Below are 72,089 nucleotides of genomic sequence, written 5' to 3'. Positions count from 1 at the left end.
AAATAGTATCGAACAGCAATGAAACAGCAGTGAATAGCAACATCAACAGCCAAGCAATAGATAATTCAAACAGCAGGAACGGAGCACTTATCAGACCTAGAATCCTCTAACCACAGCCTAGTTACCTAACAACATATATTTCTATCTAAGCCTAACATTTAAAGTAAATAATTAACTAACTAGAATTAACAAACAAAAATTAATTAAAGTGGAGAGGAAACAGAGCCATGGAAGCATGGGAACCTGGAACAGGGAAGAAGAGAAGGGTGTTGGAAAAATGGAAAGGGAGGAAGATAGTGGCGCCGCCTAGTAGCGGTGGTGGCGGCGAGCCTTGCGATGACGCAGGGCGGTGGCGCGGTGGTGATGGTTAGAAGCGGGGTGGGCTGAGAAGGGAGATAAGGAGAAGAGGAGAAGAAGAAAGGAGGGGGGATGAGGGCGGTGTCGGTGGCAGGTATGGTTTCGTCGGTGGTGGCCGCGGGGGTGGCTGCTGTGGTGTCTGGTGGGAATGGGGTTTGGAGAGGAGAGGAATAAGGAAAAGAAGAGGAGGAGGGTGAGGGGGGAAACGCGAACGGCGACGTTCTGGGGTTGCCGGTGGCTGCTTTGGTGAGAGGCTGGTGGTGGTGAGTGGTGGCTATGGAGGTTTGGAGGGAAAGAGAGTGAAAATGGAACGTTCAGGAAGAGAGGGAGAAAAAGCACGCAAAGGGGGCTAGGGTTATCGCGACAGGGGTTATAAAAATTCAAATCCACGCATACGCATGGATTACGTGAGAGCGTGGATGAGGCAAAAATCCAATGGAGCGTACGCGTCGTTGACGCAAACGCATGAGAAGGGAGTAATGAAGATGACGCGTACGCGTGAAACACACATACGCGTCGACCATAATTGTGCTACACGCACGAATCCAACGTCGTTTTGGCGCAACTCTCTGTTTCCTTTGAGGGGACAAAAATTTTCATGCGATGCGTGTGCGTCGCTCACACCCACGCGTGGTGTGCTAAAATGAAAGTGACGCGTACGCGTCATAGACGCACACGCGTGGTCCAATTTGTGCCTATCGCACACCAGCCACACGATTCCAGCCCAACTTTCTGGTCGTTGGATGGAGACGCCGATTTGGAATCGACGCCCACGCGTGGCCTAGGCGCACGCGTGGTGTGCAAAATATTTTTTTGTGCAGTATGCAGCATGTAAAATGGGGATGCTGATGCAGATGTTATGAATGCCACTTAGAGAAAATAGAATAAAATAAAACTAAGATATAAACAAAATAAAATATAACTAAGATTGAAAAAGAACGATCATACCATGGTGGGTTGTCTCCCACCTAGCACTTTTAGTTAAAGTCCTTAAGTTGGACATTTGGTGAGCTCCTTGTCATGGTGGCTTATGCTTGAACTCATCCAGAAATCTCCACCAACGTTTGCAATTCCAATGGCCTCTGGGGTCCCAAACTAAGCATGTAAAGCCTTCGAGCAAGTTAAAGCAGGTGATCAGGCTCTAGGAGTGTTGATTATCAAAATGAATTCCAGGATCCCAAACCTTACTTTTGTACCCGTCTTCGCCTTGATCTTTATTGTTCCAACCGGGCGGTACGAAATCTGAATTCTCACTGAGATACCCAAACATCTTCTGAAACTCATTCAATCGAGCTCTATAACAATCGTTGCACCTCAATTTGAAGCGTGGAACCTTATTGAACCTTATACGCCAACTCCTATCACGAACCATCTCCCTCTTACTCTTAAAGCCACAAAGAGCTCTAAGCTAGTCATCGGTTTCAAGTAAACCATATTCAAGTGGGAATGTATAGATAAAAGCTAAGGATTTTACCCACTTGAAGTTTGTATTGGGTGGTAATGGCCTTGGGAGAGGTGTTTTCAATGGTCTTGCAAGCTCCACTCCCTTGTACTCTTCTGTGAATTCTTCCATTTCCTTACAAACCTCTTCAACTGCAACCACGTCTTGATCAATGTCTTCAACTTCTTCCCCGTCACTCAAGTCATAAGTTGGAGGTTGAGAAAAGTCTACCTCCACATCATCTTCATATTCACTTGGGGAAGATTCTTCAAGCTCAAGGAGTTCAATTGAGGACGCGAGTTCATCACTAGGAGAGTTTGATTTATGATCATCACTACCAAGGAAACTTGCTTCTTGATCTGTTCCGTCCAGTTCTTCATAAGGTACATGCCTTGGGAGTTGTGCACTATCCTCCTTAGCATCAGTTACAAATTTCTTGGCGGAATTCTCTACAACTCTTGATTCCCATGGATGTTCAGCGTCTCCTAAGTCTTCAACCAATTCTTCTTCTTCGATAATTCCGGCTTCCTCCACTTGTTCTAGTACAAAGTCATGCTCCTTACTGTCCATCGGAGCTTCTAGTGTCTCCTTCGTACTACATTCCTTATTAGATTCTCCACATGAAAGCCATGGGGTTCCTTGAGTGTCCGAACGTCGGGAAGCTAATTGATTTATCGCTTGCTCCAGTTGATGAAGGGTTGCATGAAATTTATCCACTGTTTCCTTGAGACGATCCTGTGATTCTTGGGTCGATGGATATGGACATGGTGCATATGGAAGTGGTGGTTCTTAGGAATAATTGGATTGGAATTGGGGTGGTTTTATATAGGGTTCATATGACTCATAGGGTGGTGGATTGGGTGGATAAAGGTTAGGGTCATAAGGAGGTGAATGGTTGTAGGTGGCTTGTGAGTATGGTGGTTCAAAGTTATACTGAGGAGGTGGTTCATAAGCATATGGCGGGACTTGTTGGTAACTACAAGGGGGTCCACCATATCTATCATCTTGGTATGCACCTCGGAATGGCTCTTGACCATAGTAATTTGGTAGAGGTGGTTTGTCACAAAAGGGTCCACCATAACTATTGTCTCGGTATGCATCACAGAATGGTTATTGGTTATAGCGCATTGGTGGGGGTTATTGCCAAGAGGGTTGATCAAATCCTTGTGGCTCCTCCCATCTTTCATTCTTCCAACCTTGATGTCTGTTCTCATTATAGCTTCCATTCCTTACAACAACATTGGAACCAAACTTAAAGCCAGAGGGGTGAGAATTCATAGTAGCAAAAGAAATAAAAACTAATAGAAATTAATGAAAATAAACTCCTAAAACTAGAAACACTAACAAAGAAACGAAAAAGTAAATATTTACAATAACCAATAATAAGGCACATGTTTGCAAGTCCCCGGCAACGGCGCCATTTTTGACGAACGGGTTTTCTGTCGGTAAAGTAATTCACAAATAAATTCTCGTTGAAAGTATAGTTTATAAACCAACAGAGAATCCTTTCGTACAAAAGTTTGGTTGTCACTAAAGCAAACCCAATAAAATTGATAACTGAAGTATTTAAACCTCGGCTCATCTCTCAAGGAATTGCAGGGAAGTATGATTTATTATTAGTTATGGAAAAGTATCTTTTTGGGTTTTTGAAATAGGGAACAAGGAAATAAATTGGCAAGAAAGTAAATTAATAATCATGAAAACCCTTGCAAGGTATAAGAACTGGAAATTCCATCCTAGTTATCCTTATCAATTATGATGAGAATTATTTATTGCTCCCACTTAGTTAACCCTTACTAAATAAAGGAAAGTCAAGTGGACTAATCAATGGGATTTCCCAAATCCTAGTCAACTCCTGAGGAAAGACTAGCTTTAGAGGGATCCAAATCAATCAGCAAATTCCAATTTTCAATCAACAAGGAGTTTGATAACTCAAGTGTCACCAATTACTCAACCAAAGCCAAAAGGGGAGAAATCTAAATTAAATTGAAAGCATCAATAATATAAATTGAAGAAAGCAATCATAAATCTGAAATACCTCAAATTGTATTAAATAGAAAGTCAAATTTAAACATGAGAATTCATAAACCAAATAGCAACATAAAGTAATCAATAAAGGGAATAAATAAACTAGAAAGCTAGAATAATTAAAAGTAGAAAAGAAGTTAAATTAAAGGAACATTGAACCTGGAATTGAAAAGACGAAGAAATCTTAATCCTAAAGCCTAAGAGAGAGGAGAGAGCCTCTCTCTCTAGAAAACTACATCTAAAACCTAAAATTGTGAATAATGAATGATGATGATTCAATGTGATTCCCCCATTCTGCAGCCTCTATTCTGTGTTTTCGGGCTTGGATTTGGGCCGAAAAGGAGCCCAGAAATCGCTGAGGGTGAATTCTGTAACTTTCTTCACGTGGCGTCTGTCACGCGTGTGCGTAGGTCATGCGTGCATGTCATTTGGCGGTTTTCCTTGTCATGCATACGCATCGCTTGTGTTCTGCGCTAGGCACTCGTCTGCGTCGCCCATGTGTGCGCGTCGCTGCTCGTTTCTCAAATACTTCATTTTTCTCGTTCCTTCCACTTTTGCATGTTTCCTTTCTGTCCTCTAAGCCATTCCTGCCCTATAAAGCCTGAAAATACTTAACACACAGATCACGACATCGAATGGTAATAAAGGATAATTAAAATTAACAGTTTTAAGGCCTAGGAAACATGTTTTCACATATATCACAAAATTGGGAAGGATTTGTAAAATCATGCAAATTATGTGAATAAGTGAGTAAAGACTTGATAAAAACCACTCAATTGAGCACAAGATAAATCATAAAATAGTGGTTTATCACTAACCATCAAGTTAATGACGGTAAAGAAGCGCTTGTTGGGAGGCAACCCCACCATAAGTATCCTTTAGTTGTTTCAGTTTGATTTCAGTTTGATTTCATTTCATTTCATTTCTAATTGATTTTCATAGTTCTCTTAGGTTTTCTAATGTTGGTGGTCATGTACAGCACTTCAAATAGGGACAGAAAGATTCAGACAGAAGAACATAACACCCTAAAAAAAACATGATAGGGGGCGCTAAACGCCTTCTAGGCGTTTAACGCCAGCAAAGGAATTTTGGATGGAGCATTTGACACCCCTAATAGGCGTTCCAACCTAAAGACTTACCCCTCCCCCCCCCCGGGGGCATTTCACGTGCAAAATGGGCGTTTAACGCCACCAAGGATAAACAAATAAGTTTTAAATTTAAATTATTCTTCCCCTTCTATCACTCTTATCTTCTTTTATATTACTTTTTACTCATCTGTGTGCTCTTCATATCCCTTCCCGTTTTCAATTTTCTTTGCTTGGGGACAAGAAAACTTTCAAGTTTGGTGTTGCAGAGTGAGCTTTCGGTTTATATTATCATCAATGGCATAAAAGGGAGGTGAACCATCTTCATGGAAGAGCACAGTCTGAGGAGGGAGCAGCAGCCACCATGACTGAGGTGGTTGAGTTTCATTATCCCTTGCCTTATCTTATCTTCTATTTTTTCAGTATTTTTAGCTTATTTCCTGTTTCTATTCTAGCTTTTGCATGATCACTAGTAGGATTTCCTTACTTTCTAGTTTAGTTCCTTATTCTGTTATTTTATGTTTATTTTGAAAGATGTCTCATGTATTTCTCACTAAGCTTAAAGAAAATTAAAAAAAAGAAGTAGTAAAATGCATGAGATTTAAGTTATATATTATGAGGTGTTCTGATTACTTTGATGTGGTGGCATTATCTCTAGCTCAGAATGTATGAGTTAAACAGTGCATATTGGATATTAGAGTTGAGTATATTGGTTCTTGAGGAACAGGAACTTAGAGAAGTATTATAGATTCTCTGAAATAAGAAAGACATTGATTCTTAAAGAAAAACAAATAGCAAAAAGAAAGAAAAAAAGAAAAAATCAAAAGAAAAAGATCCAAGGCTTTTAGCATCAATAGTTAGGAGGGTCAAAACTGATCTAAAGCTCAAAAGAGTGGTTTTCCCTAACCATATGCTTGTGGTGTGAAAGTGACAAGTAACCCCTTAAGACTGAACACCTAAAGTCGTGACCAATTGCTGTTACAAAGTATGCCTAAGGCTCTGAGCACCACTGCCTGGGAGAAATAGAAAGAAAAATCAAAACTCAAGGAGTTCCCCAGTTAAGTGCTTGTGGTGTTCTTGTTTCAAGTTAAGCTTGAAGACAAAACACTTAGAGTCACAACTAGCCTCAAGGTGCAAAGCACCAGTGAAAAGAAAGAAAAAGTTATGTTCAAGAATCAATTAGAGCCTAAAGAAGAGAATCTATAATATCATTCGAGTCCTAGTTCTGAAGGATACTAATGCTTCTGAGCTTCAAAGGATAGTGAGATGCCAAACCTATTCAGAATTAGAGTGTCATTAGCCCCACTCAGTAACTATATCTGAGCTTAAATGAACACTTGAGTCTTAGACATTTTCTCTTCTTGGTCCTATATTGTTTTGGTTGCTTGAGGACAAACAACAGTTTAAGTTTGGTGTACCATTTTTTCCTTCATTTTCTAGTTATTTTTAGTTAGAATTTATTAAGTTTTATTATATTTTAGTGCAAAAATCCTCTTTGGATATTACTTTGAGTTGTTTTGGTGTTTTTATTATTTCAGAAGAAATTCAGGCAAATTTGGCAGAGTTTTGTGCAAAAACAAAAGAAGAAAGTATATGTTGTCAACCCTGACCTTCTTACATTCTAACGAGCATAACTTGAGCTACAGAATTCTAATTGATGCGGTTTTAAAGAGGTTGGAAAGCCAACTTCTAGAGATTTTCAATGATATATAATAGTCTCTACTTATCTTCTGGAATCACTGCCAAATCTGGCGCTAAACGCTGAGACTGGCATTTAGCACCTAAAGAGGATAGAACCAGCGCCAGAACTTCCCCGTACCAGCATTAAACACCAGAAAAATGCCAGATACGGGTCAAACTCACCCAAGGGAGTATCTTTAGTGGGATTTAGCTTTTAATTGTTATCTTTGATCTTATTTTAGTTATTTTTATTTACAAACAAAATCTTTTAGATTTAGAATTGAATATTTCATTTTAGTTTTAAATCAAATTAGGTTAGTATAAAAGGGAAAAGATTCACCCTTTAGGGATTAGAACATTGTCTACTCTCTTCCGCACTTTTCAGAACCCTATTTTTCTCTGTAAGTCATGAGCCACTAAACCCCTTTGGTTAAGGTTAGGAGCTTTGTTTATTTCTATGGATTAGAACTATTGTTTTTCTATTTTAATTAAAGTTTTAATTTAATTCTAAGGATTGTTTTTGTTCTTAAACTTATGAATCTGGGTGGAACGAGAGTATGACCCTTATTCTACTTGAGTTTTTGTAATTCTCGAGAGAGTTATCTCGCTTGAACAACAACTTGAAAACAAATTCCTCCTAAATTGCTAATTACATGAACTAATTGGGATATGTGACATATAATCCTGTTAGCTTTGGGTAATTAGGGATTTTGTGGCCATAAACTAGTTTTTGAACTTAACTCTCTAATCGGAATTAAGTGACCACGAGAGTGGCAGTTAATGAAGGCTAGCGGAGGCTAAATCACTAAGAGATTAGGGTTTAGACATTTACATTTGCCATTGAATGAATCATACATTGTTAAAATAGTTGGTAAGAACTTTTAATCCGGAAAGATAAACATCTCCGAAGTCTTAACTGTTTTCTCGCACTGTTTTACACCAAACCTTTTTATTTGCTTTATTTACTTTCTTATTTACTGCTTCATGCAAATTGCAACTTTCAAAACCTTTTTCTATTTGCCTAACTAAGTTCAATTGGATAGCCATTGTTGCTCAGTCTGACAATCCTCGTGGGATCGACCCTCACTCACCTAAGGTATTACTTGGATGACCCGGTGCACTTGCCAGTTAAGCTGTACAAAATCCTAATTCGTGCACCAGTAAGATTGTCCCTGCTCCTAAGGAAGATGAGGACGAGCCTCCCCTTAACCTGAATACTTCGGGTCCTCAGGTCGGCCAGACCTCAACGTTGGGAGCACAGCCTAAAGTCATTGTTATGGAGACCTCTTCTTCAGCTCCTGCTGGCATTCCTATTGTGCCAGTGTCCGTTCATCCTCCAACTCCTTCGGCCAAGAAAGATGTGGTTATGGGCAAGGACCTTACTCCTCTTTGAGCCTTTTGTATTCTTGCTTTAGATTTTGGTACGGCCTAACCTGTGGGCCTCATAATTCTTTTTTGTAATAGCTTGTAGTTTTTTTGAACACTTTTATCTTCTATTTAGTTGTTTTCACAACTTCCTTTTTTATGAAGTAATGTTCAAAACTTTTTACTTTATTTTGCAAAGTCCCTTTTCGTTTTTCGAAATGAAATCATGCTCTCGTAGAAGGGTACTGTTTGCTTTGACTTCTTAAGTCTTAGCAAATTTTGAGAGTTATCAGTTTCCTTCCGTAGATCCGACTTCGAGTAGTCGGTCTTTGTCAAGTTACTTTTAAAGCTCATTTTTTATCTGGTCTCTTTGAGGTTGTTTTGTATGAGATGTTTATATAACTTCTTGCATTAATTTGTACCTCGTCGCTTGATGCGTGAGCATCTTTCTTATCTTTTCTTAGTGAATTTGCATGTGAAATTATTGAATTAAATCAAGATTTAGGTGTTTTAAGCCACCATGAATGCTACTTTGAGTTTTTTTGCAATTTGATTTATTACAGGTGGCATTCGGGTAAGTTTGACAGAGTTCGTGTAGAAGAAAAGGAAGAAAGTGGATGATGTTGTCAACCCTGACCTCCTCGCACTCTAACAAGTATAACTTGAGCTACAAAGGTCTAATTGATGCGGATTTAGTTGCATTGGAAATCCAACTTTTAGAGCTTTCCAACAATATATAATAGTCTATACGTTTCTTCTGGAATCACAGCGCCAAACGCCACCAAGGTGGCACTAATCTTCATCCAACCCAAGTTTGGCGCCAAGACTCATAATACGCCACATTTGATGCGGCCTTGGTGGCTCCAAACTTGATCCAGATCAAGTTTGGTGCCAAAAACTCATAAAGATCTTATTGAATGTGGTCATAGTGGCACCAAACTTGGAATTATCGAGTTTGGCGCCAGACTCTTGCCCTAGAAGACCTCTGCCTGATCTTTTTGATTCCGTTTGATTTAATTAGGTTTAGAATTTAATTTTTAAATTAAGAAAAGATATTTTAAGTTTTATAAAAATACATTTTACATTAATTAGGATTAGATATAAAAGGAGAAGATATCTTGACCTAGGGTTTCTTCCTCTCCTCTTCTTCTTCTCCTCTTCTTCTTCTCCTCTTCCACATTTTACATGTTTTCTCTGCTAGGGTTTATTTTCTCGATGAGCAACTAAACCTCCATTATTAAGGTTAGGAGCTCTGTTTATTTAGATGGATTAATACTATTATTTTTTATTTCTGATTAATGCATTGATTTATATTCAAGAATTAGTTTCATTCTTAATCATTCTGAATTACTGGTTAATGCAAGTTGAAACTCAAAACACCCATTTTTGCTTGTCTGACTAAGTGAATCATTCGACTATTGTTGCTTGGTCCATCAATCCTCATGGGATCAACCCTCACTCACCTGAGGTATTACTTGGTACGATCCAGTACATTTGCCGGTTTGTTTATGGATTATAAATTCTTCACCATCCCTTCATCTTGCCGACCATTTTTAGTTTGAACAATGATTTGTGCGGTTTATCAAGCTTAAATTAATGCGTTCAAGATAGGAAACCTTTAAAGAAATGAAATAGTAATTTTTTAATATTTTAAAAAATTTCTTTACAAAAGCATACCAGGGGTTTGAACATCTCTAGCCCTCGTGTTGGTGCCTCGTTAAAAAGCCCTTGAAGTCGAGAAAAAGTGTGCACCAATCAAACGAGATTTACTACCTAGCTGTAGTATTTCCTCAAGTTACAAGCGGGCCAAGACCTCGGGAGTTCCTGCCCTTGAAGGTCGGACACTTTGTAATAACCTTTACCCAGTACCTCTACTATCTTGTAAGGTCCCTTCCAATTGGCCGCCAACTTTTCTTCTCCTAATTTCTATATTTCGATATCATTTCAGATCAGAATAAGGTCGTTGGTGGTGAATTTTATTTGGACCACCTTTTGGTTGTACCTTAGAGCCATCCTTTGATTCAGAGCTTCCTCCCTAAATCTGAGCTCTTTCTAAGACTTTGTGAAGGAAGTTGAGCTCTTCTTTTTGCGCCTGAGTGTTAACTCTTTCATTATAAAATGTGACTCGAGGTGATTCTTCAGCTACTTCTATGGGAATCATTACTTTCATTCCATAAGTGAGTCGGAAGGGTGATTCTCTCATTGTGGAATATGAGGTGGTTCGATATGCCCACAAGACTTTAGGGAGCTCGTCGGCTCAAGCTCCTTTTGCATCTTGCAGTCGGCACCTTAACCCAGCCAATATAACTTTGTTAGCTGCTTCAGCCTGTCCATTGGCTTAGGGGTGTTCCATGACATAAACTGTTGTTTTATTTTAAGGTTGGCCATTAAGTTCCTGAAGGTTGAGTCGGTAAATTGGGTCCCATTATCCATGGTGATAGAGTGGAGAACTCCGAACCTTGTGACAATATTCTTATACAAGAATTTCTGACTTCTTTGAGCAATGATGGTTGCTAAGGGTTCTGCCTCAATCTATTTGGTGAAGTAGTCAATCCCTACTATGAGGTATTTGACTTGGCCCAGTGCTTGTGGAAATGGTCCGAGTAGATCAAGACCCCATTTCGTGAATGGCCATGGTGAGGTGACACTGATGAGCTCTTCAAGAGGTGCCACGTGGAAATTAGCATGTTTCTGGCAAGGTGGACATGCCTTAACAAACTCGGCTGCCTCCTTTTGTAAGGTCGTCCAGAAAAAGTTAGCTCGGATCACTTTCTTGGCCAATGACCGAGCTCCCAAGTGGTTTTCACATATGCCACTATATACATCCTCTAAAACTTTCTTTGTGTTGGAGGTTAGGATGCATTTTAAGAGAGGTGTTGAGATCCCTCTTTTATATAAGACATTGTGGACCAATGTGTAATTTTGTGCCTCTTTTTACAAGCCTTTTGGCTTCTTTTTTATCCTTGGGAAGTACATCGAATTTGAGGTAGTTGACTATGGGAGTCATCCAGCCTAAATGTTGATTGGATATGGTCAGTATTTCCTCTTCCTTTGATATGGATGGTGATTGCAGAGTCTCTTGAATGAGACTTCTATTATTGCCCCCTGGCTTGGTGCTGGCTAATTTTGAGAGGGCATCAACTCGGGTGTTGGATTCCCAGGCTATATGTCGGACCTCACTTTCCGAAAAATGTGTCCGTTGTTCTCGAGTTTAATCCAAGTATTTCTTCATAGTGGTGCCTTTAGGTTGATTGGTGCCATTAATTTGCGAAGATATTACTTACAAATCACTGAACACCACCACTTTTCTGCCTCCACTTCCTTAGCCAGCTTCAAGCCAGCAAGTAAGACTTCATATTCTGCTTGATTGTTAGAAGCAGCAAACTCGAACCTTATGAAAAGTTCTATCCAAGTTCCTTGGTCACTTTCTAGAATAACACTAGCTCCACTTCCAACTTTGTTTGATGACCCGTCTACATACAAACTCCATATAACTGGGTTTCCCGGGCTTTCTGTGTATTCAGCGACAAAGTCAGCAAGGTATTGCGACTTAATGGCTGTCTGAACTTTGTACCTTAGGTCAAACTCAAACAGCTCTACCGCCCCATTGTAGCATTCTTTCGGCCAAGTCTATTTTTTGTAGAATGTGTTTCATCAGTTGATTAGTGCGGACTTTGATGATATGAACCTAGAAATAAGGTCGAAGCCTTCGAGATGTGAGAATAAGCGGATAAGAAAATTTCTCTATCTTTTGATAGTTCAACTCGGCCTCGTTAGAGCTTTGCTAATGAAATAGATAGGTTGTTGCCCCTTTTCATCTTCTCGGACCCGGGATGAAGCTATAGCTCGGCTTTCTACCGACAGATATAGCACGAGCTCTTCCCCTTTGATAAGTCGGGTAAGTATGGGTGGATGCCCCAGGAATGCTTTAAAGTCTTGGAAGGCTTGTTCACACTCTGGGGTCCATTCAAATTACTTCCCTTTCCTTAAGATTGAGTAAAGAAGAAGTTATTTCAGGGCTGATCCAACTAAGAATTGAGATAGAGCTGCCAACCTTCCATTTAGTTGTTGAATCTCTTAAACACAAGTCAGGCTCTTCATGTTGAGTATGGCCTGGCATTTGCCTGGGTTTGCTTTTATTACTTTTTGGGTTAACGTGAACCCCAAGAACTTTCCAACTTCTACTGCAAATGTGTATTTTGAGGGGATTTAACCTCATTACATGCTTTCATATAGTAGAGAATACCTCGAAGAGGTCGGACAATAGTGTCACGTCCTCTTTGGTCTTAACGAGCATGTCGTCCATGTATACTTCCATGAGTTTTTGTGTGTGAGCGGAAAATACTTTGTTCATTAATCATTGGTATGTATCCTTTGCGTTCTTTAATCCAAAATGCATTACTATGTAGCAATAGTTAGCCTTTGGAGTTATGAACGAGGTCTTCTCTTAATCTGGCTTATACATCGAAATTTGATTCCATCCCGAGTAGGCGTCCATAAAGGACAAATATCTATAGCTTGAGGCTGAGTCAACCAGAGCATTTGGGGAGCAGATAGGGGTCCTTAGGACAGGCTTTATTGAGATCGGTATAATCAACACACATTCTCCACAGTGGATATTTTACCTTCCTTATAAACCTTGCCTCCAGTAAGGCTTGTACTTGCTCTTCTATGACCTATGTCCTTTCTAGTCTGGGCTTCATGCGCTTCTGTTGAACAGGTCGGGAGCTCGAATATACTACGAGTTTATGGGACATTAAGTCGGAATTTATGCCGGGCATTTCGGAAGCTTTCCAGGCAAAGAGATCGGAATTTTCTCTTAACAGGTCGATGAGTTATTTCTTCAGGCTTCCTTCTAGGTTTGTCCCTATGCTTGTTGTCTTGTCAGGATGGTTTTCAATGTGTACCTCTTCTATTTTGCCCTCAAGTTGGGGGTGCAATTCTTCAGAGGTTCGGACCCCTGCTAACTCGATGGTGTTGACCTTTTTTCCTCCTAGATTGCCTTTCAAATTGAGGCTCTTATTGTAACATTTTTGTGCCAACATTTGGTCTCCCTTTACAATTGCAATCCCTTCTGTTGTGGGGAAGTTCATACAGAGATGAGGAGTAGAAACAACAACTGCAAGTTGGTTAAAGGTGGTCTAACCTATTAAGACATTGTAGGCCAAGTTTACATTGACTACGATGTAGTCAATGCTTAGTGTTTTTGACCTGGTACCTTTTTTGAAAGTGGTGTACAATGAGATGTAACCAAGAGGTTGGATTGGGGTATCTCCGAATCTAAAGAGGCTGTTTGGGTATGCCTTTAGATCCTTTTCTTCTAACCCGAGCTTGTCAAAAGTGGGTTTAAACAAAATATCAGCCGAGCTTCCTTGGTCTATCAAGGTTTTATGGAGGTTAGCATTTTCCAGGATCATAGTTATCACCAAAGGGTCGTCATGCCCAGGCAGTATTCCTTGAGCATCTCTTTAGTGAACGAGATAGTGGGCAGGTCAGTCAATTAGCTTTCTTCCCTGACTTGATATACCTCCTTGAGGTATTTTTTTCGTGAGGATTTTGATATTCTTCCTCCTGCAAACCCCCATTGATCATGTGTATATCTCGTTCTGGGGTGTGAGAAGGGCGTTTTGGTCGTCCCTCTTGTTCATTCAATCTTCTTTTCCTCGAGTCATCCAATCTGTCAGCCAGGTATCTGTCAAGTCGGTCTTTTCTAGCTAATTTTTCTATGACATTCTTCAGGCCGTAACATTCATTGGTAGAATGTTCGTAGAGGTTATGATACTCGTAATATTCTGTCCGACTTCCAGCTTTCTTGTGCTTAATCGGACGAGGAGGTGGAAGCTTCTCTGTATGACATATTTCTTTGTACACATCCACTAGGGAGACCCTTAAATCGGTGTAGTTATGGTACTTTCTGGGCTTTTCTATATTCTGCTCTTCTCTCTTTTTGGGCTCCTTTTCCTTTTTCCAAGGGTAGTAGGGCAGGTTTGTCTGTGGAAAAGGTTCCCTAAGTTGGGAATTTTCCTCTATGTTGATGTATTTTTTTGCCCTTTCTTGAACTTTATTTATAGAAGTCGGGTATCGTTTGGATATGGACTGGGAGAATGGTCCCTCTCTGAGACCATTGACTAAGCCCATGATGACGACTTCAGTGGGCAGATTTTGAATTTTCAAGCAGGCCTTGTTGAACCTTTCCATATAGTCACGAAGAGTTTTACTGACTTCTTGCTTACTTGGTTTTATACTTTTGGATAGAGAATCTGGTTATAAATTTTCTAGCAAGGTCATCAAAACTGGTTATTGATCGGGGTGGCAAATTATCGAACCACTTCATGACCGCCTTCGTTAGAGTAGTCGGGAAGGCTTTACAACGGGTGGCATCAGAAGCGTCGACCATGTACATTCTGCTTTTGAAGTTGCTAAGGTGGTGGCTTGGGTCGGATGTTCCGTCATAAATATCCATATCAGGTGATTTGATATTTCTGGGAACTTTAGCCCTCATGATCTCTTCTATGAATGGATCTTCTCCTCTCAAGGGGCTTTCATCCCGATCTGCCCAGTCATTCCTATTTCATAGATCAGCTTCCAGCTTCTGGAGCTTGTCTTCTAGCTCCTTTCATCGTTTCACCTCTCTTCGTAATTCCCGTTCTACTTTTCGCTGTCGTTCAACCTTATGTTCGAACTGTTCCAGTCGATCCCCCTAGCCATGAACCAGGTCTAGGATCTTGGTTGTATGAGGGCGGTCCTCATCCTCGCGATGATGGATTTCAGAATGGATCCTCCTTGGATGAGGATTTCCCAAAGTCCCTTCCTCGTGAGGCCCTTGAGGATTTTGTGGTGGAGGCGGGAGCACGATGGCCTGGCCTTCTAGCTGAGCTTCTTGCTCATATTCAGATGCTATGTGGCCGTCTTCTTGCTGGTGGTCCGCCAGTATCAGAAGGTGATTTCCAAGTTCCCAGTAACGGCACCAATGTTCCGAGGGTTACCTGAAATGTTGATTTGGGCTTGAACATGGGGTCCAGCCCATTGTATGGCAACATCCGATCTCTTTGGTGCCGAGGTGCCGCCAGTCCGAGTTCCTCGTGAGGAGGTGGGGGTGATACTTGCAAGAGACTCTGATGCTTAAGTTAGCAAGGGATTTAGGCAGGTTTGTTTAGTAGATTAGAACATGAATATACTTGAGGGGTGTCAGTGTATTTATAGTAGAGTTGATAACCACTCTTGTTAGTTCCATCTTTTCTGATAGATAATTGTTCCCTTTTATCTTGAGAGTTTGTTAGGACTTATCTTATCAAAGAAGATAAAGATTCCAATCAAGATTCTCGGAAGCAGCTACCTGTTTTGGCAAGATAGCCTAACTCCCTTATGTAGGTGTTCGATCTCTCTTAAGAAATCGGATATACTGGTGTATGCCGTCTTTTTTAGATGAACTTTTTATATCTATTGACCCTAACTTTTATTTATTGCATTAGGGTATGAACAATTATTATTATTAGATAATATTGTATTCAGAATGTGAATTTTAATTTGATTTTTTAAAATATTTATATTACTAAATTTTTAAACACTTAAATTGATCTTTAAAAAATTTCAATATAACACTTTAATTCTTAATAATTTTTTATCTTTTAAAAATTTACAAAAATTAATTACATCAGACATATTGATTTCTCTCTCCTTTTAAAGAAGGAGTAATTTATTTTTAGGAGCTAATTATTTTAAATAAAATTTGTTAAAATTTATTTATTCAACACGTATATTAAAAATTTAATTAAAAATAATAAAAAATCAATTTTTTTAACATAATTAATTTTTAAAAACTTTTAAAAAATAAAAATAATTAAAGATTAAAATATTTAATTTAAATTTTTAAAAATTAATTTAAATATTTATTTTTAATTCCGTATATTGGAAGATTAAAATGAATCTCTTACTTTTATCATAATGTCAGCTAATTATAGGACACCATAATAATATTTTGATAACTAGATTATTATAAAAGAGCCAACTTAATTTATCATTGTAAAATCAAAATATTATATGTTAAAGATAAAAAAATTAGTTATCAAATTAATTATTATACTTTTAGTGACAAAAAAATGGAGCAATGCTAATATTTTTTTGAAAATTCATATATAAATATATATTATTTAATTTATTTTTAATATATATTTTATATTTTAATATATATTTTTTATAAATAATTAATTTAATAATTGATATTTATCTTTTTTTTTAATATGCACTTACTATTTTTTTAAAAAAGTTAGAAATAAGATTCGAATCCCAAATTTTAGATAAATATAAAAAAATTATGTCATTTGAGTTATAAAAAAGTTAGAAATAAGATTCGAATCCCAAATTTTAGATAAATATAAAAAAATTATGTCATTTGAGTTATAATGGATTTACCATATGCATTTACTAATTACTGTAGCTGTTATGGTTGTTATAAAATTCATAAATCAATTATACCATATTTAAGATTTATATTTAATGAATTACCTGAATATGACTATGCAATTATATAAAGAAGGACTTGTTCATATTTTCCTTCGTCGTGTTGTGTTGCTCATTGGTTTCAGTGAGTTCAAGCTTCAACACACCACCCCACCGTTTACTTTGAAAAATCTTTACCTCTTACACTGACAAAAAAAAAAAAAAATACAAGTCTTCATTTTTATCCTTCTTCCCTCACTTCTTTCAAATCGTAGAAAGTGGGTTAGAAATCGTAGCTATAACGGCACCAAGTTCTTCCCTTTCCATCCCCAATCGGATTTTCCGGCCAATTTAAAATTGGAAATTGAAGGAATCGAGAAATTGGAGCTAGAATCCGTTGATTGATGGGTCTCGTGCAGAACCTGCGAGGCTCGAGAACCGAGTCAACTCACGAAGGTTTACCGGTTTCATCGGTTCAATTGGGTTTGGTTCCGAAGCGGAAATGTTCGAATCTAATGCCTCTTGTGGTGGCACTTGTGGTCATTGCGGAGATCGCGTTTTTAGGGAGGCTCGACATGGCGGAGAACGCAGCTATGGTCACTGACTTTTTCTACCGGTCACGTGCTGCGTCCGTGGTGGATGGTGCTGATGATTTAGATTTTGGTTTGCTTGTTGGTAGAACTAATAAAAAGAATTCGGAATCAGAGAGCTGCGAAGAGTGGTTGGAGAGAGAAGATTCTGTAACGTATGAAAGGGATTTTAACAAGGAACCTGTTTATGTCACTGGAGCTGACCAGGTTTCAATTTCTTTCTTCTTTTTTATTTCTTTTTTCTTCCATCTTTCTTTTGTAACTTTGAATTGATAGAAGTTTTTAATAGCTAGTTGTTGTTCAGAGATTATTGTATGTATGTTATAGCATGTTTCTTTTTTTGGTTTCCGAAATTTGCAAATTTAGACACACATTTGGTTGAAAGGGTAGTTAACTATTCGTTTATTCACGAGTTAGTAAATTAGTGTATGCAGTTCCAAGCACATTCTGCTCTAATTAGTATAGTTTTTATATTATTTGGACATCGGCTTGTTAGAGCCTTAGAGGCATGGATCTACTTTGCAGGTTTTGAATTTGTATATTGTATGTGAAAAGGATGATTTCTGAGGCAGACAAAGATTAGATATTCTGATTTTGTGAGGCATGATCTGTCACGGATTTTATGAGGAAGTGTAATCAAGCTGATTATAAATTATAAACGAGAAAGCAACAAAATCCAAATTTGAAATATATGTAGCCAATATTATGAATTGCAATGGTTGGTACTTGATCACAATTGTTGTGGATGCATATGTTTTCTAGCACTGGTTGTAGACTTCACTACTTCCTTGTTGTGGGTGATGTTGAAGAATTTCTTTGCGGCTACAATGCTATTTTGTTGGCATGTTTGATTGTTGATTGCAAAAAGTTCATGTATGTAACCGCCTGCTAAATGTTTAAAGTCCGTGTGGTTGTTCCTGTCTGTCTGAAGTTTTTGTTCATGCAATTCAGGAGTGGAAATCATGTGCGGTGGGATGCAAATTTGGTTATGATGGGGATAGGACACCTGATGCTGCATTTGGGCTACCTCAACCATCTGGAACAGCTAGTGTGTTACGATCGATGGAATCCGCACAATACTACTCAGAGAACAATCTTGCAATGGCACGACGGTGGGTAAGCACGAATATAAAGTGCTGAGTCATTAGGTTTGATCATTTACTTTGTATATGGCTGCTTTATTTTTGGTCCATTAAAGTTTAAGTGGGTAAACAAACCCCCCCCCTCCCCCCCCCCCCCCCCCCCCCCCCGCAAAACACACACACACAACCGCGAGGTTACAAGGGTACATATTTCTTTAATTTGATACAATTGTTTTGCTTCATTTTTAAAGTTAAATCGAAAAAGGTGTAGGTAATGTAAAGTAGAGAACAAAGTTTCTACTATTTCTTAAAGCTTGGGAGTTTGATCCTATAAAATTGAACATAACCTATATGCTATGTGGTACAGGGTTTCAATCAATTTGGTGACTGTCTACTTTTCATTGCATGTTATAATTAACGCATAATACTTATTACTGTGCGTATACGATTTTATTTTTCTCAATTGAGTTTATTCTTTCTTTGGTGTTCTCTATTTGGTGGAGAGGCTGGAGCATGTTCCCTTTCAAAAGCTTAAAAATAGTGTAATAAATGAACTAATATTTCAACATCACTATGTTCTAGGAGGGGATATAAAATTGTAATGACAACCAGTCTATCATCTGATGTTCCTGTTGGATATTTCTCATGGGCTGAGTATGACATCATGGCACCCGTGAAGCCAAAAAGTGAAAGTGCTCTAGCAGCTGCATTCATTTCTAATTGTGGTGCTCGAAATTTTCGGTTGCAAGCTCTTGAAGCCCTTGAAAAAGAAAACATCAAGATTGATTCTTATGGCGGTTGTCATAGGAACCATGATGGAAGAGGTACATTCTAATAATTGCAATAAATTAAAACATTGATGTCTTTTGTCCCCATTATTGTTCGCCCTTCTACCTCTTAGATAGTGACTTTTTTAAATATACACAGTTATGCTTATGCTAAAGTACTTTCTTTATTAATGTTGGTGTGGCTAGTTTGTCTGACAAATGAGGGAAGAAAGTGGTTGGATTGCTGTACTTAAACATCAAAATACTGTGACCTGGTTCTTATGTGGCCACAAACGCTTTCTACGTAAATTCTCAATGTGAAAAAATGCTCTCTAATCAGAACCATTAGAATTCAAACCACAATTGAGCACCAACTGGTCTATTACCTTGAGCTGAATTGACATTCAAAAAACGTTTGAAATTCGATTAATAGATCTTGCATGTATGTCACTAAAGTCAGAGGTTCTCTACTTTTTCTTAAACCGAAAAAACTTGTTAATGCTTAAGCTGTACCTTAGTTGTTCACATTATAGACTAGGTTCAGAAATTTGTCTCTGCACATTTCTAATTAAATTCACTGTTATTTGGATCTTATCTTTACAATTGTGTTTTGGATTTTGTTGTTGTTAATGTTGATGGTGTTTTACTACACATACTCATCATAAGGAAATCAAACTTAAATCTAGACGTAGTCAACAATCTGATGAGTCTTAACTTATCATTAATATTGATAAATTTAAATCTAGTAGGCGATTGACTGATTTATGATTAATTAAAAGTATTTTGAAATTGGTCCAACTTTCCCCTCTTTATGGTGATAACTTCCAAATTTCAATGAATATACAATGATGTATTAACGATTATTATTAATTTCTTGCAGTGGACAAAGTGGAAACCCTGAAGCGCTACAAATTTAGTTTAGCCTTTGAAAATTCTAATGAGGAGGATTATGTAACTGAAAAATTCTTCCAATCCCTTGTTGCTGGTATGAAAATATATTTTATCATTCCTTCACATTATTTGATATTGTATTTACTAGGTATGCATTATGCAACATCATTATGTAGCACTAGTTGTCCATGGGGTTCTGAAATCTTTGATTCTTGCATCCCATTTTCTGGTTTTCTTTGCAATCCAGTAACATTGTTTTCCAAGAAATGCAATTTGAAAATTTGTTTGCAATTGAGTGCACCATTTTTTATAACTTGAGGGATATTAATGATGACAAGTTGTTCACACTTAAATTAATAGATCATGTAGTCCTTAAGCGGTGGATAATGTAGATATTGCCGACATTAAATGAGTCATCTTATGTGATGCTTCTTGGACTAATAGTTTGTTCAGTCCAATCTACTGTCTCGAGTTTGTTCCTTCAAATTATTTGCCAATCTGTGCTTAAATATAATTTAGAGATATTTGAAGTGGTTAACGAAACTTTAAACAGTGTGTGGGGTGACATTTGTAGTTGATTGATGCCGGTAATAGAATAAGATAACGAAGGAGAAAACTCTTGTATATTGATAAAAACAGAGCTGAAATGCTGAATCCAATGAGGATTAGTTTGTATGATCCAAGGAGAAAAAGAAAGAAAAAAGTTTTGCCTCCCAGACTTTCCCCTCCACAGTACTTGCACCTCACTCCTATTTAGCTTGGTCCTGAAAGGATCTCAGGATCTTCTCCCCACACACTGTTCATTGTTGTTAACTCCGCAAATTGGTTAAGCATCTCACGACTCCTTTAGAATTGTCCCTCCATCTCTTATGGTATTTCTTTCCGGTATCCACAAGCCACCCTTTGAATCCTGTCTGGAGTCTATAGTTAAAATAATTTCCTGAGGCCAAACTTCATCTGATTTGTGATAATATGCTGCCAGGTCATATTGTGGCATTTGGATGCTCCAACATGGGTATTACATGTAGAAGAGTTGTGCATTTCCATATATGGAATATTTTTTGCATTTAGGTTTGGTTTCTTGAAATGTTTCGCACAATTCAATGATGGTACTGCTTCTGGAAATTGATTTCTTTTATGTCAGGAACTGTTCCTGTGGTTGTTGGTGCTCCAAATATTCAGGATTTCGCTCCTGCTCCTGGGTCAATTTTACATATTAAAGAGATACAAGATGTTGAGTCTGTAGCCAAAACCATGAAATATCTAGCAGAAAATCCTGAAGCATTTAATCAATCACTGAGGTAAATTGGAAGACCATCATTTTATAGTATGTCATTTTCATTTCCTTTAATTACTTAGCATCATTTCAATTGGTGATTAATGTAAAATCAGCGAGTTTCATGATGTGATTCTGAATAATAAATCTTAGGGTTTATGTATTTCCAAATGTGAATGGATGTTGTGTTCTTCTCTGTAGGTGGAAGTATGAGGGCCCCTCTGATTCTTTCAAGGCCCTTGTGGATATGGCAGCCGTGCATTCATCTTGTCGTCTTTGCATTCACTTGGCCACCACTATCAGAGAGAAGGAAGAGAAGAGCCCAGACTTCAAGAAGCGTCCTTGCAAATGCACTCGTGGGTCAGAAACTGTATATCATATCTATGTGAGGGAAAGGGGAAGATTTGAAATGGAGTCCATTTACTTAAGGTATAATACTTTGTTTAGTAGTAACACTCATTATGCTATATTTTCGTATAAAGTACAATCAGATTTTGTTGTCGCTAGACTTCCATCAGATGTGATGGCATCCCTTGATTTATTGACAATCATAAGAAGTATAAAATATAATGTCATTTGATTGAGTTAATTGCATTTTACCCTTGAACTTTTAGTCGTGCACACTTTAGCCCCTTAATTTTTAAAAGGGTAAAATATATTTTTTGTCCTTGAAGTTTAGCAAAAGTTTCAAAAAATATCCCAAAATTTTATTTTGTTTCAATTTTGTCCCAAAAGTTTTCGATTTGCATTGAATATACCTCCGATAGCTAAATTTTCAAAAAATTTAACACCAATCCAACAAAAATGCATGAAAATTATGCTTGATTTGCTTGTGTTGAAGGTTGTTTTTATGAAATTGTAGTTGAATTGGTCCTAATTTTTTTGAAAAATTAGCAGCCAGGGGTATAGATGATACAAACCGAAAACTTCTAGTTCTAGGTCAAAATTGAAACAAAATAAAACTTAGGAATATTTTTGAAACCTTTGTCAAATTTTAAGGACAAAAAATATATTTTACCCTTTTTAAAATGTGCAAATCAACTTCTGAACTTTCTCAAATTGTGTAGATTGACCTTGTTGACAATTTTTCCATCAATTGTTAATAAGGATTTAACAGTTGTATATTTAAAAATGTTCAAGGAGGTAAGTTGTTCATGGCCCCAAAGTTCCAAAGGGTAAATTACACTTACGTTGGATAAAACGCACATTTTGAAAACCTCAGGTTGATTTACACATTTTTTAAGTTTAGGAGCTAAAAGGACATGATTCGATTCACTCTGAATATGTTGTTGATCAGACCAACTGGTTACGTCTGTTCTAGAAGAATGTCATCTCATGATATGAGAACTCATTATTTTGATGCCACTTGGCAGGTCAAACAATTTAACTCTGGAAGCATTGAAGAATGCTATTCTTTTGAAGTTCAGATCCCTGAATCATGAACCTGTATGGAACCCAGAAAGACCTAAAGTTCTAGGCGGAGGCAACGAACTAAAAGTTTACAAAGTATACCCAGTCGGCCTGACGCAGAGGCAAGCACTTTATTCCTTCAGCTTCAACGGAGACGCGGATTTCACGTCTCACTTGGAAAGCAATCCATGTGCCAAGTTTGAAGTCATTTTTGTGTAGTGTGTGCTCTCTCTCACTCTCGCTTACTCACTCACTCACCTTCTTACAGAAATACACATTAGGCCTGCTAATTCGCCGGGGATTAGTTTATGAATGAGATTGGAATGGCTTGGTTTTTGCCTAGTCTCTTGGCGAACTCGTAGAGGGATTTACCATTCAGAAAATACCTTACTTCAGAGTTCAGATTAGAACTCATTTGTGCACTACAAAGTCATGAAATGAAGCTCCATATTTGATGTTAGATAATTGTGCTTTTGCTTTTGATCAACTAGATTCTAGACTCGCTCATAATATGGACTGTGTGATAGTTGTATATTTTTTAGGTTCAAATTTGATAGAAATCTTAACATTTCACTCAATAGTACATATTGCTTCATGTTGATCTTGATCGCTTCTCTTTTAACACTCTGATTGGATTTGCATTTGTAGGATGATTTTAGAAATAATTAATTTTGGGGGCAAATGACATGAATAAAATAATTGAATGAGAAATTTACGCAAATGTAACATTTTAAAACACATTACATCTCGGTCCTAACTCTATTTTATATAAATCGCTATACGTAAACTGCTAGACAGACTTTTGCAGACTTTTGTCGCAGATTATGAGCAGCACAAAAAACTCATAAACCTACTGCCAATAGCGGACTAGAAGCAACGTTATTGGAAATATAATGGGCTGATTGATTTGGCCATTTTCATTTTTAACGAAAATAAAAAAAAATAAAAATATATTTGGTTGAGTAATTTTACATTGTTTTCAGTGAAAATATTTTTAAAAAAGAGTACAAAATTAAAAATGATATTTTCTAATTTTTAGCTTTTTTAGTTAAAAACGATAAAAATATTTTCAACCTAAAAGTGTTTTCAATTGAAAAATCTTTGATTTACCGGGTTCGATCCTTCATCATTCCTTTTATAACCCATCAAGACTAAGTGCATGTTTGGGCGTCATTATTTTGTTAAAAAAAGATCTTTTTTCAATGAAAAAAGATCTTTTTTTTATTTTTTAACGTGTTTGGCAAATTTCTAGTAGTAAAAGTAAAAGCACTAGTAAAATAAAAAAAAGATCTTTTTTAAGAAGCTGTAATTTACATCTTTTTTTAAAAGATCTTTTTTCCTTAATAAAAAGATGTTTTTCATGTAATAAATACACAAAAAAGTACTTTTATATTGTTATATCCAAACATAATTGATTGATAAAAAGACCTTTTTACATGAGATATCCAAACATAAAATTACTTTTACTTCTCTACAAGATCTTTTAAAAAAATATAACTCAAAAAAAGATCTTTTCTTAAAAACTCACCCAAACAAGCCCTAAATCCTCAATCACATGTCGTTAAAAACACAAAGCCAGCGCCTCCAAGTCTCATTCCACTCTCTTTCACGGGTTATTCCACTCTCTTTCATTCTCTTCCATCGACTTTCATTTTCTCGTCCATTCAAAGGTAAAAGACTTTTATTGTTTAATGAAAATTTCTGTTATATTTTTTAAATTGGAATATGGGGTTAAATTTGAGTTTTAAAACCAGCATTTTCATTTTCTCTTTCCGTCTCTGAGTTGCTAATTAAAAGCTCTTTAAAACTTTATTTTGCGGCTATTCTTACTATTTTATTTTTATAAATTAAATTAGAATATTAAATGATGTGAAATTTGAGTTTTAATTTTTTTATAATATTTAAATATTTTTTAATTTCAAGCTCCTTTACGTCTCTATCTAAGGTTTTTCAAATTTGTTTGGTGCTTGCCTGAAATTTTTGTGTTGATATATTTCTCAATTTCATAGGAATATGATAATTTTTCTTGTTAGTATACTTTTTTATTTTTTCTGTTGGTATATTTTTTTGTTGGGATGATAACAGAAAAGAATATCCAAAAAATAGAGTGAAATTCAGATGTATAAAGATTTTAATTTAAAAACTCATTTGTATTATTATCCAATTATCCTTTTTTTCAACCGTATTTTCATTTTTAAAGTCAAATTTAACGGTATTCTCATTTTATATGCTTTATTTGTTTTGTATTTGTACCTCGTATTTATTTTTTAATATCACCTAGACTTACTATTGTTATTTTTGTTAAGCAATGTCTCTTTATTATAAATACAATTAATTATTTTAAGATAGTAATTTACTTTATATTTGATACGGTATAAAAATTAATGTATGTTAACTTAATAAAAAAAATTAAATAACTACAATTATAATTGAATAAAAATATAATTTTAAATTCTACAATATTAAAAATACATTTTGAAAATATACTAACTAAACATATTTTTATTATTTTCACTGTTTGGAAATAAACTCTTTTTTACATAAACCAATCATATTTTTTAAAATGTAAAAAGTTAAAAATAAAAATTATTTTTAAAAAATAAAAATAAAAATAAAAATAAAAATAAAAAACATTTTCACAAACCAATTAGGCCGTAATTAATCCGTTGTTATATAATACTTTATGTATACCTTTTTTTCTATTATTCATTCAAAGATTTTTTATATGTTTGTCCACTATTTATTATTACTTAATATATATATATATATCACTTGCATTTATCTATTCTATTTATTCTATTATATAAAAATAGAGTTTCTGCATTTAATGATGGAACTTTGATAGTGTTTATCAATTTATTTCTTTTAATTCTGTAAAACAAATCAATTATAACTAATGAATAATATCAATTAATTAATATGATTAGATATTCAAATCTCACAATTTATTATAATTTATATAAATTAATTATTTATAATTAATTACATCAATTAATTAATTTAGTTAATTATATTAATTATTTGATTTGATTTGATTAGAGTAAATATCAAATTATTTTAGTAAATAATAAATATGATAACGAAATATATGAATTAATTTAATTAATTTATTTTTTTAATGTCATCTATTTATAGGAGATCATAATGTGTTTTACTGTTTTTTACTCATTTGTTCTCTCTTTTCTCTCTTTCTCTCTTCCTCTCTCTTGTGTTTATGGTACAATTTTTGTAATTTATTTAATTTTTATTTCTTTTATCTCTACTTATACATTTTATTTTTTATATTTTTTAAAAAATTTTGTCTATTTTAGTTGCTCATTATTAGGCGTATATATTTTTTTCTTCTAACTTTTGATTAACAAAAGATATGTGTCTTTTTTACGGTGTTTTTAAATAATCTTATTATAATTTTATTTTGTAATATTTTTTTTGTCATGTGTATTTTATGTGTTAAGGAGTTGACTTAAAATTATAATATGATATATAAAGTTATAGTATAATTTACAGTATGCTAAAATATTAGGACATTATCGTATAGATATTTTTGGATTTATCCATTAAATTGTTAATATAAAATATTAGGACTAATTTGGTGCACGATATTTAATTTTAAAGACTAAAATGAGTTACTTGATATAAAATCAAGAATTAATTTGATATATAGATAGATAAATAATATTAACAATTAATGAATGCTAAATCATTTACTAATACATTAATTTTTTGTTATATTTTATCAGTTTTTATTTAAACGTACATATACATGAATTTAATATAATTTATTACATTCATATTACACAATTTACATAAATTATTGACAGAGAATATATACATAAATGATTATATATATTTACCCCTTTTTCTAAAAATTAGTTATATATACATGCATGTTAATGGAAAAAAAATTCCTTTTGATCATCTACAGGAAGCTCCTAATTAATTAAAGATTTTACTATGAAAATTGTAATAATATTAATTAATTTCATCCGCCAATGTATACGATGATATAGATGTTATCATTTGATTTCTTTTTCTGCATAATGTGTAAAGCATCCATAAATCTAGCGAGAATCTCCTTTGAATTTGTAGGTGAAAATGCCCCATATTTTTATACTTGATTTACCTTACTATAACATCTAAAAGGTTGTATTTAGGAGAGAGGTTGAAATTTAAAAAAATAAATTTAAATTAAATTTTTGTATTATGTTTAAAATAAAATATATAAAATTCAGTTATAATTTAATATATTTTTTTAGAATTTGTCCTACTTAACATTTATTTCTATAAGGATTACTTTTTGAAAGAATATAGTTTATAACATTTATTTTTTTACTATTTATTTCAAAAATAATCTTAATTACTTAACAATTTTTATTTTTTAATTCACTATATATATATATATATATATATATATATATATATATATGCAATTTTACTTTTTTTTTGATAAAATTCTACTTATGATGCTAATTCTTCTAATAATGTAAATGTGGATAATTATATTTTTATTTTTTGATATAATCGATATATTATTAATAATGAATAATAATTAACCCCTCATATTTTTAATCAAAGCATTTTGACGATAGTTTCTATTTATTAATGTTAATGGTTGATTGTTTCTTTAAAATAAAATGCATTATAATTTTAGGTTATTTCATAATTAACAATAATGCTTGATTATTTCTTTAAAAATAAATTACATTATGATTTTAGGTTATTTTACAACACATAATTAATGTTCATAATACTAAATTACTCTAAATTTTCTATTTTCTATGGTTAGTAGTTAATCGCAAATTGAAAAGATTATGTTGAATTGTTGAATAGTCAAAGTATAATTGAGGTAGTTAATTTAGTTTATTTGTTTATTAATGTATTTGATCGAAAGCATGAATGATAAATAAGACAAAAAAAATTAAACAATAAAATATTAGTAATTACTTAAAATAAATAAAAAAAATAAGTTATAGGGTATTATTTTATTTAAATTATTATAATTATAAGATTAGAATGTTAGTAATTATTTTAAACAGACATTGAATTTAGTTTTATGGTACTAATTTATTTGAATTGTTAATAAAATTTTATAATTTTTAGATTTATATCTATTCAATTTATGTATTTTATTTTATTTTACTTTAACAGAAAATTAAAACGTGTCTTTTTAATTATTTTTTTAAAAAGTATAATGAAATGAGTTTTATCAATTATAATTAATTATTTATAATTAAACTAATTGATTGTATTAATTTGTAAGATGAATGACACATAATAAATGGTGTGAAATTAATTATAATAAATTAATAATTAATAAATAAAAAAAATAAAAAAAACTTTTTTTATTATCTTTTGATAGCTACACATTTTTATTTATTCACTTTTTTTTATCTCTTCCTTTCACATTTATTTTTTTTAATTTATTGAACCAAATCAAGTATATTAATTATTTGTATTAATTAATTATAATATTTTTACTAGTGTATGACCCCGTGCTCAGCACGAAAAAATTTATAAAAGTAAAAAAAAATTATATGCTTCGATATTTAAAACAAAAGTACAAAATAATTATTATTTTAAGAAATTTATAAAATTATTATCAAAATCAAAGTTTAACTTAAAAAAAGTGAATAATAATTATTTTATATTTTTTAAGGTAAAATAAATATACACTGATACAGAATTTAAAATAAAATTAAAATATTTACATTAGAATACTATTTTTTCAAAGACTTCTCTATAAACAACATTGATGGTTGAATTTGCAGACATTCCTACGTGATTCATAAGTAAAACTTTTAAATATCTCTTAGTCTTAACTCCTGAAAGTGCCACATATAGTTGGCCATGTGTAAAAACTGGTTTGGGCAAGTACAATCCAACATGAGATAAAGTTTGTCCCTGAGACTTATTAATTGTCATGGCAAACGATACTATTATGGGAAACTGTCTTCGTTGGAATCTAACTGGGACGGTTTCATTTGTTGGTACCATATTCATTCTTGGAATCAAAGCAATATGACTAACATTGTTACCCGTTAAAACTTCACATTCTATGACATGATTTCCAAGCTTCCTAACTTGTAGCCTTATACCATTACAAAGACCACTGGATTAGTCAATATTCCTCAGTAACATCACCGGAACACCAACCTTGAGTATTAATTTATGTGGAGGCAAAACAGAGCAATTTATGCTATTTAGTAATTCAGGACCATAGAGATCTAGTTGACTCTCCATATTCCCTTCATCCATACAAATGGAATCCGAACTAAGATATAATTTTCCCCTCCAGGAATGATAGCCATCGGATGGTTGTTGACCGCTTCAACGATGTCTAGTGTGGGAGCCAGTATAGTTCTTGCTTTGAAAAAATCCTTTGCGGACATATTTTTCAAAATATTTGGATAAGAAAAATGAACCAACTCATCAAATGCTTGGTCCGAAGAAGGAATAACAATATCTCCTGAAAGACATATCTCAAATTCACCATCCATATTGTCACCTATTAGACCATCACCAACTTTCAATAACCACTCACTAAATTGCTCTGTCTCATCTTAATCTGAAGCAGTCGTCCCTACAGAGAGTCTCATATTTTTTGTTAGTTTGAGCACCTGACAAAACTTCCAAAGGTAAGACGAATTCACGGTTGAATGAACGATATCTTGTCTCAATCCTCGTAGAATGACAGGAAGAATTTGTCTAAAGTCTCCACCTAGTACAACCACTTTTCCTCCAAAGGGCAAATCTTTGCTATATGTTGGAGAACACCTCATGTCACCCAAGCATTATCAAGCGCTTCATAGCAGTACCTACTAACTATTGGAGCCTCATCCCAAATTATAAGTTTGGCTTTCAACAGCAACATTGCTTGAGAGAAATCAGGTTTGATGTTACATACAGAATTCTCAGTTATATTCAACAGTATTTTGAACCTTGAGTGTGCAGTTCTTCCATTGGAAAGAAGTAAAGATGCAATACCACTCGAAGCAACGTTTAACACTATATCACCCCTTGAGCGAATCTTAGCAGACATAAGGTTCCAGAGAAATATTTTTTCAGTATCCCCATGACCATACACAAAGAAAAAAAAACCCCTTCATCACAATAGATAGCTGTAACAATTTTATCGAATGCATATCTCTGCTCAAGTGTTGCGATGGCTAACATGTCTGAGGTATTTTTCTTTAAATCATCCCTGTTAAAGTTTAGCTCTTCCCTAATAACCCTTTCGGTTAACAAAGAACTATCAACTTCAGTTGCTAAAGGCATAGGAGGATAGTCTTTCAAGGTTTTACCATAGAAATGTAAGATCTTGTCTATATCCATTAAGCACAACTGTTTAATCTCATCATCTGACATTGTTAAATCTGCATATTATACGATACTGTAAAAATTCAATCAAACTAAAAATGATCAATAAGGAAGAACTTTTATCATTGTAATTACTAAAAACTCACCCCTCATGTTCATCACGGCTCTCTGTCGATACAAAATATCATCTGAGAGTTCATGCCAACATCTATCCCAGACATGTTCTGGTCTTGAGATATTGTTGGATGTTAATAGAATGATAAATAACCTCCTAACATATAATCCTGAGGCCCATGAATTCTTTGTCATCTTGCAAGAGTCCAAGGGCGAAGCATGCATCTCTATACATAGCATAAATTGTTCCTCCTACTGTTCTTATATCTCGAAAACTCATACATCCTCTTTGAGTATTCAAGAGAAGTCGTTGGTAATATTCTTCAGTATTTGCTGCAAAAAACTTGGTTAAAATCCCACTTTTAAGTTGTTAAATGGATTAAGCTACACTATTTTAATTATTATGTAGCTACACATCCGCATAAGAATAATTTTCCTAAAAAATATAGAAAAATAAAAAATTGTATAATCTACAGATTATAACTGTTGAAAGTTATTTGAACATTTATTTTCTAGTGTAGATAAATTGAATAAAATGGACGTGCGGTACAGGCTGTTAAGATTTTAAATTTAAATCATTAAATAAGTAAGATCAAAATTGAATATAAACTCATCATTACCTGCAGGTACATGAGTCAGCCTTCCAATTGTGAAGCCTTTCTTTCGAGGAAACCACTTTGAAGAATCGTCCTTCCAAAAAAACTTGGTTGGAAACTCAGCATAAGTCAGACTTCGAGCATAGAGATATGACATGTTCGCCGCCATCCATCCCAAAAATATGGACTTATGAAATATTGCTCTTTCGACGATATCATTCACATTAGAAGTTTCACCATAAACCACAGGTTGCTCATCCTCCAAATGGAATGAAAGTCTAATCACAAATGGTTCTTTCTCTTGGATTTTGTATCCAAATAGACGCCAGACTGCCTCACATGCCGAAATGTACCTACAATCGTAGTAATTCCTAATTTCGTCAACAACTTGTGTGGCTTCTGACGGATCACCAGCATTGTATAGAGTAGCTGTTACGCGGTCATTACCCTTGTGTACATACTTAAACAGATACTTAATAGAACTTGTTTGGCATGTGTATTCCATATTTACGTGGCACCCGAACTTGAGCAACAATTCTAGATTATACGGAACAACGAACTTATTGTCTAGTACACATTCCATTTTCTTCACTGTTCGACCGTTATCAGTACGCCTATATTTGGGAAATCCGGCCTCATCAATGAATGTTCTCTATCTAAACTCTTTAGGATAGAACTTTGAACAGGATCCATTCTTCATGCAAGGTGAATTCTTGTTGTACGGACCACATGGACCATGTACCATGTAATTTTGAACTGCTCCATGTAGATTTGGCCTTTCATTTTCATCAGGAATCTCAGCTGTTATATGTTTGTCTATATCATATGGTGTTTGTGGCTTGAACTCGTTACTCATGAATAAAAGGATATGTGCATGCAGAAGCCCTCTCTTTTGAAACTCTACAGTGCAAACGTCTGAAAATTGAAAAACACAAATGAGCAAAGCATTACAACATAAGATTTTAATAAAACGTTGCATAAACACAGACTTACATCCCAAAATTTTGCCAAAGATTTTTTCCTCTTTTAGGTCATCAAGCAAACCATCAAGCTTGATCTTGAAAACTTGACACAATATATCAGGACGGTCTTCTGCCTTCAATCCAATGGAAGTCACTTCTCTTTTTATCTCATCTCATTCAGGGTTACAGGTCATGGTTATAAAATAGCTAGGATATCCTGCATATCTACAAATTGCAAATGCATCTTTACAATTATTCATCATATACCTAGGTCCACTGGTAAAAGTACTGGGAAGAATGATTCTTTTTCCAAGCCTTGCAGCATCTACATCCCCGTTTATAAGACTTTCATGCAGACATTTATATTTATCAACCCTCAACTGTGATTGTTTACACCTAAAGAATTTCAAGACGTACAGAATAAAAAGGGTATGAGAATAAGATTTGATATATAGCACTAATTTTTTGTTTCTTAATTTAATCTGATATAATTCCCAAAAAGTTTGTTAACAGTTGCATACCTTCAATATGACCAAAGGATGTGTTGATCGCAGCAAGCCATTTATCTCTTTCACCCTGCATCCGTTCTATAAGCATTCTCCTTTTATGATCCTCAGTCAATTGCTTCATGCGCTTAACCTTCAGCCTCTACTATTGCTTTAACTATAATAGTTTCTTCTTCTATCTCAACACGCTCTCTCTCTCATTCTGACGCTGCGGCGGCTGCGGGCTCGCGATTTGGGGAGCTAGGATTCTTCTTTCAATTTCAAAATTTCAAGTCAATTTCAGAGAGAAGAGGAGAGGAGTGTGGGAGTGGGAATGGGTTACGGGCTTAAGCCGTTGGGGATTCAGTTTTTTTTTAAGTCAAAACGGCACCGTTTGGAGGAGTTATTAACAAACTGGAAACCCTTTAAAAAAACCGACCAGTTCTAACGGTTCACCGATTAATCACATATACGACCGATTTTATAATCAATTTTTTTGTCAGACGGTCTACTCATAACATCTGTTAAGCCATTTTTAAATTTTATAAAATTATTTATAATAATTACAAAAAGTGCTCATAATAAAAAATTTTAAAATTTTATAAAAATATTTTATTTAAAATTGTTAGTAAAATCTTGGTTGTACTCTGTTTCAAAATAAATAATTATAATGATATTAGTATTTTATACAACAACCCATACAAAGAAAATTCAAATTTCATACAATATTTTTTCATTCATTTTTAATAGCTCATAAATACAAAAAAAATATTGTACAGAATTAAAATTATTTTTGTATTAATTTTTATATAAAATACCCATAACATTATAATTATTCAGAAGTTGCATATAATTCGAACCTTATGAATTCAATTTACTACGTATTTGTCTAAATAGAATTTATTCAATTCGATTTATATAGAAATTTAAATTCAATTTATTTAATTTATTTTTGTATGTGGTATGATTTGATTGAAAGAGCAACAATTTATAATTTTATCTAGCATCAATAAAATTTCACTATCACTGGTTTTAAAAAAAAAATTAAAATCTAAAACGATGGTTAAAAATAAATAAAGAAGATAGATTTAATTCTTCTATAATTATATGCATTTTTTTTATTTGCATTTTTATCACAATCCACAAGTTCTATGTTTTATAAATTAACGTTAATTCATATATAGTATATAAATAAATTTAATTAGAATAAATAACAATTTATTTATTTTATTTTAAACTTTATAAATGAAAAGACTAATTCACTAATATAACAAATTATAATTAATGTAATATAATTAATTAAGTAATATAAATTATAATAAATTATATTAATTATATTAATATTTAAATATCTAATCAAATCAATTAGTTGATATAATTAAGTCAGTGCAATAAATTGTATTGAATGAGTTAAAACAATTAAATCCGGAAACACTCTCCGAAGTATGCCACGTCGGCTTCATCATTAAGTGCAGACATCCGATTTTTATATAATAGAATAGATTAATGGATTCTGCTAATTGTGCCCTTAAAAGATAAACTAGAAACATTATAAAAAAATATTTTATATTATTTAAAAATAAATATTTTTAAAATGTGTCCTTATAAAATAAATATTAATTATAACTAAATAATTATATTTGATTTGATTTTATTAGAATAAATAATATTTCATCATTTAATATTTTATTTGATTCAATAAATTACATCAATCATAACTAATCAAATATTTAATTTAATTAGAATAGATAATAAATTATTTAAAATTTTGTTTGATTCATTAAACCACATAAATATTAAATAATTTAATAAATAATATATAAGGCAATGAAAATAAATTAATTCATTCAATTTAATTTATCATCTTATTATATATATATATATATATATAATAAAACGAGTATTAATTAATTGATACTTAAATTAATTATTTAAACTGGACACATATATTTTTCAATTATTCTCTTATTAATATGGTCCAGTAAATAAAATGGGTATTAATTATTGTAGTAAATGAATATTTATTATTTTTAAATGAATTCATTTAAATTCATTTAAAAATATTGAAGGATTCCGATTCTATATGCTACGATTTTATTTTGTTATTAATGTATATATACTTTTATATTATATGTTCTATGATTCCTATATTCTCAGATAATATTTTTAATTTTTTTTATTTTAATTTATTATTTTTAGTCATCAGAATTTATTGTATTTAGTCATTATTTTTAGTCATCAATTTAATTTCTTGAACTTAATAACTCAACATATTTTAATTATGTATAATTAAAATGTGCTTTCTATCCCTTTTTCCTTTCTATTTTGTGCTTCGGATGTAATGTTTGTAATTTCTTTATTTTTGTTTTTTTCTATCTTAATTTTGCTAATTTTTTAATTTTGTTTTATATCAATTATATTTTTATGTATTTTGATTAATAGAATTATTTTATTTAAATGCATTTTAAATTTTTTATAATATTTTTATAAAAGTTGATTAATAGATTCTTCAAAAATTTTTCTTGAAATTTGTTTAATGAGATCGTATTTTAATTTTTTTTCATTTATCTTTTATATTCATTGATTATGTTAATCTTCCACTACAATACATTTTTTATTTATTCCACACATTATTTATTTTACCTTTTTTTACTTCTTTTAATTGTTCTCTTTATTTTATTTTTAACTTTTTTATTTTGTTTTTGCTCCTCATATATAAATTTATTATAATTCATCACATGCACATTCTTTTTTAATTTAAGTGATTTTTTTAAGTATATTTTACCATTGAAACTATATGTTGTTTACTGTATTTGTTTTTAATTTTTTAGTTATCTGTAAATATATTTATAAAAATATGATTTTATTTTGTCCAATATTTACTACTGCATTTAGTAGATAAATAACAAAATTTTTATTTATTATTATATTAATTGAGTTTGAATATTTTATTTTTACTTTTATACATTTGTTTATATTATATGATTTGTATTTGTGTTGTACTAGAACAAAGATGGAGAGATTGAAACTCAATATCATGTTTGTTGACCTAAAAACTGGTATTAAAATTTCTGTCTATGTTCCCAAAATTTCAGTATTTTAGTACTTTCAAAAAGTGGAGACAGAAGACTGAAATTTTTTAGAATGAAAATTGAACTTTAATAACATTTTATATCTAAAATACCTTCATTTCAATTAATTAATTTTAACTTTACTCTTTATGCAAATTAAATTAGAGTTCATTCTTATTTCAGTCTCTGCCTCTCACTTTACACCAAACACAATACTGAGACTTATTTCAGTCTCAGTCTCAGTCTTTTAGTCTTCAGTCTTCAGTCTTTACCTCTCTTCCAAACGTTAGCTTAGCGACATCACGGTTCATACATTTTAATATTTATATAAGAACTCTTATAAATTGCTTTTACAAGTTATAATTTATTTTTGTTTTATTTGGATATTTAATTTTTAATAATAATTTTTATTTATTTATAAATATATTATTTCCTATTTTTATCTAAAAAAATTATAAGATAGTAAATATAAATTCTTTAATTTTATTCTTAATATTTAGTTTTAGTTTTATTCTTGATATTTCAATATGTTTCAGTTATAATATTAGATAAATAATATTAAGTATAAATAATTAATTATACTAATTATTTCATTTGACCAAAATAAATATTAAATTATTTAATAAATAATGAATAAAAAAATAAAATAAATGAATTTAATTTAAAATTTTCACACATATATATATAATTAAAATGTACTTTATACTTTCTTTCTTTTTTTTGTACTTCTATTATAATCTTTGTAATTTTTTTATTTTGTCAAAATTTTCTATGATTTTGTTTTATATATTTTTTTATGTATTTTGATTAATAGTTTTTAATAATGTTATTATTTTGTTTTTAATATTTCAAATTTTTTCTAGTATTTTTTTAGAACTTTATTAATAAGTTCTTCTTCATAATATTTTTCTTGAAATTTTTTAATAGTAACATATCTTGATTTTTGTCTTTTATATTTTATATTCATTGATTTATACTAAACTTTTCTTTCAGTGTATTTTTTATCGACTAATATAAGTCATTTCTGCCCATTTCTACTTTTTTTTTAGTTGCTTTTTTTTAATCTTATTTTTAATTATTTATTTAACTTTTACTCCTAATGTGTTTATTATATTTCACTTTGTTTTAAATTCAATTTCATAATTATCTTTCAATTGTGTTAAATTAAACTGTTTCTTTCAAAAATACTTAAATATATTATCTATTACAAACAATTATTATAATAAACAAAATAAGAAAAAAACCCAAAACAGCCCTGACAATTATTTCAAAAAACAACGAGGTCCTTGACAAAAAAAAATACCCAACCCGACCCCTGAACTTTACTTTATGGGACTGATTAGCCCCTGTGCCAAAAAAAATTAATGTTGTTTTTTTTTTGTACAGGGGCTAATTAGTACCAAAAAAAAGATCAGGAACCAGTTTGGGTGTTTTTTTTTGGAGCCTCATTGTCCTTTGGAGATAATTGTCAGGGACCGAATGGGGTATTCACTCAAACAAACAAATATAAATTGAATATATAATTTAATTTTAATTTTAATTAAAAATTAAATGAATTATAAAAAAATATCAATAAATTTTGTTTTAAATTTGTCTATAGTTTTATTTAATGGTAAAAATCTCTCTATAGTCACTAACATCATTGATACAAAAAAAAGTATAAGTATCTATAAAGTAAAATAAAATACATATAAGATAAATAGCATATATGTAATTTCATTATTAATCATAGACTATAGACAAATTTATAAAAATAAAATCTTATGAATCAACCAGTAATTTTTTAATATTTTTATTTTTTTAAAGTTGTTCAAACTTATGAATATCTTATAATATAATTTTCACAAGTTATAATATGTGATATTAGTCATTGTTATATATATGAAAAATGTAACTCATTTAGTGTTTAACCATTTATTTTCGATTAATATTGTTATAACAAGAATACATGTGATTTTATGAGAATAATATGGTTATCTAGGAATTTACTAAGTGACTACAGTAGTTTCACGTCACGAACCAACAAATGCTAGCAATTGGAATGATAAAAAAATCCAACCAAATGGATATTCGCTTGATTACTTGCAATTTGGGACTAAATGGGGATCTGTGAAATTTTTACATGTGGAGACTTGTCCACGTGAAATAGATTAGGATGGGGACATAGGTACCCTCTTCAAGGGACTAGCTATATATATATATATATATATATATATATATATATATATATATATATATATATATATATATCCTAATTTCTGTCTCTAATTTAAACTCTTTTTTTCTTCTATACTCATCCTTAGCCGTGATTTTATATCTACTCTTTCTCTAACTCACTTTCTCTAGCTCTTAAGTTAGTCATTCTGTCGCTCAGTCTCGCTTTAAAATATTATATTATGTTGGCAAATATTTTTATATTTTTTTTTGAAATATTATTTTTATAATGAATATATTATGAGTTGTGTTGAATTATATTGAATTGATTATATTATAGTTTTTTGTTATTTTTTTTTCAAAAATTTTCAAAGGATATTCATAGATAATTGTGGGTATCTACATTCGTTAAGGGGATAATTGAATAGGGGTCTTGCGACCATAGTTGTCAGAACTGAATCGGTCATCGAATCGGTCAGGTTATTGGGTTACTGGGTCATTAGTTCAACCGGTGAATCACTGGTTGAACCGATAGAACCGGTCGTACGTAAATAAAAAATATAAAATAATAAAAAATTGAATAAAGTGACAATTAGGTCCTTAAAAATTTTGACTTCAGATTAATTAGCCCTTGAAAAAAAAATAAAGTACCAATTTGGTCCTTCAAGATAGTAAATGATGAACACATTATGTCCCTCCATTAATTTATCATGTGAAATTTAGTGGTGATGCTTATATCTCCCTACTAATTAGTTCTAAGTCGAAATCTTCGAAGACCTACTAACTCAATACTCTAAAAAATTTAAAATAAATATCTTTACTAACATTTTAATATGTAAATGTAAATATTAAAATATTTGATACTTATTTTAATAATTCTATAAATTCTAAAGAATTAAAAAAAATTGAGTATAAAACTAAAATTAAATTAAATAAATATAAAATAATTCAATTGTGTATCCATATAATATATAGAATAATAGCACATATATTTACAAATGAACACACCAGTTTGGTGGCATTCCTTATTTTTTTTTTAAACGGGAGTGAAGGACGAAAAAAGGGGTCTGTTGTGCCCACACGAGTATCTATTATTATATCTAACTAATAACAGAAATTTAATTTGAGCCGATTTGAGATAGGACACGTGAACTTTATCTGCATTGGGTTTTAAGACAACGAATCTAATTCAGATTTAGGATCCTAACAATAGGCCTATGTTGATCTTACTCACTTGAGTTAATATTTTGGGTCATTGCGGTAATAAATACTATACTATTAAATATGATTATATTTAGTATATATAAAAGTTAGGTATACTTACAATAGATTTTATAATCAAACTAAAAAAATTCTAATTATTTTTTTAATTTTAAATATTATTTACTATCTTAATGAAACAGTGAATAATAATAATTACTCACATAATTAAAATAGATCATCCTAATATATACACGACACTACATATATCAAAGATTATTATATGTGATAAATTATTTTTTTATTTTTTTAAAAATAATTTATATGTAAATCAACTAATCTTTATAACATATGATCTATTGCATAATTTTTTTGCTCTTAATATGGATAAATGATGAATTTAATATATAAAATATAGTTTATATTATTTAACATACGAAATAAGTAACTTAAGCCATTATCTAAGACAATAAATATAATAGTATAAATACATATATATTTATTAATATTAAAAAATATACAAATAATATAAATATATTTTTTTTGGTAGAAAAGCAATAATAAAGGTTATTAATTAAGTTAATTACATAATAAAAATTATGAATAATTTTTTAAATAATAATAAAAAATAATATTATTATTTTCACATACTACAAAGTTTATAAAAAAATTTAAACAATAAATCAATTCTTAATAAATTTTACATTAGCTCTATTAAAAAAAATTAAATTATATGTTAGATATTATTATTTGTGTACTAATATATATATATATATATATCGATTATTAAGTTATAATTAATTTCTAACTCAATTTTTGATAATTGAAATTTAAATGCTGAATATTTTACACCTAACTAATTTTGTTTTTGCTATTAACTAAAATTTTAAAAAATGTGAGTTATTAATTAATTTTGAATTCAAATTTTAAATTTAAATTTGTGTAAGAAAATATTTTGAATTTTTTTCACTAACCAGAATTAATTTTAAAATAAAAAATTATTTTGTACATCATATTATAAGATTTTGTAATCATTTGTTTTTTTTTAATGGCAATTATTGCCAAATAAAATGATATAAAAATAGAAAAAATATATTTACCAATATAGAAATAATAATTCATTTTTCAATAGAATAAATTATATATTGAATAACAAAAGTTATTATAGTTTTTTTTTTTTACATAAACTAATACTCAACGACGGTATTTTGGTAATATTATTAAGAAATATTAATAAATCTAATAGTTTTTGCAATGACATAAGTTTATAAGTTTAGAAGCTTGAAAGTTATGTCATAAAATATAAAATTTTAACCAGTAACAATGTTGATCATATTGTTTGACATTATTTGAATGAATATGATATAAATAAAATTGTCACAGTTAAATTTCAACAAAGGCAAATCTCCATAAGTATGCTATCATCAATAAAAATTGTTCTACTTTCAAGACAAATACTATTTTCTTTCACTGTATTTTCTAACTCGGTAGGCCGAGAACTAATCTTTCATGGATTGAAGCTCCATTTATTAATGGTCTGCTGCTAGCCAATGAGTTGTTATGTACACAAGATGGGATTCAAAACTCTAATACTTACTTAGGTAGACGACTGAGATAACCACTCAACTAATCCAAATCAGTCAAGACAAATACTAATTATTTTAATATTTTAATATTAAAAATAATTAAATTTTAATTTTAATTATAATTTTGTAAAATATTTATATTAATAATTATTATATATATTTTTTGTTTAATCTCTTTTAATAAAAAAAATTATATATTTTTATTAATTATCCCGTACAGTGTACGAGAACATATACTAGTTATATTATTAAAAATTGAGAAATGTCATATAGCTAATAATTCATCCGTCTTAAATTATATTTTAAATTAAAAAATAAATTATATTAATTTTGTATAGATTTACTTTCTAATTTTTTTGAAAATTAACTTGTAACTCAAATTGAATTTGATCTTTATTCTAAAAAATTTTTTCACTCACCAAACTTCTTAAAATTAATGACATGAATTTATAGATTAAGATTTAGGATTTAGTATTTGAATTTTTTTTTTAAGTTTTATGGTTTAAGTTTTCCTATTTTTATTTAGATTGTTTTTGTCTTAAATCAAATATATTGATTTTTAAGGAGGTTTATTTTAAATATGAGAGAGAGGAAGTAAATGAGATTAAATTTAATTATGTGTGTTTTGTATTTATTTAAATTGGTCTAATAATAATTAGCTAAATAAAGGTTGAATTTTATTTGTTATTTAATTGTATTAAAAAAAGTTAAAGTTAATAATAATTAGAAATTGTCATTAAAAAATTATTTTTTAAAAAACTTCTTATAAGAGATAAATTAAAGAAAAATAATGAAAAAAATAATATAGACACAATTGAATATGTATATATACATGAATTCATTTTCAGGAATAAAAATAGTGGATAAAAATATAGAAAATAAAAAATCTTTGAATGAATAATAGGGGAATAAAAGGTATTGTATTATATATTGACAAAAGTAGTCATAAAAAATAGGGAAAAATTCTACACCCATGTAATTTTCACTCCACGCCCCTGCACCCCTGTTTGTTATACACGCGCCTTTTATAACCTATATAAGGGAATCCTTATTTTGCTTTATCAACATTTCTCAACGTAAATCTTCTCATACAACATAAACCTCTTTCGCGTTCTTCTTAAACCTAATTAAAATTGTTGTTCTCCTCTTTCGCGTTTTTCTTCTCTACATTATGGATCTTGATTGATTCAACGCAATTAGTTTCGTCGTTCATCTTCTTCTTTATTTTCTTCTTCGATCTGCACTTTTGAATTGAAACAATGAATGAATCAACTTCAAATCAGCTGAATGAGTACAATTTTGATGATTCTTCTGAAACGCATCAATTTGATGAGGTTTGGATTATTGAATTTTGAATCAAATTTAATGGAATGAAATTGCTAATTTTATTTGAAGTGAATTGAATGGACTGAGGTGATCTATATCTGAATTGAATTCAATTGAATTGATAATATGTAACTGTGAGTGTCAGTAACTGTGAGTAAATTTGAGTAACTTTTCGGTTCGGTAAGTACTAAAGAGGTTGTTTATCACTTTCATGTTTTCGGTTTGATACGCAAAAAGGAGTCTAACAAAAATTAGACCAATATGTTCTATTTTCTTCCCTAAACACTATATAATTGTTTCACCGTAATTAAGATTTTGGTTCACCATAATTAAGATTTCGGTTTACCATGCAGACCAGCTGTGTTGTGGACGAAAAATTTGTCCCAAAGGTGGGAATGATTTTCAAGACCCTAGAAGAAGCTAGAAAGTTCTACAAACATTATTCCAAACTTGCCAGTTTTTCTACCAAAATCAGGAACACGACTCGGGACAGAGACAAGATTAAGAATAAGCTAATTGTATGCTCTAGAGAGGGGAGGTGGAAATAAAAAATATCTCCAACTTTGAAGACAAATCCTTCAGCTGGGTTAAATTGTCCGGCCAGAATTTATGTACACATAATGAAGGATGTTGGTCTTTGGACAATTTTCAAAGTTGTTTTGAATCACTCACATCCTTGTTGTCTAGAGCAGGCTGAGATGCTCAAACAACACAGGGAGCTTAGCATGTTCGTGCGTGGCACCATTGAAGCCCACGAGGAAGCCGAAATCAAACCGAGCAAAACTTACCAATCATTTGTGACAGTAGCTGGTAGCCACCATGAACTAGGTTTTATAGAAAAAGACGTAAGGAATTACATCACAAGTGAAGTACGGAATATTTCCGAAGAAGATGATGCCAAAGAATTTGGGAAGTACCTAGTTAGAATGAAAGAGAAGAACCAAAAACAGGTATTCGGTTCTTTCATTTGAGACGTGGTTTCATTTTGACCCCACCTATAACACAAACAAGTATTCGGTTCTTTCAAAGATACATTTGATGTTCAGTGGATGTACATATTTCGGTTCACCATAGTGTGCTTGTTATTTATGCAGGTACAATTTAGTTTTAGGTTCTTTTGTTGATGTGAATTACCACGGGCAGTTGACACTTCTTGGATGTGCGCTGATGAAAAATGAGGACATTCAATCATTCAAATGGCTATTTGATTGTTGGCTATGTTGCATGGGAGGGAAGGCACCAAAAGGTATTCTTACTAATCAATGCGCATCGATTAAAAGGGCAATTGAGCTATGCATGCCAACAACAATTCACCACTGGTGTATCTGGCACATCATGAAGAAGATCCCAAGTAAACTAAATGGCTACAAGGGACACATTGATATTGAACAAGAGATAAGCCATGTTGTTTGGAACTCGTACACAAAAGATGAATTTGACAGAAACTGGAACGATTTCCTCACAAAGTATGGTCTCGGAGGCAACAAGTGGCTTTCAGGTAATTGAGATTTCAATTTGAATAATTTTTATGCTTATATATTTTTTTTCCCAAAAGCATGCACTGTTTTCGGTTCACCACACCTTATAAATTCGGTTTGGTTTGCAGAGCTGTACGAGGATCGACATATATGGATTCCGGTTTACTTGGATCACCACTTTTGGGCTAGGATGAGAAGCACACAAAGGGGCGAGAGCATGCATTCATTTTTCAACAAGTTCATCACACAGAATAGCTCCTTGAGACAATTCGTGAAGCAATACGACAATTGCCTCGCAAGCAGAGAACAAGCAGAGAGAGAATTCGATGCTGCAGATTTTTACACTGTGATACCGTGTGCAACAAAATCAGCAATAGAGTCACAATTTCAGCATGTTTATACCCATGAGAAGTTCAGGAAAGTTCAAGCTCAATTTAGAGGTAAAGTGAATTGTATCACAAGATCAATGCATCCTACCCAAGGTTTCACAACATATGAAGTCATAGAGCAGGTTTCCAACTCCACATTCAACAAGTTTGTCGTCACCTATGATGCAGTATCACGAGATGTAAAGTGCCATTGCTTGCTGTTTGAGTCTAGGGGAATATTGTGCCGCCATTCCCTAAGCGTTCTAAGCTTTGAGTGAGTGGATAACGTGGCACTGAAATACATATTGGAATGCTGGAGCAAGAACACAAAGAGGAGGCATACACTCATCAAGAACAGCCAAGATGAACCTGTACTGGAGCCAAGAAGTAAGAGATTTGATGAATTGGTGTTTCGGTCACACAATATATATGAATTTGCATCCGAGTCTGAAGAGTTGGCCGGAATTTTGCACCGAGCAATTGACAAGGTCATGGCAGAGATGGAAGAATATCAAGAGAGAAGCAAAGGAAAAAGTTTGTGAACCCACGAAGAAGCAACATTAAGCAATGTAAATGATCTTCAAAGTCCACCACGTATCAAAACAAGAGGTTGGCCCAATGATGAGCGGATAATTTATACGCTTTTTGGCATTGTTTTTACATAGTTTTTAGTATGATTTAGTTAGTTTTTAGTATATTTTTATTAGTTTTTAACTAAAAACCACATTTCTGGACTTTACTATGAGTTTGTGTATTTTTCTGTGATTTCAGGTATTTTCTGGCTGAAATTGAGGAACTTGAGCAAAAATCAGATTCAGAGGCAGAAGAAGGACTGTAGATGCTGTTGGATTCTGACCTCCCTGCACTCAAAGTGGATTTTCTGGATCTAAAGGAGTCCAAATGGCGCGCTCTCAATTGCGTTGGAAAGTAGACATCCAGGGTTTTCCAGCAGTATATAATAGTCCATACTTTGTCCGAGTTTAGATGACGCAAACTGGTGTTCAACGCTAGCTTCCTACCCTATTCTGATGTTAAACGCCAGAAACAGGTTACAAACTGGCGTTCAACTCCAAGAGAAGCCTCTACACGTGTAAAGCTCAATGCTCAGCCCAAGCACACACCAAGTGGGCCCCGAAAGTGGATTTCTGCATCATTTACTCATTTATGTAAACCTAGTAACTAGTTTAGTATAAATAGGACTTTTTATTATTGTATTAAAAGTCTTGGTTACTCCGGTTCCTCTCTGGGGCCGAGACCAATGAACTCCATTATCACTTATGTATTTTCAATGGTAGAGTTTTTACACACCATAGATTAAGGTGTGCAACTCTGCTGTTCCTCATGAATTAATGCAAAGTACTATTGTTTTTCTATTCAATTCAAGCTTATTCCTATTCTAAGATATTCATTTGCACCCAAGAACATGATGAATGTGATGATTATGTGACGCTCATCACCATTCTCACCTATGAACGCGTGCCTGACAACCACTTCTGTTCTACATGAAGATGAGATAGAATGAGTATCTCTTAGATATCTAATACAGGGGACCGAGTCTGAGATATTAGAGTCTTCGTGGTATAAGTTAGAACCCATGGATGGCCATTCCTGAGATCTGAAAAGTCTAAACCTTGTCTGTGGTATTCCGAGTAGGATCTGGGAAGGGATGGCTGTGATGAGCTTCAAACTCGCGAGTGCTGGGCGTAGTGACAGATGCAAAAGGATATTAAATCCTATTCCAGTATGATCGAGAACCGACAGATGATTAGCCATGCAGTGACAGCGTATTTGACCATTTTCACAGAGAGGACGGGATGTAGCCATTGACAACGGTGATGCCCAACATACAGCTTGCCATGGAAAGGAGTAGGAATGATTGGATGAAGACAGCAGGAAAGCAGAGGTTCAGGAGGAACGAAAGCATCTCTATACGCTTATCTGAAGTTCTCACCAATGAATTACATAAGTATCTCTATCCTTATTTTACATGTTATTTATCTTTTAATTATTAAAACTCTATAACCATTCGAATCCGCCTGATTGAGATTTACAAGGTGACCATAGCTTGCTTCAAGCCGACAATCTCCGTGGGATCGACCCTTACTCACGTAAGGTTTATTACTTGGACGACCCAGTGCACTTGCTGGTTAGTTGTGCGAAGTTGTGACAAAGTGTGATTCACGTTTGAGAGCACCAAGTCTTTAGCGCCATTGTTGATAATCACAATTTCGTGCACCAAGTTTTTGGCGCCGTTGCCGGGGATTGTTCGAGTTTGGACAACTGACGGTTCATCTTGTTGCTCAGATTAGGTAATTTTATTTTAATTTTAAGCTTTTTGTTTTTATTATTCTTACTTTCGAAAAAAATAAAAATAAATATTTTCAAAAATAGATTTTTATTCAGAATTTTTAAGAAATAATTCTAGAGTTTCATGAAGCATGTTGAAGCCTGGCTGGCTGTAAAGCCATGTCTAATTCATTTGGACTGGGGCTTCCACCTATCAGCATAGAATGAAGTTGGATGAAGTATCAGCTATTGTATGCCTGATTTGTATGCTGAAGCTTGGCTGGCCATTGGCCATGTCTAGTGTTTTGGACCGGAGCTTTCACTGAAAGCTTGGCTGGCTAGTAACCCATGTCTAATTCCTGGACCGGAGCTTTAGACTAACATTGCAGATACCTGGAATTCTTATTGAAAATTTTGAAATCCTTATTTTATTTTTCCAATTAATTTTCGAAAAATACCAAAAAATTTTAATAAAATCATAAAATCAAAAATAATTTGATGTTTCTTGTTTGAGTCTAGTGTCAAATTGTAAGTTTATTTCTTTTCTTCATTTTTCGAAAATTCATCATGCATTCTTCATGATCTTCAAGTTGTTCTTGATGAATCCTCTTGTTTGATCTTCATGTTTTCTTGTTTTGCATCTTTTCTTGTTTTTCATGTGCATTTTCAATTTGTTAGTGTCTAATTATTGAAAATTTCTAAGTTTGGTGTCTTGCATATTTTTTTCTTTTCTTAAAAATTTTTAAAAATAAGTTCTTGGTGTTCATCTTGACATTCAAAGTGTTCTTGGTGTTCATCTTGACATTCATAATGTTCTTGCATGCATTGTGTGTTTTGATTCATAATTTTCATGTTTTGAGTCTTTTTGATGTTTTTCTCTCTCATCATTAAAAATTCAAAAATAAAAAATATCTTTCCCTTCTTCTCTCATAAATTTTCGAAAATTTGAGTTGACTTTTTCAAAAATTTTTAAAATCTAGTTGTTTCTTATGAGTCAAGTCAAATTTTAAATTTAAAAATTCCATCTTTTTCAAATCTTTTTCAAAAATTAAATCTTTTTCATTTTTATTTTATGATTTTCAAAAATTTCAAATTGATTTTCAAAATATTTTTCTTATTTGTATTTCATATTTTCAAAATTAATGCTAACAATTAATGTGATTGATTCAAAAATTTTAAGTTTGTTACTTGCCTAATAAGAAAGGTTCAATCTTTAAACTCTAGAATCATATCTTTTTAGTTTCTTGTTAGTCAAGTAATCAACTTTAAGTTTCAAAATCAAATCTTTTTAAATTTCTTTTTCAAATCTTTTTCAAAATAAGTTTCAATCACATCTTTTTCAAAATCAATTTCAAAATCTTTTCTAACTTCTTATCTTTTCAAATTTGATTTTCAAATCTTTTTCAATTAACCACTTAACTTTTTGTTTGATTCTTATCTTTTTCAAAACTACCTAACTAATTCTCTCTCTAATTTTCGAAAATCACCTTCCTCTTTTTTAAAATTTCTTTTTAAAATTTTCGAATTCTAACTAATTTTAAATTAAAAAAAGAATAAAAACAAAAATATTTTTCTTTTCTTTTCAATTAAGCTTTTCAATTATTTTCGAATTTTCTAATCTCTCATCCCTTTCTGTTTATTTATTTATCTAATAACATCCCTCTTTCACTCAAGAATTCAAACCCATTCCTCTCCCCTGTATTTAGATTCTTATCTTTTTCTTTTGCCACTCTTCTCTTCTTATACTTACATAAGGAATCTCTATACTGTGACATAGAGGATTCCATATTTTCTTTTGTTCTCTTCTTTTTCATATGAGCAGGAACAAGGATAAGAACATTCTTGTTGAAGCTGATCCGGAACCTGAAAGAACTCTGAAGAGGAAGCTAAGGGAAGCTAAAGCACAACTCTCTAGAGAAAATCTGACAGAAATTTTCGAAAAAGAAGGAGACATGGCCGAAAATAATAACAATGCAAGGAAGATGCTTGGTGACTTTACTGCACCAAATTCCAATTTACATGGAAGAAGCATCTCAATCCCTTCCATTGGAGCAAACAATTTTGAGCTGAAACCTCAATTAGTTTCTCTGATGCAACAGAACTCCAAGTTTCATGGACTTCCATCAGAAGATCCCTTTCAGTTCTTAACTGAATTCTTGCAGATCTGTGATACTGTTAAGACCAATGGGGTTGATCTCGAGGTCTACAGACTTATGCTTTTCCCGTTTGCTGTAAGAGACAAAGCTAGAATATGGTTGGACTCTCAACCTAATGATAGCTTGAACTCTTGGGGTAAGCTGGTCACGGCTTTCTTAGCCAAGTTCTTTCCTCCTCAAAAGCTTAGCAAGCTTAGAGTGGATGTTCAAACCTTCAAACAGAAGGAAGGTGAATCCCTCTATGAAGCTTGGAAGAGATACAAGGAACTGACCAAAAAGTGTCCTTCTGACATGCTTTCAGAATGGACCATCCTGGATATATTCTATGATGGTCTGTCTGAATTATCAAAGATGTCATTAGACCATTCTGCAGGTGGATCCATTCACCTAAAGAAAACACCTGCAGAAGCTCAGGAACTCATTGACATGGTTGCAAATAACCAGTTCATGTACACTTCTGAAAGGAATCCTGTGAATAATGGGACGCCTATGAGGAAGGGAGTTCTTGAAATTGATACTCTGAATGCCATATTGGCTCAGAATAAAATATTAACTCAGCAAGTCAATATGATTTCTCAGAGTCTGAATGGATTGAAGGAATCATCCAACAGTACTAAAGAGGCCTCTTCTGAAGAAGAAGCTTATGATCCTGAGAACCCTGCAATAGCAGAGGTGAATTACATGGGTGACTCCTATGGAAACACCTATAATCCCTCATGGAGAAATCATCCAAATTTCTCATGGAAGGATCAACAAAAGCCTCAACAAGGCTTTAATAATGGTGGAAGAAACAGGTTTAGCAATAGCAAGCCTTTTCCATCATCCACTCAGCAACAGACAGAGAATTCTGAGTAGAATCCATCCAGCTTAGCAAATATAGTCTCTGATCTATCTAAGGCCACTGTAAGTTTTATGAATGAAACAAGGTCCTCCATTAGAAATTTGGAGGCACAAGTGGGCCAGCTGAGTAAAAGGGTCACTGAAACTCCTCCTAGTACTCTCCCAAGCAATACAGAAGAAAATCTAAAGAGAGAGTGCAAGGCCATTGATTTGACCATCATGGCCGAACCTACAAAGGAAGAGGAGGACGTGAATCCTAGTGAGGAAAACCTCCTGGGACATCCAATGACCAATAAGGAGTTTCCCTTTGAGGAACCAAAGGAATCTGAGGCTCATCTAGAGACCATAGAGATTCCATTGAACCTCCTTCTACTCTTCATGAGCTCTGATGAGTATTCTTCCTCTGAAAAGGATGAAGAAATTACTGAAGAGCAAGTTGCTAAGTACCTTGGTGCAATCATGAAGCTGAACGCCAAATTATTTGGTAATGAGACTTGGGAAGATGAACCTCCCTTGCTCACCAATGAACTGAATGCATTGGATAGACAGAAATTACCTCAAAAGAAACAAGATCCTGGCAAATTCTTAATACCCTGTACCATAGGCACCATGACCTTTGAGAAGGCTCTGTGTGACCTGGGGTCAGGAATAAACTTAATGCCACTCTCTGTAATGGAGAAACTTGGGATCTTTGAGGTGCAAGCTGCCAGAATCTCATTAGAGATAGCAGATAACTCAAGAAAACAGGCTTATAGACAAGTAGAGGACGTGTTAGTAAAGGTTGAAGGCCTTTACATCCCTACTGATTTCATAATCCTAGACACTGGGAAGGATGAGGATGAATCCATCATCCTTGGAAGACCCTTCCTAGCCACAGCAAGAGCTGTGATTGGTGTGGACAGAGGAGAGTTGGTCCTTCAACTGAATGAGGACAACCTTGTATTTAAGACTCAAGGATCTCCTTCTGTAACCATGGAGAGGAAGCATGAAAAGCTTCTCTCACTGCAGAGTCAACCAAAGCCCCCACAGTCAAACTCTAAGTTTGGTGTTGAACCCCCACATTCAAACTCTAAGTTTGGTGTTGGGAGGTTCCAACCTTGCTCTGATTATCTGTGAGGCTCCATGAGAGCTCACTGTCAAGCTATTGACATTAAAGAAGCGCTTGTTGGGAGGCAACCCAATGTTATTTAATCATATCTATTTTATTTTCTTTTTGTTATTTCGTGTTTTTTTAGGTTGATGATCATGTGGAGTCACAAAAACTACTGAAAAATAAAAAAATAGAATGAAAAATAGCATTAAAAATAGCACACCCTAGAGGAGGAGCATTCTGGCGTTTAAACGCCAGAAACAAGCATCTGTCTGGCGTTTAACGCCAGAAACAAGCACCAAGCTGGCGTTTAACGCCAGAAACAAGCATCTATCTGGCGTTAAATGCCAGAAACAGGCAGCAGTCTGGCGTTAAACGCCAGGATTGCACAGCAAGGGCGTTTTACACGCCTAATTGGAGCAGGGATGTTAAGTCCTTGACCCCTCAGGATCTGTGGACCCCACAGGATCCCCACCTACCTTCTTCTCTCCTTTTCACACATTTTCATAACTCTCTTCCCCAAATAACTTCCACCAATCACCTCCATTACTCCTCCAAAACCATCATATAACCCACCTACACCCACCCACTCAAATTCAACCCATCACTCCTTCCTTCTCACACATCATAACCACCTAAAACCCCCTTGGCCGAGTACACATTCTCCCTCCATCTCCTCCATTTTCTTCTTCTTCTACTACTTTTTTTTTTCTTTTGCTCGGGGACGAGCAAACATTTTAAGTTTGGTGTGGTAAAAAGCATTGCTTTTTGTTTTTCCATAACCATCAATGGCACCTAAGGCCAGAGAATCCTCAAGAAAGAGGAAAGGGAAGGCAATTGCTTCCACCTCTGAGTCATGGGAGATGGAGAGATTCATCTCAAGGGTCCATAGCTCAGTAATAGAGCATTTGACTGCAAAACAAGAGATCATGGACCTCAACAAGAGCATGAGGAAGTTTCTCACCATGAAATCTCTGAGATACCTCAGGAGATGCACTTTCCTCCACAAAACTATTGGGAGCAAATCAACACCTCCCTAGGAGAATTAAGTTCCAAGATGGGACAACTAAGGATGGAGCACCAAGAGCACTCCATCATCCTCCATGAGATTAGAAAAGATCAAAGAGCTATGATGGAGGAGCAACAAAGGCAAGGAAGAGACATAGAGGAGCTCAAAAGCACCATTGGTTCTTCAAGAAGAGGAAGACACCACCCTCACTAAGGTGGACTCATTCCTTAATCTCCTTGTCTATTTATTTTACTATTTTTCGATTTTTGAGCTTTATGTTTTATTTATGTTTGTGTCTTTACTACATGATCACTAGTGTCTAAGTGTCTATGCCTTAAAGTTGTGAATGTCCTATGAATCCATCACCTTTCTTAAACGAAAAATGTTTTAATTACAAAAGAACAAGAAGTACATGGTTTCGAATTCATCCTTGAAACTAGTTTAATTATTTTGATGTGGTGACAATACTTTTTGTTTTCTGAATGAATGCTTGAACATTGCATATGTCTTTTGAATTTGTTGTTTATGAATGTTAAATATGTTGGCTCTTGAAAGAATAAGAAAAAAGGAGAAATGTTATTTGATGATCTGAAAAATCATAAAATTGATTCTTGAAGCAAGAAAAAGCAGTGAATACAAAGGCTTGCGAAAAAAAGAAAAAAATGGCAAAAAAAAAAGAGAAAGAGAAAGAAAAAGCAAGCAGAAAAAGCCAAAAGCTCTTTAAACCAAAAGGCAAGAGCAAAAAGCCAATAGCCCTTAAAACCAAAAGGCAAGGGTAATAAAAAGGATCCAAAGCTTTGAGCATCAGTGGATAGGAGGGCCTAACGGAATAAAATCCTGGCCTAAGCGGCTAAACCAAGCTGTCCCTAACCATGTGCTTGTGGCGTGAAGGTGTCAAGTGAAAACTTGAGACTGAGCGGTTAAAGTCGAGGTCCAAAGCAAAAGAAGAGTGTGCTTAAGAACCCTGGACACCTCTAATTGGGGACTTTAGCAAAGCTGAGTCACAATCTGAAAAGGTTCACCCAGTTATGTGTCTGTGGCATTTATGTATCCGGTGGTAATACTGGAAAACAAAGTGCTTAGGGCCACGGCCAAGACTCATAAAGTAGCTGTGTTCAAGAATCAACATACTGAACTAGGAGAATCAATAACACTATTTGAATTCTAAGTTCCTATAGATGCCAATCGTTCTGAACTTCAATGGATAAAGTGAGATGCCAAAACTATTCAAGAGGCAAAAAGCTACTAGTCCCGCTCATCTGATTGGAGCTAAGTTTCATTGATATTTTAGAATTTATAGTATACACTCTTCTTTTTATCCTATTTGATTTTCAGTTGCTTGGGGACAAGTAACAATTTAAGTTTGGTGTTGTGATGAGCGGATAATTTATACGCTATTTGGCATTGTTTTTACATAGTTTTTAGTATGATTTAGTTAGTTTTTAGTATATTTTTATTAGTTTTTAATTAAAAACCACATTTCTGGACTTTACTATGAGTTTGTGTGTTTTTCTATGATTTCAGGTATTTTCTGGCTGAAATTGAGGGATTTGAGCAAAAATCAGATTCAGAGGCTGAAGAAGGACTGCAGATGCTGTTGGATTCTGACCTCCCTGCACTCAAAGTGGATTTTCTGGAGCTAAAGGAGTCCAAATGGCACGCTCTCAATTGCATTGGAAAGTATACATCCAGGGCTTTCCAACAATATATAATAGTTCAAACTTTGCCCGAGTTTAGATGACGCAAACTGGCGTTCAACGCCAGCTTCCTGCCCTATTCTGGAGTTAAACGCCAGAAACAGATTGCAAAGTGGAGTTAAACGCCAGAAACAGGTTACAAACTGGCGTTCAACTCCAAGAGAAGCCTCTACACGTGTAAAGCTCAATGCTCAGCCCAATCACACACCAAGTGGGCCCCGGGAGTGGATTTATGTATCATTTACTCATTTCTGTAAAACCTAGTAACTAGTTTAGTATAAATAGGACTTTTTATTATTGTATTAAAAGTCTTGGTTACTCCGGTTCCCCTCTGGGGCCGAGACCAATGAACTCCATTATCACTTATGTATTTTCAACGATAGAGTTTCTACACACCATAGATTAAGGTGTGGAGCTCTGCTGTTCCTCATGAATTAATGCAAAGTACTATTGTTTTTCTATTCAATTCAAGCTTATTCCTATTCGAAGATATTCATTCGCACCCAAGAACATGATGAATGTGATGATTATGTGACGCTCATCACCATTCTCACCTATGAACGCGTGCCTGACAACCACTTCCGTTCTACATGAAGATGAGATAGAATGAGTATCTCTTAGATATCTAATACAGGGGACCGAGTCCGAGATATTAGACTCTTCGTGGTATAAGTTAGAACCCATGGATGGCTGGTTCACAGAAATTGTGATTACACCTTGATTATGTAAAATTCATTGCTCTTTCTTTCCCTGGTAATGGCGCCAAAAACATGATGCCAATACCATGGTTCACAACTTCGCACAACTAACCAGCAAGTGCACTGGGTCGTCCAAGTAATACCTTACGTGAGTAAGGGTCGAATCCCACGGAGATTGTCGGTATGAAGCAAGCTATGGTCACCTTGTAAATCTCAGTCAGGCGGATATCAAATGGTTATGGAGTTTTCGAAAATAGTATAATAAAATAGGGATAGAAATACTTATGTAAATCATTGGTGAGAATTTCATATAAGCGAATGGAGATGCTTTCGTTCCTCTGAACCTCTGCTTTCCTGCTATCTTCATCCAATCAGTCTTACTCCTTTCCATGGCTGGCTTTATGTGATACATCACCATTGTCAATGGCTACTTTCGGTATTCTCTTGGGAAAATGATCCAAATGCCATGCCACGGCACGGCTAATCGTCTGGAGGCATCACCCTTGTCAATGGCTTCATCTTATCCTCTCAGTGAAAATGGTCAACGCACCCTGTCACGGCACAGCTATTCATCTGTCGGTTCTCGATCATGCTGGAATAGGATTTACTATCCTTTTGCGTCTGTCACTAACGCCCCGCAATCGCGAGTTTGGAGCTCGTCACAGTCATTCGTTCATTGAATCCTACTCGGAATACCACAGACAAGGTTTAGACCTTCCGGATTCTCTTGAATGCCGCCATCATTCTAGCTTACACCACGAAGATTCTGGTTAGGAGATCTAAGAGATACTCATTCAGTCTAAGGTAGAACGGAAGTGGTTGTCAGGCACGCGTTCATAGGGAATGATGATGATTGTCACGTTCATCACATTCAGATTGAAGTACGAATGAATATCTTAGAAGCGAAACAAGATGAATTGAATAGAAAACAGTAGTACTTTGCATTAATCTTTGAGGAACAGCAGAGCTCCACACCTTAATCTATGGAGTGTAGAAACTCTACCGTTAAAAATACATAAGTGAAAGTCCAGGCATGGCCGAGAGGCCAGCCCTCAAACGTGATCTAAGATAGCATACAACTGATCAAAGATCAAAAGCTGATCAAAGATACCTAATACAATAGTAGAAGGTCCTATTTATAATAATCTAGCTACTAGGGTTTACAAAAGTAAGTAATTGATGCATAAATCCACTTCTGGGGCCCACTAGGTGTGTGCTTGGGCTGAGCTTGAGTGTTGCACGTGTAGAGGTCCTTTCTGGAGTTGAACGCCAGCTTTTGTGCCAGTTTGGGCGTTCAACTCTGGTTTTGGCTCCTTTTCTGGCGCTGGACGCCAGATTTGGGCAGAAAGCTGGCGTTGAACGCCAGTTTACGTCGTCTATTCTTGACCAAAGTATGAACTATTATATATTGCTGGAAAGCCCTGGATGTCTACTTTCCAAAGCAATTGGAATCGCGCCATTTTGAGTTCTGTAGCTCCAGAAAATCTATTTTGAGTGCAGGGAGGTCAGAATCCAACAGCATCAGCAGTCCTTCTTCAACCTCTGAATCTGATTTTTGCTTAAGTCCTTCAATTTCAGCCAGAAAATACCTGAAATCACAGAAAAACACACAAACTCATAGTAAAGTCCAGAAATGTGAATTTAACATAAAAACTAATGAAAACATCCCTAAAAGTAACTAGATTCTACTAAAAACATACTAAAAACAATGCCAAAAAGCGTATAAATTATCCGCTCATCACAACACCAAACTTAAATTGTTGCTTGTCCCCAAGCAACTGAAAATCAAATAGGATAAAAAGAAGAGAATATACTACAAATTCCAAACTATCAACGAAACATAGCTCCAATTAAATGAGCGGGACTTATAGCTTTTTGCCTCTTGAATAGTTTTGGCATCTCACTTTATCCATTGAGGTTCAGAATGATTGGCATCTATAGGAACTCAGAGTTCAGATAGTGTTATTGATTCTCCTAGTTCAGTATGATGATTCTTGAACACAGCTATTTTATGAGTCTTGGCCGTGGCCCTAAGCACTTTGTTTTCCAGTATTACCACCGGATACATAAATGCCACAGACACATAATTGGGTGAACCTTTTCAGATTGTGACTCAGCTTTGCTAAAGTCCCCAATTAGAGGTGTCCAGGGTTCTTAAGCACACTCTTTTTTTTGCTTTGGACCTTGACTTTAAACGCTCAGTCTCAAGTTTTCACTTGACACCTACACGCCACAAGCACATGGTTAGGGACAGCTTGGTTTAGCCGCTTAGACCAGGATTTTATTTCTTTAGGCCCTCCTATCCACTGATGCTCAAAGCCTTGGGATCCTTTTTATTTGCCCTTGCCTTTTGGTTTTAAGGGTTATTGGCTTTTTGCTCTTGCCTCTTGGTTTTAAGAGCTTTTGGCTTTTTCTGCTTGCTTTTTTCTTTTTCTTTCTATTTTTTTTTCGCCTATTTTTTTTTCCTACAAGCTTTGTTCTTTGCTGCTTTTTCTTACTTCAAGAATCATTTTTATGATTTTTTCAGATTATCAAATAACATGTTTCCTAGTCATCATTCTTTCAAGAGCCAACATATTTAACATTCTTAAACAACAACTTCAAAAGACATATGCACTGTTCAAGCATTTATTCAGAAAACAAGAAGCATTGTCACCACATCAATATAATTAAGCTAAGTTCAAGGATAAATTCGAAACTCATGTACTTCTTGTTCTTTTGAATTAAAACATTTTTCATTTAAGAGAGGTGATGGATTCATAGGACATTCATAACTTTAAGACATAGTTACTAACTACTAATGATCATGTAATGAAGACACAAACATAGATAAGCACATAACATAGAAAACGAAAAACAGAAGAAATAAGAACAAGGAATGAATCCACCTTAGTGATGGTGGCGTTTCCTTCTTGAGGAACAAATGATGTCCTTGAGCTCTTCTATGTCTCTTCCTTGCCTTTGTTGCTCCTCCTTCATTGCTTTTAGATCTTCTCTGATTTCATGAAGGATGATGGAGTGCTCTTGATGTTCCACCCTTAGTTGCTTCCAATAATTGTGTGGAAGAAAATGTATCCCCTGAGGTATCTCAGGGATCTCTTGATTTGCAGTCAAATGTTTTGCCACTGAGCTATAGACCCTTGATGGAAGCTTTTGTCTTCCCTTTTTCTCTTTCTAGAGGTTTCTCTGGCCTTAGGTGCCATCAATGGTTATGGAAAAAAACAAAAAAGCTATGCTTTTACCACACCAAACTTAGAATGTTGCTCGCCCTCAAGCAAAAGAAGAAAGAATAGAAGAAGAAGAAGAAGATATGGAGGAGATGGATGGATGTGTGTATTCGGCCATATGGGTGGGATTGGGTGGGAGAGAGATGTTGAATTTTGAAGGTAGTGGGTGTATGGATGTGAGTGGTAAATGGAAAACAGAAGGGATGATCATGAATGGAAAGAGAGATGATAAGGTAGGTGGGGATCCTGTGGGATCCACATATCCTGAGGTGTCAAGGCATTTACATCCCTACACCAATTTAGGCATGTAAAATGCCCTTGCACACAACTCTGGGCGTTCAGCGCCAGGTTGGTGCCCATTTTGGGCGTTCAACACCCATTTGCTGCCATTTCTGGCGTTGAACGCCAGAACCATGCTTGTTCTGGGCGTTCAGCGCCAGGATGCTGTCCATTTTGGGCGTTCAGCGCCAGAACCATGCTCTGTTCTGGCGTTGAACGCCAGACAGATGCTCCTCCAGGGTGTGATTTTTCTTCTGCTGTTTTTTATTCCGTTTTCAATTTTTATATTTATTTTGTGACTCCACATGATCATGAACCTATAAAGATATATAACTAAGAAAAATATAGTTAGATAAATAAAAATTGGGTTGCCTCCCAACAAGCGCTTCTTTAATGTCAATAGCTTGACAGTGGGCTCTCATGGAGCCTCACAGATATTCAGAGCATTGTTGAGACTCTCCAACACCAAACTTAGAGTTTGGATATGGGAGTTCAACACCAAACTTAGAGTTTGGTTGTGGCCTCCCAACACCAAACTTAGAGTTTGACTGTGGGGGCTTTGGTTGACTTTGCTTTGAGAGAAGCTTTTCATGCTTCCTCTCCATGGTTGCAGAGAGAGATCCTTGAGTTTTAAACACAAGGGAGTCCTCATTCATTTGGAGGACTAATTCTCCTCTGTCAACATCAATCACAGCTGTTGCTGTGGCCAGGAAAGGTCTTCCTAGGATAATGGATTCATCCTCTTCCTTTCCAGTATCCAGGACTATGAAATCAGCAGGGATGTAAAGGCCCTCAACCTTTACTAACACGTCCTCTACTTGTCCATAAGCCTGTTTTCTTGAATTGTCTGCCATCTCTAATGAGATTTTAGCAGCTTGCACCCCATAGATTCCCAGTTTCTCTATTACAGAGAGGGGCATGAGGTTTATTCCTGAACTAAGGTCACACAGAGCCTTAAAGATCATGGTGCCTATGGTACAAGATATTATGAACTTTCCAGGATCCTGTTTCTTCTGAGGTAATGTCAGTTGATCCAGATCACTTAGTTCATTAATGAACAAGGGAGGTTCAACTTCCCAAGTATCAATGCCAAATAATTTGGCATTTAGCTTCATGATTGCACCAAGAAACTTGGCAGTTTGCTCTTTAGTAATATCCTCATTCTCTTCAGAAGAGGAATACTCATCAGAGCTCATGAAGGGCGTAAGGAGGTTCAATGGAATCTCTATGGTCTCTAGATGAGCCTCAGAGTCCTTTGGTTCCTCAGAGGGAAGCTCCTTATTGGTCACTAGACGTCCCAGGAGGTCTTCCTCCTTAGGATTCACGTCCTCTCCTTCCCTACAGGTTCGGCCATGGTGCTTATGTCAATGGCCTTGCACTCTCCTTTTGGATTCTCTTCTGTATTGCTTGGGAGAGTACTAGGAGGGATTTCAGTGATCCTTTTACTCAGCTGGCCCACTTGTGCTTCTAGATTTCTAATGGAAGATCTTGTTTCATTCATGAAACTTACAGTGGCCTTAGATAGATCAGAGACTAAGTTTGCTAAATTAGAAGTATTTTGTTCAGAGTTCTCTGTCTGTTGCTGAGTGGATGATGGAAAAGGCTTGCTATTGCTAAACCTGTTTCTTCCACCATTATTAAAGCCTTGTTGAGGCTTTTGATCCTTCCATGAGAAATTTGGATGATTTCTCCATGATGAGTTATAGGTGTTTCCATAAGGTTCACCTAAATAATTTACCTCTGCTATTGCAGGGTTCTCAGGATCATAAGCTTCTTCTACATAAGAAGCCTCTTGAGTACTGTTGGATGCAGCTTGCATTCCATTCAGACTCTGAGAAATCATATTGACTTGCTGAGTCAATATTTTATTCTGAGCCAATATGGCATTCAGAGTATCAATTTCAAGAACTCCTTTCTTCATAGGCATCCCATTACTCACAGGATTCCTCTCAGAAGTGTACATGAACTGGTTATTAGCAACCATGTCAATGTGTTCTTGAGCTTCTGCAGGCGTTTTCTTTGGGTGAATGGATCCACCTGCAGAAGTATCCAATGACATCTTAGATAACTCAGACAGACCATCATAGAATATATCCAGGATGGTCCATTCTGAAAGCATGTCAGAAGGACACTTTTTGGTTAGTCCTTTGTATCTCTCCCAAGCTTCATAGAGGGATTCACCTTCTTTCTGTCTGAAGGTTTGAACATCCACTCTAAGCTTGCTCAGCTTTTGAGGAGGAAAGAACTTGGCTAGGAAGGCCTTGACCAGCTTATCCCAAGAGTTCATGCTATCCTTAGGTTGAGAGTCCAACCATACTCTAACTCTGTCTCTTACAGCAAAAGGGAAAAGCATGAGCCTGTAGATTTCAGGATCTACTCCATTAGTCTTAACAGTATCACATATCTACAAGAATTCAGTTAAGAACTGAAAAGGATCTTCAGATGGAAGTCCATGAAACTTGCAGTTCTGCTGCATCAGAGAAACTAATTGAGGTTTCAACTCAAAGTTGTTTGCTCCAATGGCAGGAATGGAGATACTTCTTCCATGTAAGTTAGAATTTGGTGCAGTAAAGTCACCAAGCATTCTCCTTGCATTGTTGTTGGGTTCGGCTGCCATCTCCTTTACTTGTTTGAAATTTTCAATCAAGTTGTCTCTGGATTGTTGTAATTTAGCTTCTCTTAATTTTCTCTTCAGAGTCCTTTCAGGTTCTGGATCAGCTTCAACAAGAATGCCTTTTTCCTTGTTCCTGCTCATAAGAAAGAGAAGAAAACAAGAAAAGAAGAGGAATCCTCTATGTCACAGTAAAGAGGTTCCTTATTGTTAGTAGAAGAAAAGAAGAAGACAGAGAATGTGATGTAAAAAAAGAAACACAACTGTGAGGAGGGCAGAGATGTGAGATGAGATGTTAGTGAATGAATAAACAAAGAGAAGGAGATGAGAGAGAAGGAATTTTCGAAAATAAATTTTGAAAAAGAGTTAGTGATTTTTGAAAAAAGTTTTTTTTTTTTGAAAAAGGTTAGTAGTTTTTCGAAAATTAAAATAAAAAATCAAAATAATTAGTAAATTAAAAAGAAATTTTGAAAAAGGGGGAAGATATTTTCGAAAATTAGAGGGAGAGAGTTAGTTAGGTAGTTTTGAAAAGGATAAGAAACAAACAAAAAGTTAGTTAGTTAGTTGAAACAAATTTTGAAAAGATAAGAAGTTAGGAAGTTAGAAAAGATATTTTGAAATCAAATTTTTGAAAAAGATAAGATAAGAAGATATTTTTTGAAAAGATATGATTGAAATTAGTTTTGAAAAAGATTTGATTTTTTTAAAAAAAACACAATTAATGACTTGATTCACAAGAAATCACAAGATATGATTCTAGAATTCAAAGTTTGAATCTTTCTTAACAAGTAAGTAACAAACTTGAAATTTTTGAATCAAAACATTAATTGTTATTGTTATTTTCGAAAATTTGATATAAAAATAAGAAAAAGATTTTTTGAAAAATATTTTTGGAATTTTCGAAAATAACTAAGAATTTTGAAAAAGATTTGATTTTTGAAAAAGATTTTGAAAGAGATAAGATTTTCAAATTGAAAATTTGATTTGACTCATAAGAAACAACTTTGATTTTTAAAAATTTTTGAAAATGTCAACTCAATTTTCGAATTTGATGAGAGAAAAAGGGAAAGATATATATATATATATATATATATATATATATATATATATATATATTATTTTTGAAATTTTTATGAAAAACATGAAAATTATGCAATGCATGAAATTTTTAGATCAAAACAATGAATGCATGCAAGAATGCTATGAATGTCAAGATGAACACCAAGAACACTATGAAGATCATGATGAACATCAAGAATACATTTTTGAAAAATTTTTAATGCAAAGAAAACATGCAAGACACCAAACTTAGAATTCTTTAATGCTTAGGCACTAAGAATTCAAGAATGCATATGAAAAACAAGAAAAGACACAAAACAAGCAAATGCAAAGATCAAACAAGAAGACTTACCAAGAACAACTTGAAGATCATGAAGAACACTTATGAATGCATGAATTTTCGAAAAATGCAAGATGCACATGCAATTGACACCAAACTTATAACATGACTCAAGACTCAAACAAGAAACACAAAAAATATTTTTGATTTTTATGATTTTCTAATTTTTTTGGATTTTTTTTTCGAAAATTATTTGAAAAACAAAAATAAGGATTTCAAAAATTTTTAATATGAATTCCAGGAATCTTGCCATGTTAGTCTAAAGCTTCAGTCCAGGAATTAGACATGGCTCACTAGCCAGCCAAGCTTTCAATGAAAGCTTCGGTCCAAAACACTAGACATGGCCAATGGCTAGCCAAGCTTCTGCATGTAAACCAGACATGACATGCCTGACATACCCTACAGTCGTATAACAGCTGATGGTTGGAAGCCTTAGTCCAAACGAATTTAGACATGGCTTTACAGCCAGCCAGGCTTCACATGCTTCATGAAACACTAGAATTCATTCTTAAAAATTTTGAATAAAAATATATTTTTGAAAACATTTTTCTTTTTTTTTTTTTCGAAAACAGATGAGAAAATTTTTGAAAGATTTTTGAAAAATTTTTGAAAACAAAACAAAAAGAAAATTACCTAATCTGAGCAACAGGATGAACCGTCAGTTGTCCATACTCGAACAATCCCCGGCAACGGCGCCAAAAACTTGGTTCACAGAAATTGTGATTACACCTTGATTATGTAAAATTCATTGCTCTTTCTTTCCCTGGTAATGGCGCCAAAAACATGATGCCAATACCATGGTTCACAACTTCGCACAACTAACCAGCAAGTGCACTGGGTCGTCCAAGTAATACCTTACGTGAGTAAGGGTCGAATCCCACGGAGATTGTCAGTATGAAGCAAGCTATGGTCACCTTGCAAATCTCAGTCAGGCGGATATCAAATGGTTATGGAGTTTTCGAAAATAGTATAATAAAATAGGGATAGAAATACTTATGTAAATCATTGGTGAGAATTTCAGATAAGCGAATGGAGATGCTTTCGTTCCTCTGAACCTCTGCTTTCCTGCTATCTTCATCCAATCAGTCTTACTCCTTTCCATGGCTGGCTTTATGTGATACATCACCATTGTCAATGGCTACTTTCGGTCTTCTCTCGAGAAAATGATCCAAATGCCCTGTCACGGCATGGCTAATCGTCTGGAGGCATCACCCTTGTCAATGGCTTCATCTTATCCTCTCAGTGAAAATGGTCAACGCACCCTGTCACGGCACGGCTATTCATCTGTCGGTTCTCGATCATGCTGGAATAGGATTTACTATCCTTTTGTGTCTGTCACTAACGCCCCGCAATCGCGAGTTTGGAGCTCGTCACAGTCATTCATTCATTGAATCCTACTCGGAATACCACAGACAAGGTTTAGACCTTCCGGATTCTCTTGAATGCCGCCATCATTCTAGCTTACACCACGAAGATTCTGGTTAGGAGATCTAAGAGATACTCATTCAGTCTAAGGTAGAATGGAAGTGGTTGTCAGGCACGCGTTCATAGGGAATGATGATGATTGTCACGTTCATCACATTCAGATTGAAGTACGAATGAATATCTTAGAAGCGAAACAAGATGAATTGAATAGAAAATAGTAGTACTTCGCATTAATCTTTGAGGAACAGCAGAGCTCCACACCTTAATCTATGGAGTGTAGAAACTCTACCGTTAAAAATACATAAGTGAAAGTCCAGGCATGGCCGAGAGGCCAGCTCTCAAATGTGATCTAAGATAGCATACAACTGATCAAAGATCAAAAGCTGATCAAAGATACCTAATACAATGGTAGAAGGTCCTATTTATAATAATCTAGCTACTAGGGTTTACAGAAGTAAGTAATTGATGCATAAATCTATTTCTGGGGCCCACTAGGTGTGTGCTTAGGCTGAGCTTGAGTGTTGCACGTGTAGAGGTCCTTTCTGGAGTTGAACGCCAGCTTTTGTGCCAGTTTGGGCGTTCAACTCTGGTTTTGGCTCCTTTTCTGGCGCTGGACGCCAGATTTGGGCAGAAAGCTGGCGTTGAACGCCAGTTTACGTCATCTATTCTTGGCAAAAGTATGGGCTATTATATTTTGCTGGAAAGCCCTGGATGTCTACTTTCCAACGCAATTGGAAGCGCGCCATTTTGAGTTCTGTAGCTCCAGAAAATCCATTTTGAGTGCAGGGAGGTCAGAATCCAACAGCATCAGCAGTCCTTCTTCAACCTCTGAATCTGATTTTTGCTCAAGTCCCTCAATTTCAGCCAGAAAATACCTGAAATCACAGAAAAACACACAAACTCATAGTAAAGTCCAGAAATGTGAATTTAACATAAAAACTAATGAAAACATCCCTAAAAGTAACTAGATTCTACTAAAAACATACTAAAAACAATGCCAAAAAGCGTATAAATTATCCGCTCATCAATGGCCATTCATGAGATTCGGAAAGTCTAAACCTTTTCTGTGGTATTTCGAGTAGGATCTGGGAAGGGATGGCTGTGACGAGCTTCAAACTCGCGAGTGCTGGGTGTAGTGACAGACGCAAAAGGATAGTAAATCCTATTCCAGTATAATCGAGAACCGATAGATGATTAGCCATGCAGTGACAGCGCATTGGACCATTTTCACAGAGAGGACGGGATGTAGCCATTGACAACGGTGATGCCCAAAATACAGCTTGCCATGGAAAGGAGTAGGAATGATTGGATGAAGACAGCAGGAAAGCAGAAGTTCAGGAGGAACGAAAGTATCTCTATACGCTTATCTGAAGTTCTCACCAATGAATTACATAAGTATCTCTATCCTTATTTTACATGTTATTTATCTTTTAATTATTAAAACTCTATAACCATTCGAATCCGCCTTACTGAGATTTACAAGGTGACCATAGCTTGCTTCAAGCCGACAATCTCCGTGGGATCGACCCTTACTCACGTAAGGTTTATTACTTAGACGACCCAGTGCACTTGCTGGTTAGTTGTGCGAAGTTGTGACAAAGTGTGATTCACATTTGAGAGCACCAAGTCTTTGGCGCCATTGTTGATAATCACAATTTCATGCACCACCCAAGAACAGACTTGGATCAAACCTAGAAAAATAAGATCTCAAATGCCATGAAGAAAAAGAAAAGGACAGCTCCAAGCGAGGTAAAATTAACTTGATTTCGATTAGTTAAAACTTTAATTGTTCATTTTCCTAATATACAATTAATTATGTCTTTTGTAGTTGAACCTTTTAGACTCCAAATCATTGATTCAGTCAAGCTCCACTCTTTACAATACACCAGATATGAATTATCCAAGACAGGATTTTACAAGTTTTAGTTTTTATTAATGTAAATTATTGTTCACCTATGAGCAAATTTCAGTTCACCATGGTTATAGCAGATTTAATTTTTGAATCTTGATAGTGAATAGTCACTTTTTTTGTGAAATTCTATATTGATATATGTAGTTTTTTGATTCGTCTAGTGTATTAATTTCTAAGTTGAATAATAAGAATTTGTTTTTTGGTTCATGGTTCAGAGTTCAGAGTTCTGATAGTAACATTCTTTTAAAATTAGATCTAAGTTATGTTGAGATATGCACTTTTTCGGTTCACCAGTTGCATTAATTTCGGTTCATTGTGTTTTTGGGGTTTAGGGTTTAGGTTTTAGGGTTTTAGGGATTTAGGGTTTATGGGTTCAGGGATCAGGGTTCTGGTTTTAGTGTTTAGGATTTAGGGTTTAGGGATTCAGTGTGTTTCTACTTTTTGGTTTGTCCAGTGTAGTAATTTCGGTTCACTGTGTTGTTTTAGAGTTCATAATGTATTAGTAATCACCCTGATTTCTTTCACTATGAACCTGCAACAAAACAGTAGCCAGGCAATTCCAACAGGTATATAACAAGACAAGGAGTAATCCATCTTGAATCAGTATATACATTAACATTAGATCTATACATTAATATTAACATTTACATTAATGTTGACATATATACATTCAAAAGAAGTAGTGTCTGCTTTTTTAAACAAGTTAAACAAAATATTGTTAATTAGAACCATTCAAACTGCACTGGTTTTGAGATTCACTTGATGTTTCTGAATCCGTTGGACAATTTTTTCTTTTTCATGAGCCTCTTTTGTCTTGTTCTTTCTGCCAACATTATATTGTCGAATTCTGATTCTGATTTGGATTCCGAAAAAGATTCTTCTTCCGAAGAAGAATCCATAACAACAACTTTCTTTTCTTTTTTCTCAATTTTTCTTTTCTCTTTCCCCTTTATTTGCTTTCTATACAGAAGTCCCTAAAACACAAAATTATTTAGTTAGCAAAGTATTTGAAACAAGGAAATACAAAAATAATCAGGTGAATCAAAATGACCACAAACACTCAACCGAATTAAATTCATGTGATGAATAATACGTGATAAACATTCAATTATCAAGAAAAATATTTCTGCATGCACAATGCTTCAAATCAACACATTATCATTGTGTCTGTTGCTTCCTTAGAAATTTGGTCAAGCATCATCTTCTTTGTCCAATAGGCCACCCACGGTGTCGGGGGAGCATCAAGTCCATCCAAGTGAGGGAACTTGGTTTCATGGAAGTATATCAGCATCAAAACAAAAACACAGTCCTCAACGGACTGTTTCTGCCCCTTTCTCTTGTTTTCGATTACCTTTCTCAAGAAGCTGAGCACATGACATGCTCAATCCCACTGTTCGATGTTGTCCACACAAAAGATAGGCGGCTTATGGATCGCGGAGGCCATGCTTACCGTCGTCCGCAGCAAGAAGCACTTCTGTACAAAGACGACAAAAGTCCTGCGGAATTTTTGCCGGTTCTCCTCCCCTTCAACACTCATATTTAGGACAGACTTTGTCAAAGTCACCAACGTAACACATTTGAGGCTGTCAAATATTGCCTTGTCTTTCTCATTCAGTTTGCGATAGTAAACCTTTTTAGGAAAATGATCCCCTACAATATTTTAATTATATATATATATATATATAAACAAATGAGCCAAAAAGGTTCAGTTTAATTTTTTACAAACCAATGAACCGAAATTAAAAGTAGCAATGAACCGAAATTAAAGGGAGCAATCGACCGAAATTTAAGGGAGCAATGAACCGAAAATAAGCAAGAAGTGGAAAGTGTATTACCGCTGTGGCTTATCCCCAGTGCAGCTGCTATCTTGGCAGGTGTTATGTATATTTTTTCATGGAGAGTTTTTAGGCATCCATGATACTCATCATAGCAATCAATCAATTCTCTTAAGAGGGCGTGAGAGACGTTCATTTTCGGGACATGTGCCAGGGCACCGAATCCCATTTTTTAACTATATATTTCTTTTCCCGACTCATATTCTTGAACACTGTTGCTATTGCCTTTGTCACCATTATTTTGTTTCTGTTTTGCTGTAATGAAAAAAATTGGTCAATACTTCACTCAATACACCGATAATAGTGTCATAATAATTTTAAACCCTGAACAAAGTAAAAGGAGGCAACCGAACAGAACAACATTCATTTGGTGAATAAATTGTAGTATTACTACTTGTCAAAAAGATTGGGTGATAAACCACTATTTTATGATTTATCTTGTGCTCAATTGAGTGGTTTTTATCAACTCTTTACCCACTTATTCATACTATTTGCATGGTTTCACATTTGCCTTCCTAATTATGTGCTTTGATTGAAAACATGCTTCTTTGGCCTTAAGTTCCCTATGTTTAATCCTCTCTTATTACCATTAGATGCCTTGATATGTGTGTTAAGTGATTTCAGAGATTACAGGGCAGGAATGGCTCAGAGGATGGAAAGGAATCATGTAAAAGTGGAAGGAATACAAGAAGTTGGAGAAATTGCAAAGTTGTCAGCCTGACCTTCTCGCACTAAAACGGTCATAACTTGAGCTATAGAGGTCCAAACGATGCGGTTTCAGTTGCGTTAGAAAGCTAACGTCCGGAGCTTCGATTTGATATATAATATGTCATAATTGCCCTGATGCTAGGTGATGCGAACGCGCGCTCCACACGGATGCGTCGCAGTGGCAAAAATCAGCGTGACAGATTTCTTCTCCAGCGATTTCTGGGCTGTTTTCGACCCAGTTTACGGCGCAGAAAATACAGATTAAAGGCTATAAAATGGGAGAATCCATTCATTCATAAAAATAAGCTCATAATTCATAATTTTTAGTTTTAGATGTAGTTTTTAGAGGGAGAGGTTCTCTCCTTTCTCTTAGGATTTAGTTTTAGGATTTAGGATTATTTCTTCTTCATCACAGGTTCAATGTTTCTCTTATTTATTTTCTACTTTTATTATATACCTTTAATTATTATTTATCTTTTCAATTTGGCTTATGCTACATTCATGTTATGATTTTCTTAATTAATATTATTTGAGGTATTTCAGATTTAAGATTGCTTTGCTTTATTTATATTGATGCTTTTAATTTAATTTAGATATTCTCTTTCTTTTGGCTTTGGTTAAGTAATTGGTAACGCTTGAGCTATCAAATAAAGCAGTGGTTGAAATTGAGAGTTGCTCCAATAACTCTAGTCTTTCCATAGGAATTGACTAGGACCTGAGGATCAAGCTAATTAGTCCACTTGATTTACCTTCATAGTTAGAGGTTAACAAAGTGGGATTAAAATCCAATTCTCATCACAATTGATAAGGATAGGACTTCCAGTTCTAATACCTTGCCAAGAGTTTATTTTATTATTACTATTTTATTTTTCTTATCATTTAACATACTTCTTCCTTACTTTCAAAACCCCCAATTTACAAGACTCATAACCAATAATAAGAACACCTCCCTGCAATTCCTTGAGAAGACGACCCGAGGTTTAAATACTCGGTTATCAATTTTAAAGGGGTTTGTTACTTGTGACAACCAAAACATTTGTAAGAAAGGTTGATTGCTTGGTTTAGTAACTATACTTGCAACGAGAGTTTACTATAACTTCTAAACCATCAATCTTCCAAGTTCTTTCATTGGGGATACCATATATTTTCAAAATTTTATCCATTTTGCATAAATGTCAAAGAACTTTTGATTAATTTTCCATATATCAGTTTACTCAAAACTAAATTTATTTTGGTACCGAAGAAATATATTTTTGATTATATATTAAAAAATAGTGAATATTTGATTTTCTATGTTAATTGATCCCACCACCCCTAAAAGGAAGAAAAATTGAAATGAAAAGGGATAAATAAGAACATGTATGTTGATATTGCTCAAAAGTATGTGCTAGAAAATTCTGGTCATCCAACTATGCCAAGAGGATCCTTGAAATTTGCATGCCCTTGTCTAAGACTATAATAAAGGGTAATGATATGAAAGATGGAACAAAACCAAGGTTTTTTTTTTCCGGGTGATATTAGAACAACACTGTTGCTAAAGAATAGTATTTCTCCATGCAAAAGAAGTACTGAACAGAGTAACAAGCAATTTCAAAGCCCTAGTTACACTATCCACTGAACTGATTGAAAATAACAACAAATTTCCTTTCAAGTCCTAGTTATACTATAAAAATGCATTCACAATAGTTGGATCTTCTAAACGAGGCAAATCAATCCAGTAAACCCTAAAATGCAACTAGGAAAAACACAACATTTGCAAGATTTCAAGTGAACAGTAGTTTTCTCATACCTTTGGTAGTCTCTGTTGCTATTTTTGTTCTTTTGTGGTTGTTCGTTGCCAAATCTTCTCGCTATTCTTCTGCAGTAGTGGTTTTCGCAGAGAACGTGACTGAAATTTGAGTGATTTTGAGAGAGATTCGAGGAGAAGGATCGGTTTTGTGAGTTTTTAAGAAGAAGGAATGTTATTTTATAATGAAGCGCATGGAACTCACGTTTATTTTAGTGACGTTGGAGGCGGGTAAATTTATTTGGGCTTGGGTCAATTTGGGTATTTAGGGTTTATGGGTCCAGGGTTCATTATTCAGGGTTCAGTGTGTTTCAAACTTTCGGTTCACCTCGTGTACTAATTTTTGTTCACCGTGTTCATGGTTGAGGGTTTAGGGTTTAGGATTTAGGGTTCAAGGTTTAGGGGTCTAGGTTTTAGAGTTTATGGTAGGGTTCAGGGTTTAGGGTTTATGGTTTAGGGTTTAGCATTTAGGGTTTAGAGTTCAATGTTCAGGGTTCAGGTTCATAGTTCAGGGTTCGGGTTTAGGGTTTAGGGTTTTAGGGATTTAGGATTTATGGGTTCAGGTTTCATTGTTCAGGGTTCTGGTTTTAGTGTTTAGGGTTATAGTTTAGGGTTCAGGGTTTAGCAGTTCAGTGTGTTTTACCTTTCGGTTCGCCCAGTGTATTAATTTTGGTTCACCGTGTTCATGGCTGAGGGTTTAGGTTTTGGGATTTAGGGTTCAGGGTTCTAGGGGTTTAGGGTTTACGATAGGGTTCAGGATTTAGGGTTTAAGGTATAGGGTTTAGGGTATAGGGTTTAGGGTTTAGAATTTAGGGTTCAGAGTTCAATGTTTAGGGTTTAGGTTCAGAGTTCAGGGTTCGGGTTCAGGGTTTAGGGTTTAGGGTTTTAGGGATTTAGGGTTTATGGTTTCAGGTTTCATTGTTCAGGGTTCTGGTTTTATGTTTAGAGTTTAGGGTTCAGGCTTTAAGGGTTCAGTGTGTTTCTATTTTTCAGTTTGCCTAGTGTATTAATTTCGATTCACTGTGTTCTTTTGGAGTTCATAATGTATTGGTAATTGCAGTGATAGCAATCACTGAGAACCTGGAATAAAACAGCAGCCAGACAGTCCCATCAGATATATAAATATTAACATTTGATACATACATTGAGATTAAGAATAGATATATAAATTAACATTGACAAATATACATTTGAAAGAAGCATTGTTTGCTTTTATAACTAGTTAAACAAAATATATACAACTACTATATGCATTGTTTGATACATACATTGACATATATACATTTGAAGTATGCATTTTTTGTTCTTTAAAAAAGTTAAACAAAATATTGTTAATTACAACTAGTATATGCTATTTGCTATCTAAATCCCTAGATGTGTATTTACAATAAGCGCTGGAGAGGAAAGCAGACGGCTTGGTGAGTTTTATTGCTTCAGATTCCGAAATCACTTGGTCTCTGATTTTGTTCATTTCATGAAACAAAAAATGTGGACCATATTGGTATCTGGAGTCATTAATTTCTTTCTACATTTCAATTGAAATAAATTAGTTACATAAGAAATGAACCCAAATGAAATAAGAACAATATTATTCAAAACCCTAATCATACTGTAAAAATGCAATCACAATAACCCTACATCCTGAACACATTAAATATCAAGTAAATCAAAACCACATTAAATAACAACAAATTTAATTCAAATCCCTAGTTATATTGTAAAAATGGAATCACAGTAACCCTAAACTTAAACAAATTAAAAGGAGGCCACCGAACCGAAAAACATTCACTTGGTGAATCAAAATTATAAGAGCCACCGAACTGAAAAACATTCACTTGGTGAATCAAAATTATATGAGCTACCGAACCAAAACATTTATATGTGTTGAATAAATGGTGATCAGTTTTCAATCAACAAGAATAGTATTTTCTGCATGGAAAACAATTATGAGTAACAACCAACTTCAAAGCTCTAGTTACAATATCAACTTAACTGAAAGAAATAAGAAAAGAAATAAGTTTATTAATTTAGAAAGTACTTACATGTGTCCAAGCTTTATATTTATATCCCTTCCCGCTTTTTATTTTTTTGTGGATATATTGTTTCGAGCCATTTTATCATGAATATTCCACAATCATAGCTAAGCAAGAATTGAATATAATACGATCATTAGTATATAAAATAAAACACATTAAAAATACCACTATAGAAGAGAAAGATTCTTACTTTGTACATTGACCATTCAATTGGATATACTCTGCTTCCTTTCCCAGTCCATCCTCCATTAAGGGTTCTGCTCCAGCGTACACCCTCATCTGGGAAATTATTAAACCCTGAAAGAGACAAAAAAAAGTAAATAAATAAAACCAACAACAGTGAACCAAACTCCTCTCATATACAGAATAATTTCAATAATTTACAAGAAAATAACTTACAACACATTTGTTTATGTCCTTTCTCGAATCAGGTATTTCTTCTGGCTTCTTGTTGATAGGGTCAATGACATAGAATTTCTTTTTATTTACATCAGTAATCCACAAACACCAATGCCCTCCATTGCAAATTGGGACAAATAACTGAAGTTTCGAAAAGTTATAGAATATTTCAGTGGAAACAATAGCAAACAAGAGAATTATCAAAGAATTTTTAGATATTACAACTTACAAATAGATGCAATGCAAGTTTTCTTTTGTTAATAAACTGCCAGTAGAGGTCATACTTCTGAATATTAAACTTGTGGGCTTTGTTTGTGCTCTTATCAATGTACTTGTCGCCATATGTTCCCACGATAAAATTCCGCAAAATCAACATCAGTTAAATCATATTTCACCGAACCGAACAAAAATCATATGATGAATAAAATGTGGAAAATATTCAATCATCAAGAAAAAATTTTTCTTAATCCAAAAGTACTCAAAAGAAGACATAAGAATCAGGTGAACCAATATTAACATTCTCATAAGCAGTGAATAAGAAATTTACTTACCACAATATCCATTGGTACAATGTATATTTGTTCTTGATACCGCTTAGTTTTTATTTTGTTGAGAATCAAGCTGTGTATACTAACCACCTACAGGATAAAAATTTATGAGACATACTATATAAGAGTGTTTAAAAAAATCATTAATGTTAACGCAATTGGCAAAGGATTTTACCGCGGCATGCACTTGTTCTCCAGGCATTAGAGACATGAAATATTCTCTTAATCCCTCGTAGAGTCCCTCATGTTTCAAGACAAATAATGGTTCATATTCATTGGTGCCATCTTTTGTCTATTTCACATGTGTCATCCAATGATAACACTTTTCAATAAGCTCGTTCGTGATTTCTGTCTTTTTCTGCGGGGTTTTGTAAACTTGAGCTGCTGGTAAGGTTTGTTCTGAAGATGTTCCTTCAGTAAATTTTAATGCTGCTTCCACTCCAGCATCTACCACTGTCTCTACCAGGATTTCAAGCTGTGAATCACTCTCTTGAGAGAGCTGAGTTGGTTGAGATACTGGTGGACTTATCCCAAGGCTAAAGGAAGGCCTTTCATCTTCCCTTTCCCTAGGTTGTGCAGCACTACAAGATGATAGATATTATACAAAAATGATATTTAATCACTATAGTGAACAGAAATCCAAACAAATAGTGAACCCAAATCCAAACTAATAGTGAACCGAAATGATATTAAACAAAAATGATATTAAAGAAAAGCAAGTAACATACCTGTCAAATGATGACAAGTGATAAACCAATACTTTATGATATATTTTGTGCCTAATTTAAGTGATTTATTCAATCCTTCACTCACTTATTCATGTTAATTGCATGGTTTTACTTTCCCTTCCTTATTATGTGAGATATGTGAAAAACATGTTTCCTATGCTTTAAGAATAATTATTTTAATTACCCTTTATTACTATTCGATGCCATGATTTGTGTGTTGAGTAGTTTCAGATCTTCTAAGGCAGGAATGACTTAAAGGATGGAAAGGAAACATACAAAAATGGAAGAAAAGCACAAAATAGAGTTTTTGAAGAAACTGGCAGCGACGCGAACGCGTGAATGACGCGAACGC

At 34.0% G+C, this 72,089-nt stretch overlaps 2 protein-coding genes and 2 non-coding genes across 4 annotated transcripts; 2 read left to right on the top strand and 2 right to left on the bottom strand.

The window, feature by feature from the left end:
* The first annotated feature begins 16,463 nt into the window (after positions 1-16,463).
* LOC112782732 (glycoprotein 3-alpha-L-fucosyltransferase A) lies at positions 16,464-23,012 on the top strand. The gene is made up of 7 exons (XM_025825280.3): positions 16,464-17,192; positions 17,937-18,097; positions 18,650-18,891; positions 19,715-19,819; positions 20,870-21,026; positions 21,203-21,430; positions 22,375-23,012. Exons 1-7 carry the CDS (start codon positions 16,800-16,802, stop codon positions 22,628-22,630), a joined length of 1,542 nt encoding a protein of 513 aa, XP_025681065.1. The 5' UTR covers positions 16,464-16,799; the 3' UTR covers positions 22,631-23,012.
* A 5,108-nt stretch (positions 23,013-28,120) lies between these two features.
* On the bottom strand, positions 28,121-32,030 carry LOC112785859 (uncharacterized). The gene is made up of 8 exons (XM_025829282.1): positions 31,912-32,030; positions 31,668-31,796; positions 31,432-31,559; positions 31,181-31,353; positions 30,463-31,090; positions 29,510-29,784; positions 29,227-29,438; positions 28,121-28,520 (listed from the first exon to the last, which is right to left on the bottom strand). The coding sequence occupies exons 1-8, from the start codon at positions 32,028-32,030 to the stop codon at positions 28,121-28,123; spliced, it is 2,064 nt and encodes a 687-aa protein (XP_025685067.1).
* A 15,669-nt stretch (positions 32,031-47,699) lies between these two features.
* LOC112788597 (small nucleolar RNA R71) lies at positions 47,700-47,807 on the bottom strand. Its single transcript, XR_003195956.1, has one exon. It is a non-coding gene; the product is annotated as a small nucleolar RNA R71 (small nucleolar RNA).
* A 10,656-nt stretch (positions 47,808-58,463) lies between these two features.
* LOC112788522 (small nucleolar RNA R71) lies at positions 58,464-58,571 on the top strand. Its single transcript, XR_003195881.1, has one exon. It is a non-coding gene; the product is annotated as a small nucleolar RNA R71 (small nucleolar RNA).
* The last annotated feature ends 13,518 nt before the right edge of the window (positions 58,572-72,089 follow it).

The sequence above is a fragment of the Arachis hypogaea genome, chromosome 20, assembly GCF_003086295.3.
Source record: "Arachis hypogaea cultivar Tifrunner chromosome 20, arahy.Tifrunner.gnm2.J5K5, whole genome shotgun sequence".
Taxonomy (NCBI): Eukaryota; Viridiplantae; Streptophyta; class Magnoliopsida; order Fabales; family Fabaceae; genus Arachis; species Arachis hypogaea.
This window is presented reverse-complemented; position numbering and strand designations above follow the sequence as displayed.

What these genes read in the sequence shown, in the direction of transcription:
- LOC112782732 (XM_025825280.3), top strand. Translation starts at nt 16,800, where the DNA reads ATGGGTCTCGTGCAGAACCTGCGAGGCTCGAGAACCGAGTCAACTCAC. An exon ending in ATGTCACTGGAGCTGACCAG is followed by an intron (nt 17,193 to 17,936) that starts GTTTCAATTTCT and finishes CATGCAATTCAG; the next exon opens with GAGTGGAAATCATGTGCGGT. An exon ending in ATGGAGTCCATTTACTTAAG is followed by an intron (nt 21,431 to 22,374) that starts GTATAATACTTT and finishes GCCACTTGGCAG; the next exon opens with GTCAAACAATTTAACTCTGG.
- LOC112785859 (XM_025829282.1), bottom strand. Translation starts at nt 32,030, where the DNA reads ATGAAGCAATTGACTGAGGATCATAAAAGGAGAATGCTTATAGAACGG. An exon ending in CATATTGAAGGTATGCAACT is followed by an intron (nt 31,797 to 31,911) that starts GTTAACAAACTT and finishes GAAATTCTTTAG; the next exon opens with GTGTAAACAATCACAGTTGA. An exon ending in ACTTTTACCAGTGGACCTAG is followed by an intron (nt 31,560 to 31,667) that starts GTATATGATGAA and finishes TGAGATAAAAAG; the next exon opens with AGAAGTGACTTCCATTGGAT.